General features: G+C 37.0%; 6 protein-coding genes and 3 pseudogenes across 9 annotated transcripts in view; 4 read left to right on the top strand and 5 right to left on the bottom strand.

Moving 5' to 3' along the window:
- The window catches only part of LOC147478296 (aquaporin NIP1-1-like), a 3,018-nt gene extending 104 nt beyond the window's left edge, over positions 1 to 2,914 (bottom strand). Inside the window, exons 1-6 of one of the 3 annotated variants that reach the window (XM_086584205.1) lie at positions 2,768 to 2,914; positions 2,309 to 2,433; positions 1,943 to 2,167; positions 773 to 964; positions 375 to 436; positions 1 to 260 (exon numbers count right to left, since the gene is read on the bottom strand). The exon at positions 1 to 260 is cut by the window's left edge and continues 104 nt beyond it. In XM_086584205.1, coding sequence (XP_086440331.1) covers positions 41 to 260; positions 375 to 436; positions 773 to 964; positions 1,943 to 2,167; positions 2,309 to 2,433; positions 2,768 to 2,894 — 951 coding nt within the window. In that variant the 5' untranslated portion in view covers positions 2,895 to 2,914 and the 3' untranslated portion in view covers positions 1 to 40. The other 2 variants (XM_086584204.1, XM_086584206.1) reach the window with 2 other exon arrangements.
- A 2,524-nt stretch (positions 2,915 to 5,438) lies between these two features.
- LOC147478295 (uncharacterized) lies at positions 5,439 to 6,539 on the top strand (annotated as a pseudogene).
- Positions 6,540 to 6,798: 259 nt separating this feature from the next.
- LOC147478294 (uncharacterized) lies at positions 6,799 to 9,703 on the bottom strand. Of its 2 annotated transcripts, none has more exons than XM_086584544.1 (6): positions 9,459 to 9,703; positions 9,100 to 9,213; positions 8,754 to 9,012; positions 8,393 to 8,507; positions 8,068 to 8,233; positions 6,799 to 7,174 (listed from the first exon to the last, which is right to left on the bottom strand). In XM_086584544.1, the coding sequence occupies exons 1-5, from the start codon at positions 9,549 to 9,551 to the stop codon at positions 8,101 to 8,103; spliced, it is 714 nt and encodes a 237-aa protein (XP_086440670.1). In that variant the 5' UTR covers positions 9,552 to 9,703; the 3' UTR covers positions 6,799 to 7,174; positions 8,068 to 8,100. The 2 variants fall into 2 exon arrangements, with proteins under 2 accessions (XP_086440670.1, XP_086440669.1); XM_086584543.1 differs by lacking the exon at positions 6,799 to 7,174 and adding an exon at positions 7,265 to 7,428.
- Positions 9,704 to 43,704: 34,001 nt separating this feature from the next.
- Positions 43,705 to 48,972, top strand: LOC147478291 (uncharacterized). Its single transcript, XM_086584658.1, has 8 exons — positions 43,705 to 43,847; positions 44,507 to 44,631; positions 44,963 to 45,178; positions 46,570 to 46,656; positions 46,940 to 47,689; positions 48,024 to 48,129; positions 48,300 to 48,556; positions 48,652 to 48,972. The coding sequence occupies exons 1-5, from the start codon at positions 43,814 to 43,816 to the stop codon at positions 47,381 to 47,383; spliced, it is 906 nt and encodes a 301-aa protein (XP_086440784.1). The 5' UTR covers positions 43,705 to 43,813; the 3' UTR covers positions 47,384 to 47,689; positions 48,024 to 48,129; positions 48,300 to 48,556; positions 48,652 to 48,972.
- On the bottom strand, positions 45,146 to 46,293 carry LOC147478293 (serine/threonine-protein kinase PEPKR2 pseudogene; annotated as a pseudogene).
- LOC147478292 (phosphate-repressible phosphate permease pho-4-like) lies at positions 48,275 to 48,866 on the top strand. The gene is made up of 3 exons (XM_086586205.1): positions 48,275 to 48,556; positions 48,652 to 48,765; positions 48,849 to 48,866. Exons 1-3 carry the CDS (start codon positions 48,275 to 48,277, stop codon positions 48,864 to 48,866), a joined length of 414 nt encoding a protein of 137 aa, XP_086442331.1.
- Positions 48,973 to 53,011: 4,039 nt separating the features above from the next.
- On the top strand, positions 53,012 to 54,703 carry LOC147478290 (putative alpha,alpha-trehalose-phosphate synthase [UDP-forming] 7 pseudogene; annotated as a pseudogene).
- Positions 54,704 to 56,424: 1,721 nt separating this feature from the next.
- On the bottom strand, positions 56,425 to 59,949 carry LOC147478289 (phosphoglucomutase, putative / glucose phosphomutase). Its single transcript, XM_086584398.1, is given in 8 exon segments — positions 56,425 to 56,708; positions 56,800 to 56,940; positions 57,125 to 57,237; positions 57,639 to 57,838; positions 58,063 to 58,206; positions 58,209 to 58,578; positions 58,789 to 59,049; positions 59,300 to 59,949. Coding segments are annotated over 8 exon segments (1,860 nt in total). The 5' UTR covers positions 59,849 to 59,949; the 3' UTR covers positions 56,425 to 56,626.
- A 5,697-nt stretch (positions 59,950 to 65,646) lies between these two features.
- LOC147478288 (amino acid permease 8-like) lies at positions 65,647 to 69,338 on the bottom strand. Its single transcript, XM_086582708.1, has 6 exons — positions 69,221 to 69,338; positions 67,888 to 68,121; positions 67,702 to 67,795; positions 66,637 to 66,994; positions 66,325 to 66,546; positions 65,647 to 66,220 (listed from the first exon to the last, which is right to left on the bottom strand). The coding sequence occupies exons 1-6, from the start codon at positions 69,255 to 69,257 to the stop codon at positions 65,789 to 65,791; spliced, it is 1,377 nt and encodes a 458-aa protein (XP_086438834.1). The 5' UTR covers positions 69,258 to 69,338; the 3' UTR covers positions 65,647 to 65,788.
- Between the last annotated feature and the right edge of the window lie 1,587 nt (positions 69,339 to 70,925).

Raw genomic sequence — 70,925 nt, 5'->3', positions numbered from 1 at the left:
GCGCAGAAGGTTTCAATTCTATTTAGGAACCCATTCTAAATCAAATGGACCCATTTGCAGCTGAACTTTTGAGGAAAGAGCCACTCTTGGTGATCTCTCGAACGGGCTTGTTTGTGGTCCGGATGGCACTATAAGCCCCAGCACCAGCTAGAGCCCCCAAAGTTGGACCAACCAAATACACCCATAACGAATCGTAACGACCATATATGAATGCTGGTCCCAAGCTCCTGGCTGGATTCATCGATGCCCCTGACGTTTGTCTGGGGAGGAACACAGATAAGTCATAGCTCTCGGTTAATCGAGTTAGTGAACAAGTATGATTAAATGATACATATTTGATAGTTGAATAACTTGAGTTACACCAAAAATTATACCCTGAAAAAATTATGTTAGCTACTATGACTGCTCCCACTGCAATCCCTGCAAGTTCTCCTACCTTTAACCACCAAACAAATGAATTATGAGTTTATGAGTAATTGGAAACTTTATTATTGAAAAACAAAAAAGTAACTGGGAACTTATGTCTGTGAAATGCGCTGTTTAGGAATCCCATGGCAGTTATTACTGGATCCCTAGGCCTCTGGCCCAGTCCATCATAGCTACGGCCTTTTAAGGCTTAAGTGGATATATTCGATGTTGAGGGGCATTGTGTAAAGCATTTCCAATTAAACCGCCAACTTAAAGAACTTAGCCGCATTCAGTGGTATTGTTCAGTTGTTAATACACACTTTAGTGTTCTAATTGTGGCACAATTGGGTGTAGAAGATCATACCGCGCGATCATCGGTGGAAACACCAGAGATTACAAACATGAGGAAGAATGTAATGATGAATTCTAAAACAAGAGATTGCATGTCTGATCCTGCTGGTATTGTTCCTGGGAATTGCTTTGCACCAAATAACAGTCTTACTGTACCACTGGCAAGCGTCGATCCAATAACCTGAACGAAGATATAGGCTGGCACCTAGTATACATCAGAAAACATAATTTACAACTCTTGGGATGACTAGTAAAATTTAACAAAAAGTTGCGAGCTAATATAAATTCACATTTGAAGGTCATCAATGTAGGTAATAGGTATATACCGTTTTAGAATTGTATTCAGAGTTTTGTTCAAAAACGTGTGTGTAAATCAAATGCAGGGCAGTCTAACGCCTTATTCCAACTACATTGATCCTAAATCAATTAATAGCCGTCAGCATTTGGTTTGAGACAATGTAAGGTCGAATTTGTAATATGACATTGCCATCCAAGGGACTCAAGTTGTATCTATGTGCATATCAAAATTTTGCCTGTTAAATGCATTCAGTATCCCATATCTAACAAGGAGGTGCATTGTATGCAACTATCATCACTGTATGATGATTTTTGTTTTTGAGATATTTATATTTGTCATGATTAGCTACGTTGTTCGTTGTGAATGCTTCAATTAACATGATGTTCTAGACCACACAAAGGGATCAAATTTCTATTAATAAAATCTGTCTTTTATAACTTCAAGATACATTACAATTTGGATTTATGCTAATTTTGCGTTTTGGAGTGGAGGAATGGAAGTGTGTATTGTTTGTAATGCTATAGGCAGTACGAAATAGACAACGTAGTAACGTTTAGACCAAGAGAACGTTAATGACAAAAGAAATTAAAGATCAACTGAGCTCCAATAATTAATGTTGATTGTTGACGTCCACAATGAAATAATTTTCCATTCACAATTCAAAAGAATTCTACATGACCCACAAGGATATTTATTATATTAGAATCTAAATAAACTATGTTATGGAAGCTTAGGTGTGAATTTTTTTTTTTATCGAAAAAAAAAAAAAAAAAAAAACTATGTTATGGAAGATGTTGCCTTAGTAGTGTACCCAGTTTCATATATAGTGCTTACCTTTTTTCCACCGAACCAAAGTAAAATCATTATTCAAATTTTCTAACTTACTTGTTTCAATGGAAAACGCTTGCAGGCCGTATGGGCGATGGTTACGGCAGGATTGAAATGCGCGCCAGAGATATGCCCGAGCGAGTACACCATGACCATCACAACTAGACCCCATGTAATGGACACCCCAGGATGTGTTATAACACTGTCTTTCTTTATGTTGATCACAACTGCAGTACACCCGGCAAATATCATAAAGTACGTCCCCAGTAGCTCTGCAACCAACTACAAACATTTGCAAGATTTTCACTCGTACGTCTTGTACTCATCAATTATACTATATATATATATATATATATATATTGCTTAGCTGATATTTTTTTTCTACAAAGAAAATGATGAAGAAAAAGAAAGTATAGTACTTACCTTTTGCAAGAAAAGAAGAGAAAGAAGATTTTCCGAGCTTTCATTACTTGGAAGCTTCAATGCATTTCCTTCTTCTATTGAAATTGCATGATGGGAATTGTTTGTTCCAGATACCTCAGACATGGCTGTGACTTGGAGAGAAAACAAAATTAAAGAAAATGGAGTTATGGTTGTGTAGGACTCCAAGTCTATATTTATACCAAATGGATCAAATGGATAGTATGTTAATCCACACTGATGACTGAACTCACTTTAGAGGATCCCAATTCTCTTCCTTAAATTTTATATATGTTTATCCATCTGAACTTTTATTTCGAAAAATAATTATTAAAATGCATAAATACTGAGAATTCCTTGAATAGCCTGAATAAGATGGTTGGAAAGCGTGAACTGTGAAAGGATCAAAGGATTGAAATATGGAGAAGCATTGATTAAAATTTCAAGTTTTCAACAACTCACATGAAATGCTATGAGCAGTCACAAGTCTGATATGTCGATTTTGGACTTTTGAAATGGATATCCCGTTTAAATAAAGTGTACAAAGGGTGCCTTTGTGCCCCGATATATATGGTGGAATAGGAATCATATGCTGCTTTCACTTCACGAGAACGTGGATGAACAATACTTCCATTGACCATCTAACTACAACATCTAACTACAACAATTGGACAGTCTTATCCAACGAAAACTATTAAATGTGACAAGTTTCTACGTTTAATTATATGACAATTTCAAGCTTACACTTCCACGCAAATTATATGCAAGTTCCTACTTTTATTTATGGTGCTGAAAGTAACATTTGAGTAGGACTCCAAAATACCTTGTCCAAAAAGAAACAGTGATTATGGCCCAAGGACAAAGCCCAATAATAACTTTACTATAAGTCTATTTTAATTTTTAATTTTGCCGTAAATTTAAAATTGGGTTGAAGTTATCATTTTTAACTTATAATTTCGGCTCAATAACAAATTGGGCTGACATCATCATATGTAAATTTAAATTTTCATATAATGACATCATCCCAGTTTTAGACTTATGACGAAATTAAAATTGGAATGGACTAGAGACAAAAATAATTAGAAAACTCAACCCAATTACTTGAAAAAAAAACAAAGAGATAAACCAAAATCCCCAACAACAGTGTCACTCTGGGGTGTTTTTAATGTTTTAGGGAGTTCTCATTAGGGAACTCCCTAACTAAACACCAACAATTTGTATTGAAATATATGATCCAATTTTTATTTCAATGCAAAACTACACATAATTAGCTAGAATCTTTCTTTAAGCACCTCATAAGGTGCAAAATTTTAAGAGCATATAGAAAATTGCTAAATGCTAATAAGAAACTACCTCTCCACCTCTGTGTACTATGGTAGCATCAACTATCAATTTTGTAGTAGCATCACTAGGTGGTGGTAGCATCAACTGTCAATTTTGTGAATAAGTATGTAAACAATTATCCATAAACTGCTACCAACACCACTTTAAATGGAGCTCAGTTTAGTTTTTAAATATTTTGAATTTGATTTTGCTAAAAAGTACGAGTGGCAATGGGTTGTGTTGGGTCGAAATCGGATCACGATTTGAAGGACCAAACAACCTGAACCCAACCCACCAAATTAACGGGTTACCCGACCCATGACCCCTCAAGCTAGCAAGTCAAACTTGGATCGGGTTAACAGATAACCCAGTAGTATTTTAACTTTTGCAAACATAAACTAATAAACAACGTACAATAGATTAAGTCTGAATTTATTAAAAATACATGCTTAATTGTTACACAACATAAAACTACTGAATCTTCTATTTTCTTTTAGGTAGTAGGGAAGATGATATTTAAAAAATTAGGAAACACGCATCTTAAAACATGTAATACGGGTTGATGACCCGACCTATTAGACCCGAGAATTAATCGGGTCTACTCAAGAGTTATCTGAGTTAACATATGTGACCCTAACTCAACCCATTTATTTGACGGGTTTGGAGAGTCAACCCTTCAATGACCCAAAAGTCTTTTTCCCCAACCCGAACCTCTTTATTTCTTGTCGGATTTGTGTTGGGTTTGCAGGTTGTGTACAAAACTGCTACCCCCCTATTAAAAAGGTGGGGAAAGTTTTGCCCCAAAAAAACACCCACGCAAACTCCCAACTGTCGCCCCAAGTGAAAAAAAAAACATGCGACACTCCCATTGGCGCGCGGTATTCGCAAATGAAATCACAAATTTGTAAATACAGATGCGAATTGACAAATATGGTGACCACGTTTGAGATTTTGAGTCCACCTAGAGATGGTTTTCATGAAATTTTGAAATTGGTGGTAGCATCCGACGGACGGTTGATGGTACTACTTAGAGATGTTCATATATGCTAAATGCATGCGGGAGGGGTTTTGGGACATATATTATTAGAAAAACACGTACTCATGATTTTTAAGACATTTCTAAGTTTTAGATTTGGCTAATTTTTAGTACATATGATCTTCCAACTACTTAAAACATTATCACAAAAAATTATTCAAATCCGAAACTTGTAATCCCATCCAATATTGTCAACAAATTTTTTTTTAAAAAATAGCTAATTGTGAATAGTTCATTTTGACCATTTTTGATATTATATTTGGCAAGTTTAAAACTTTTTAATTTTTTTTGATAATTTGTGACAATGTTTAGAATAGTTTGGAAATCATATCTATAAAAAAAATTAGCCTAATCTAAAATTTATAAATGTCCTAACTATTTACTTGTTTTTCTAATATATATCCCTAGTAGTCTAGAACCCCTCCCAATGCGTAATGAGACTATATGAAGTTATGAACTTCTTCCGAAGTTTTATAAATTTGAAATTTGAGGCTTTGGGTTCACATAAAAGATAAAACCGGAAAATTTCGTTTATGGTTCATAGCCGAAATTTCGATATCTGCTTAGCTAGCTTCGGTTCCGAACCAACAACTTTCATGACCGTTACACCAAACCAAATATTCAAACTTCCAAACCATCTTCAACCGTTAAAACTCCCCATTCACTCAATCTCCACCCTTCATTTCATTTCTTACAACCCTCAAAACCCTCTCTCTCTCTCTCACTGTTCACCTCCTCAAATCTCTCTTTCTCTTTCACCAAAGAAAGAAGAAAATGGTTTCCAAGCTCATAAAAAACTCCAACAAAACCAACCAAAGAAAGAAGAAACAGAAGAAAAAGAAAACACCTTTGAAAAAACTTCACAAATGCTTCTTCATTTGTTATCACATCAATCAACAACTCATTCTCATCATGTCAACGTCGACTTATCAAAATCTTTACCAAGTTCACAAACATTCGAACCCCGAATCGTCGTAAACAAGGTTTCCATCTTCTTAAAAAAATACCCAAGGAAGAAGTTCAAGTTAAAGAAGTATGTAGATCACTTGTTTTCAAAACTATCTTACCACCACCTATCTTTCCCCACAAGAAAACTATCTTTCTTGATTTAGATGAAACTTTGATTCATTCTAAAACCGACCCGCCTCCCGAAAACTTCGATTTCATTGTTCAGCCAAGAATCGAATGCGAAATATTGAACTTCTATGTTGTAAAACGACCCTTTGTGGATGAGTTATTGGAAACGGTTTCGAAGAAGTTTGAGATAGTTGTTTTTTACTGCTGGTTTGAAAGAATATGCTTCTTTGATTCTTGATAAGTTAGATACGAAAGGGTTGATTTCTTATCGCCTTTATCGAGATTCTTGTAAAGAGTTAGAAGGGAAGTTTGTGAAAGATTTGTCTGAAGTTGGAAGAGATTTGAAGAATGTGGTTTTAGTTGATGATAATCCAAATGCTTATGTCTTCCAACCTGAGAATGCACTTCCTGTGCTTCCATTTATTGATGATTTCAATGATCGTGAGCTCGAAAAGGTTATTAAGTTTTTTGAAAATGCTGAGGGGGTTGAAGATATGAGAGATGCTGTGAAGAATTATGTTTCTGTGGAAGAGAAGAAAGTTGAGAGAGATTTATTTATTTAGTTATGTTTTGTGGTGATTATTTGTGATGAGCTGTGTTTGTGTAATCAGTGAGATAGAAGAAATGAAAACATTGATTGATGTTTAATCTATTCTCCATTTCAGTGTATGTGCAATATTTTTATAGAGTTTTTAAGTTCTCCTTTGTATTTCTGTTGTGCAAATGTTTGTTCAAGTTGGGCATTGGATGTGTTTCAATGTAATTGGCTCTGAAGTTTATACATCATTTTGTGATATTAGTAGCCAATAGGTGTAAATGAATGTGGGCAGCTCAATATTCGAAGGTGTCTATTTCAGTTCAACTTAAGAGAGTGGCATCATTGCTACCACTCAGAACTGATTGCGAACAATAGATGATTGTATGGTGTGCAAGACCTAGAACACGGAAGTAGCTAGCTAGGGATGCAAAGTCGGGACAGACCAGGTCTTATTTTTTTTTTGGTATTATGTTCAGAAACTGAGTCTAGATTGTAGAAAAGTTTTTCCGAGACAACATGTGAATTGGAAATAGCCATGTAAGTGCGTCCTTCCTAAGTGTACTGTTGCCTGTTGGACTTGAAATTGTGAACTCTGACATGATACAAAGTGATAATAACCCAGAGACTCGACTCTTGAGTTAACTAATAGCTCAGATAGTCACAGATGACACCATCTCAACAGACTAGCTTTACTTCACGTAGTACTCCAAGGACGGTGTGGTATTCCTCAATTTGTTGATGAAAAGTGGCTGGTCATGTTGATGGTACATCATGTATCACTAGTACGTGTTTTTGGTGCATTTTGATGGAATCTTAAACAGCTAGAATTTCTCACATGCATTTTGATGTAGGTTCCGAAAGACTGATAGAAGTAGTTGTAACAAGACTTGGTTACCTGAGCAATCAAACAAAGACTAGATGGGAATATAGCAAAGAGCCTATGTACAAGCAATTTATACATAATAAAGTTCCATTTACTGTAAAATAAGAAGACTCAGTCCTACATCTTTTTGTATTCATATCTTTCTGTATCCTTCTTGCATATATATCAAGAACTACAAAGAAATTCATACTAGATAATATCCATGTATCCTCCACCGGTCCTTATTATTTCAGATTTTAGGCAGGGTGATTCGTAAGACTCCACTCCTGCAACAAGAGACTAAGTTCAATAAATTCATAATAGCCTGAGACTATCAGTAGCTTTGTATCGAACTTAAAAAATTTAAGAACTTACACTATAAATCAGTATTCAAGATTTTCTGCAACCAAAGCTCACTCTGCTTTTAATGTGTACACTGTAATGTTTATCAAGATCTAGTGGTGTCCAAATAGTCAAATAATGAAGTATTAACGAGTTTAGGGATTTGGAAGTATACCTGTTGGAACACTCATATCAAAGGTAACCTACATCTGATTTTTAAGTTGATAGATATCATGGTTTTGGCCAGTTAATCATATTCATACAGCGCCTTTGGTCTCTTTTAAGTCAAATTGTGGGCAAAGCAAAGGATATTATCCTCGAAAGCATTTAGTCTATAGGCGGTACTCTAGTAAGAGTTTTTGTGCTTCATTTGAATTCAAGTTCTCTTTGTTATGCGTTTGTTTTCATTTCCTCTTTTGTTGGGGCCACCTCTACAAATATGCCAGAATATAGTCGTTTCAAAATAGGACAGACTATAGGAAAGAAAGGCGCGACCAAATGGATTTTTTATGTGCTATCTCACAAATGGAAAGGAAGAAGTCATACAATGCAGATCATACTAACAGTATACAATGAGGGCTTACACGAACTCAGCTGAGACCAGATCCTTGTTCACGTTATTTTGAAGCCGCCAAACAATCTTGTATGGCCCTTTGTACAATACCACTCTTGTGATAAGTTAGGATCGAATCTTTCGAGGCATTTGGTGCTCGCCACCACTCTGTAGAGCGCTTTCCAGTTACAACCAAGCTGCCAGAAAAAGGAAATTACATAGTTAACACGTTATATGTTTGTAAAGGGTTGAATGCCCCCATCTGATACTTGAAAACATAATAACAACATTTTCTGGGGTAGTATGTCGTTAATGTTATTTGTTCAAGACCCTTAGCTCAAAAAAGAATTACTTACTTTTCTTCATCAACTTCAACTCTAATATTCTCGATACTGACACCAGGGAACTCTATACTCATGACATAACAGCGACCAGACTCTGAAACATCCCAACTGGGCGATAACTCTATGCCTGCAGTCAACTTGGTTAATAGATATTAGAACATACGTGCAAAAATATGTATATACATCATATACAAATCACACCATTTTCCTTTGAAGAATACTTATTTCAAGACTAAAAACTAGATAGACCAGTGTGACACAGTTCATCTCAAATTTCATTTATGGCAGAGGAAGAAGCATAAGAACAAGAAAACAAGAAAGAAAGGTGAAATTTCAATCAAAGGAATCGCAACTAATGAGTCTAACAACATACCATCAGGTTTTACTTTCTTGGAGATAACCTCTTTTGGTCTGTCTAACAATCTCCTATATGGCCTAGCAAACTTAGGAGGTTCTTCCATGGATAATTGACATTCTTGGTTGACAGGTCTGTATTCAACAATTCCTGGCTCAGGTTTCATGTGAGCTGGTTTAGAGAACAGGGGAGCTCCAGGAACAGATGAATCTTTATTTATATAACCAGAAGAACAGGGAGGCACACCATGCTGCACAGAGTTACATTGTCCAAAATTCTAATAACACAAAAAGCAGCAAACGATGAGTGTTTTGAACGGCCATCAACAATAGAATCCCATTGTACATATCAATATTTTTCTCACCTCTTTTATTGAAACTTGCCTCATGAAAGAAGCTTGTGAGATAGACCCTTGTCGTGCAAAAAGCGTCCTATTATCACACCTTTGGATCACAGAGTTTATACTGCTGCTGCAATTCTGAGTCCAGGAATCAAATTCATTAATGAAAGACTGGATAAGTGAATCAAAGAGAAAATTACAAATTATTGACAAAGTTTTTCCACCTATAAAGTGAGATAATGCATGATGGTGCAAAGCAGAACACGCTTTTGCTAAATTGTTAAAACACTAAACCACCGGAAAAGATGTTAAGAAAACTATACATAAGCATGAAATTTTCTCTTTTGAAAGTAACAGTCTGAGAAAGGGGAAACTTGGATTACCAAAGGGAGGAGGTGAGTGGCTGATACATCTTCATTTCCAGCAAAGTGGCCAATAATCATGTTCACTCTTCTTCTCACTAATTGGTTCTCCATGTCCAAAACTAAAAAAATCCTACTATATTTAGCAGAGTATATTATTCAGATAAAATTTGCAAGAGCTTTTAGAGTAATGAAGTGCAAGTGTGGAGCTGTGGTGACTTAGAAACATGTGGGTATGTGGATGGGCATGTTATGTAGAGAGATTTTTTTTGTGGCTTTTTATTTTGTGAGTGTGGATCTTTTGGAGACACATATTGGTGCGTGTCTGTATTCTCATAAAATCTCACGTCCTCTTCTGGTAAAAAGAAATTTATCAAAGTTGAGATTTTCCTGGTCCATGATGATTGAGTGGGAGTGTGATAAGGATGCCTTTGGCAAAGTGCTGCGTGTAATAATTAACTTCATACAGGAATGAGTCAATTTTGGATCAGGTAAATTGATACTTGTGTACGTACTCAAAGAAATGGTACACCTTCCTGGCTGTGGGTGGAACGGGGACGTTATGAGTAATGCGTCACCCCTTCAATACATATCAATGCATGCAGTCGACAAAATGCTACATTGTCTGATAAAAAAAACTGCTACATTGTTATCTGGTCTTACTTCTGTACCAAACGGGCGTAATAAGAATTTGTCCCTATAAGAAACTAGGATTTCTCGATTTCTTACCATCTTCTTACCTTTCTCTATCCTCTGGCACTTTTCCTACATTTCCGAGTTGCTCAGAGCGAGGGTGGTTAATGGTATCATGATGTTGGCAAGAAAGAAAAAAGTAAAAACAATTGCGCTAAATAGTTAAAAATGTCACGATATATCATGTATTATAGGTCTGCAGGTAAATGTTTATGTGTTAAGCCGGCTCCAGAATTGTTAGGATATGTGAAGCATTATGATGAGTTGTCAAAGGATGAAGAAGGCTCGGATACAGTTTCCGATGATGAACAAGATGAAAATGAAATGATGCAATATATCTGGTGAATTTGCGGCGAGCAATATACCTCACTACCAATTCAAGCGCAATTTGATGGACACAAAGTTGGAACCAGACAACGATATGGAACTATGTGCAATCCTGCGTGAGTCCTATGTTGGTTAACATGGTCTCAGGGAGCAGCCGCTATGCATGTTTACCAAAACTCACCAGGAAACTTTTGATAATAAATGCTTCGGCAAACAGCAGTATTAGATGATTCATTGACTTGAATATACTTAGGTCGTACCTAATCTAGTAATGGGCGGCATTGTATCACACATTTTGCTTAGCACCAAATCCTGGCTTTGGCATGTTTGTATTAGACAACAGTCCGCGTCAGTTAGTTTCTAGAAGAAAGTTTGTTAGTGTAGAAATTGTATTCTGTTAGTTAGTTAGATTTATGTTCGGGATTCAGTTAGACTAGCTATGAATGTAATCCTATATAAAGTGTAATTGTAACTCATAATCAGTTAATGAGAATACTTTCATTTAACATGGTATCAGAGTAGAGAAACACCAAATGGTGATCTCGATCCCTTTCAATAAATTTCCTCATCCTCAAAAACCAATTTCTCTAATCAAGTTTTCTGATCGAATCAAACCTTTGATTCAATCAATCTTTACTCATATCAATTGAAACAAGGAATCAAGCTTTTGATTTCCATTTCAAATTTAAGATCTATCCTCGAATCAACCACGAAATCAAGTTATTGATTTCATTTTTCAGGTTTCTTCCATATCAATCATTGATTTCAGTAAACATCATGAATACCTCAACCAATATTGCTAATTTTGTTCCAATCAAGCTAAGCAAAGACAATTATCTGATATGGAAGTCTTTATTTCTTCCAATTTTAAGAAGCAATAGTTTAACAAGCTTCATCGATGGAACAAGAGTGTGTCCATGAGAAATTTTAGTCACTGGTTCTGGAGAATCAAGAGTTGATACTGTGAATCTAGAGTTTACTGAATAGAATAAGAAGGATCAAAACTTACTTATCTGGTTAAATGCTACTATCTCCGAATCACTACTTCCTTATGTTGTTGGAGCTCCAACAACAAGAATAAATTCTATGGAGCACTCTGGAAAAACGTTTCTCTTCAATTTCTCGTTCACATAAGCTTCAACTCAAATCAAAGCTTCAAAACCTAAAGAAAGGTAACTCAACTATCTTCGAATTTTTACAGAAAGTAAAAGAAATTTCTGATAATCTTGATGCTGTTGAAAGTGTTGTTGAGGAAGAAGACTTGATAATGTATGTGTTGAATGGATTACCTTCTAATTATGATATGTTGGGCACATCTTAGAGAATGAGAACTGAACAAGTAAGTTTGGATGAATTACATGGGTTGTTGCTTACAGAAAAATTGAATATTGAATTGAGGCATATCAATTTAATGCAAAATATCTTCGTGAATCAAGCTTTTTTCTATTTGTTAATCAGAATCAATATTCAAGAGGGGGTTATAACAATAACAGAGGTGATTATAGCGGAAATACTGGTGGTTACAAAGGAGGTACCAATGGAAATTATGGAGGCAGAGGAAGAATTAATAGAGGATGACATAATAATATTGGTTATAATGGTGGAAATGGTTATACTGGTGGTCATAGTGGTGGTGGTTTTCCACATCAGTCTAACAACCAAATCAACACTGCAAACAAGTGTTTTCAACTGGACCTGTTGGTACAAGACCAGTATGCCAAATTTGTGGAAAGCTAGGTCATTATGCTATTGATTGTTATGACCGTATGAATTTTGCCTTCCAAGGTAAGATTCCACCAAAGACTTTAAAGGCTATGGTAGCCCACAGGAGCAATGAAAAATCAACATTAGGTTATGGAAATACTCAATACGGTTCTCAACATATGATCCTACTGCAAGTTCAAGCTGGTATATGGATAGTGGTGCAACCAACCACATGACTTCTGATGTTAGAAATCTGAATTATCATCAATCTTATCATGGAGGAGATCAAGTTCAGGTTGGAGATGGTCTCAATCTTAACATTGCAAACACTGGTAAAGCACTTCTAAAAACTCCTACTCAATCTACTTTCCAGTTAAACAATATCTTACATATTCCTAAGATTTCACAAAACCTTGTCTCTGTACACAAATTTACTAGTGACAATGATTGCACTATTATATTTACATCATCTCATTTCTTTGTCAAGGACAACAAAACACAGAAGATCCATTTTCAGGGACAAACTAAGCATGGTCTCTATCCCATTTCATTATCGTCCATTGGTCAAGACTCACATTTGCATACAACATTCATTGGTGAAAGATCAAGTTCCAGTACTTAGCACCAAAGATTAGGACATCCAGCTAGTTCAATTATGCATAGAGTTCTTCATCATTATGACTTGCCCTTGAACACAGCTAGCAAGCATACTTTCTGCACTTCATGTCAATTTGCAAAAGTTCTCAGCTTCTTTTTTTTTTGTCTACTTCCAAGTGTAATAAACTTTTACAGCTTTTACATGTAGACCTATGTGGTCTTTCACCTGTAATCTCTGTAAAAGGATTCAAGTACTATGCATCAATAATAGATGATTTCTCAAATTACTGTTGGATTTTTCCACTATGTGCCAAATCTGATTTCTGTAAAGTATTTCAAATTTTCAAACTTCAAGTTGAAAATCTCTTAAACACCAAAATCAAAAAATTTAGATCAGACAATGGTGGTGAGTTTACAAGCAATGTCTTTGAAGATTTTCTATCAAATTTAGGAATCAAACATCAATTCAGCTGTCCTCACACTCCACAACAAAATGGTGTTGTGGAGAGGAAACATAGGCACATCTCTAAGTTAGGAAGAACCTTATTTGCTCAAAGTATTGTTCCTTTTCATTACTGGATAGAAGTATTTGAAACATCCATTTTTCTTATAAACAGACTTCCAGTAAAGAGGTTTAACTTCATCTCACCTTATGAAAAACTTTTTCATAAAACACCAAAATATCTTTTCTTCAAAAGTTATGGGTGTGCATGTTATCCTTGGCTATGCCCATATACATCAAATAAGTTTCAAGAAAGAAGTAAAGAGTGTGTTTTTCTTGGTTATAGTTTAAATCATCAAGGTTACAAGTGTCTTGACATTTCAACTGGAAAAGTTTTTACTTCAAGAAATGTAGTCTTCAATGAAAATCATTTTCCATTCAAAAGTCTTCATTCCAACCAAAATGCATCTGAAACTTTCACAATACCTTTGATCATTCCCTTTTCTCAATTTTTACCTTCTTCCAACAATATACTTCTTTCATCTTCAAGCTACTCAGTCACACCTCAAACACCAAATTTCACTTACAGTCCTCCAGTTTCATATTTTCCTACAAATTCAACTTCAACACCTATCATATCTCAACCTTCTACCTCTGTTCAACCTCAATCATCTCAACCTTCTACCTCACAACCTACACAACCAGTAAAATAAAAAACAATTCAAAGAAGACCAGTCCCCTCTGTTGTGAATACTCATACAATGAACAACAGGTTAAAGGATGGTATTGTAAGGAAAAAGGCACTTCACTCTACTAAGCATCCTTTACCACGCTGTTATAGTGCTACAACTATTTTACCTTCACTTCCAACATGCTTTAGCCAAGCTTTCAAGCAAAAAGAGTGGAGAGAAGCCATGGTTGAAGAATACAATGCATTACTCAAGACAAATACTTGGACCTTGGTTCCTTATAGGAATCAAAATGTAGTGCAGAACAAGTGGGTTTTTCGAATCAAGCAAACTGCTGAAGGTAAACTAGACAAGTTGAAAGCTAGATTGGTGGCTAAAGGGTTTCAACAAAAGGCTGGTGTTGATTTCAGTGAAATATACAGTCCTGTAGCAAAACCTGTGATAAGAACCCAAAACTGTAGTTTTAACCCCTTAATAATCATACTTTTAGACCAATTATGTGAGTAATAATTAAGAGTTAATACCGACACGTGTTTTATCGTTTCAGGGCTTCAAAGTCAATTATGTGCAGAAATGTGCCACTTTGATGATATAAAGGAGCAATGGTTGGTTGTTAAGGAGTTCTGTGATTAAAGGCCAAGATTCAAGAAGACAAAGCTGTTTCGGCAGTAAACTGCTTCAACACAACGAGAGCAATGGTAAAGAACACACTAAGAAACAGAGGAATGTGATGTTGGGGGAGATGAAACTGAACCAAATAATGGCTGCCTACGTACCCAAGATCTATTATCTAGGGATCAAGTTTTCACGTCGTTCCTTATGAAAAATAGTTTGGTATTTATAGAGGTAGAGTAGAGAGTCATTGTAGCTCAAGTAATCTTGTAGCTTGAGTAATTATGATAGACGATAACTCTCATCTGATAATTATCTCTTTGATAAGAAATGAATCTGGACATAAATCAATGTACATTAGTGGCAAGCCATGTGGCTAAGGTTCAGCCTTAGACACATGAGTTAATAGGGCCTGTACATTGATCAATGATATTGCAAATTGGGCTTTAGCCCTGTTGATTAAATGAATAAAATAGAGACCCCTACTAATGGACGTTTGCCACGTAGGTGGGGGTCGAAACACTGCCCCCTCTTTGTCATGCGAACAAAGTTCACATGGCAAAGAAGAGAAGAAAAATCAAGGAAAACTTGAAATAATAAAATAGTAAGCGGAATGTATAACAAAGTGTCGTGTGAATGTAAACGATAAGAAAATGGACAATCGGAAAAAAATTCGTGAATTAGCGGAAATGAAAAAATGTCAAATTAACGTGATAATGGACAATAATGGCGTAGTTAAATAAAAATGGCGAAAATGCAAATGGATAAAATAAAAGATGCACATAAATAAAATTTCAAAAGAAATTGAGTGTCGAACATCGCATCAACCCATTACGTAACAATGCGAAAGTGATGTCGACGATCGATGCGTGCTACCGAATAGCGATACGAGGATTAGACCGTTGAAAACTGTTGAAAAAATCCCAAATTATTGTGAACGAAATAATTGGAATTCAAAAATGTTCAAGAGTCAAAAATTTGTTCGAAATAACTAGAAGATGTGCGCGTGAATATACCACGTAAAAACTAGGACTCCAAAATTAAATCGATTGGAGAATGCTTATCATCAAGTCTCTCACCTTAAGTCGGTTTGGCTAATAGAATTATACATGGACTGAAATACTAGACCAGCGCAAGATCAGGAAAAGAGAAATAATATAAACAGAAGGAACGCGTGAGAAAAACCTTAACCAAAACCAGTAACACCACCGTTCTACTACTACACCATTGCGGACAGGGGATCCTCGAAGTTTCCGTGACGGTGTCGCCATTTGGTTTCAAGACGAAAAAAGGTTAGTCTTCGCGGTTTGCTTATTTATACGGTCCTCTGGTTTCAGGCAAACCTTCTTCTCATCTTCTACATCCCATCTTAACTATCGCACCAGTAAAACTGATCGGAAAGATCACGAAATAAACGGCTTATTCACAAAGCGCACCCTGTTACTGGCGCCTTCAAAATATTTTGTTGCATCTTGCCTGATACAGCAAGATTTGAGAGCTGCTATATAAACTGGCGTGTATACACAAGTCCCTCAAGGGAACCGCAGCGAGCAGGCGAAAAAACCCCAACATGTCGTCTTTGCCCATAGCTAAAACGATGTATCCTGGGCTTGTAAGGCGCCAGCAGGATGCCAATACCGATGAGATTTAAACCCAGTCCATCAACTCGAGATTTAAACAGCTTTCTTGGGCTTGAGTTGAACTCATCAAGAAGGGACATGGCTACGAAATACTCACCTTTCAGCGCATCTTGGAGGCCGATGATATCGTGGTAAGTAACCTTTGCGCGTTATGCTATTTTTTTTTTGTGCATGGCCGTTGAACTGTTGAACTCTTTCTTAGGAATTCCTCTACACGTTCATGTGGAGATGACATAAAAGTGTTGGTGTATGGAACGAATTCTTACATGAGCTGATGAGAAGAAAAGTGGTGAAGGCGATACTGATGGTGCCTCTATTTAAAAAACTGACATAACCAACATGATATGGTGCAGCGCCAATAAAGGAGGGGCACCATACCTGCACTTCTTTAACATGGCCCAGTGAACCCGATTTTTGAGCTAGTTGACCCGGTTTTTGACCTATCTGACCCGTTTTTCTTTTCTTTTTTGCAGGTAGAAACTACCGTACTATACGGGCAAAAAACACTCGAGAAGAAAACTCGATGACGATCACAGACTTGGTGAGGTGGAAAAAAGGTGACGAGATACAAATGATTAATTCGAACCGGCCGATGGTCGCTTTTAAGGAAATACAGAAAATACTAGGACTCGAGAAATTTGAGATGGATGAAGTATACAAATTTGAAACGAAAGTCGAAGAAGATGAAGTAGTAATGGCTTACACACAATTAAATTGCAGGAGTGCAATTCCGTTGAAGCAAAAGAAATAGCTTAAATTATTGGAGTGGTGGCAAATTGCATCGGGACAACCGGCCAATATCGCTTACGGTTAATCTTTACGAGCGACCGCTTACAAAATGAATTTAACGAAGGTTTGGGGCTCAAGAAATCTTCGCGATTGATAACGACCGAAAGCCATAATCGACGACAAAAGGGTACATAAAATTTGAAATTGAATTCAAGGATTCAAACGAAGTTTTAAAGGGTTCCCAAAAGTATATTAATCGGATGGGATAGATTGCGTACCGCTTGCAAGGGAAGTGGAATCTGGACAGAGTTTAAAGTGCCGAACAAATTTCGAGGTAAGCCAAAACATAAGTATTGAAAATTGTACTCACGAAAGTAAACCGTTGACTAACACGAAGTTATTTTGTGTCTAACGTAAAATGCGAAAGTACACTACCGTGATATTGAATTGACAAGGAAGTGGAGAACAACCTTCGTTTCTTCTTTCATGAATATTCGGACGAAAAGATTGGTAGATTTGAGCTACTTTGATGATATTGTTGATTTCCGACACTATGGGGTATCGAACAATCGAACAACGACCGATAGGTCCAGGGAGACACATAGTGAAATGACGAAGAAGAGTAAGAGTCTCAGAAATGCAATATTTGGCAGCGATAGTGATAGTGAAAAAGAAGATGGAACGGAATTAATAGAGCGAGAATTAGTGCTGAGCTTGCCAACCACAAAAAGCGAATTGTACAAAAGAAGATGTTCCACAAGAAAACGGGCGAGCGCAGACCAAGAGAGACAACCAATGTTACAATGTATGATGCCTCGAGGGACGAAACTACAATGCACAAAACACCCCAGACGAAATATAATACATTCTCAACATAAAGAGGAAAAGGTATGTACCGTAGAAAACATAGATATGTAAAAGTGTGGTGAGATGTAATATCTCACTCTGGTTTGGTATATACAGGAAAAGAATGGCTGGGAAAAGAACGAAACAGTGATACATACAAAAGATAGTGTAAAATAAGAACACAAAAGTCGTGAAAGAAAACAAACGGCAAAGCAAAATGCAGGAGCAAAGAACCCAACAACCACCGGCAAGTAATCGCCGTGGGTAATACCGCTTCATGGAGGAAAACCACGTAATCATGTAAAAGTAAGTTGGCCGTTGAATTTTACTATTGCGTTAGGACAGTAAAGAAATTTGTGTCCAACACTAAACTGATGAAAATGGTAGATGAAGCAGAGATGTTCAAGTTTGGAAGACGAAGTGAAGGGATTACCCGGGACCACGCCAATGGAAGGGCTCAAAAAATATCAAAAATGTGACCAGAATACGGAGAACATCGGAGAATATGACAGAGCAGTGTCAATGATTTTCGATAGTATGAACCAGGTATGATAGTATTTTTTTATCAGTTATTGCAAAATTGTGTTTAAGTCTGAAAGATTGATGAAATCATATATTTTTCGTCGCAGGTTAAAACGGCGGTAGTACGGGACAAAGAAATTCATGAAAAAGTCGCGAAGAAAAATATCGTTCCGAATGAATTCAATGCCTTAGAAGAAATAGAGAAAGTGAAGATACTCAACCAAAATTGGAAGAGACAAACAAAGCGTTAAAGCGGAACCATCGAGAGAGTTAAAAGACGAAAACAAAACTTAACCGAAAGCCGGACGGAAGAAGCAGAGGAGAGATCGCATGAAGAATTTGGGAAAGTCCTGTGGAGATAATGGAGGAACACAAACACTTAAAAGCAGATGTGATAGAATTGAAGTCACCGTGGCGACCAAAGATCGAACTTAAACATGCAAAAAAGAGGTAAAGAAAAATAACAAGTGAATGATGATTTAAACGAAAGCTGCTCGGCCAAGATCACGCGGTAAATGGCATTAATCGTGAATCGTCCGTAAGACAATTGACGAGACTTTAATAGAAACGGAGATGAACTAGAACGCGGAGAAGATGAATTACAAAGATTTGTAACGAAGTTGTATATGCACGAAAAGTGGGAAGGAACCATTGGATTTTCCCAAACCAATGATCATGTGATTGAAGTATGTAATACCATAGAGCTAAAAATTCTTTTTATGAAAATAAAAATAAAGTATGTGTTGGCTATTGAATATCATTGTGATGTCAGATAACATACATGCATAAAACTTAGTGTTGTTGATTTATGAATGTAAAAGAACGAGACGCCCCATGTAGAGAGAAAAAATCTTCCAATATAGAACCATTGGAGAAAGTTATTGAAAGGCAAATGGGACATGATCGCCCCTCAATGAACCTAGCTATTCAGGTGTTAAAATATTTGTACCGAACGTGGAAGCAAGGCCCGATTAACCGTTGGAGTTGTCACAGTTCAAAGTCGCCACCCGCGTAATCGACCAAACTAAAACACAACGCCATTGCCTTAGTATTGGAATTAGCACGGATATTTTCTGTGTGGGAGTATTGCAATAATTGTTCCGAAAGCAAGAATAACCATCTTATTGACTCGGATTTCGGCCAAGTAGGCATGAATGCGACTTACTTGGACCTGAAAAAAAGGCATAATATGAATGACCTCCCTAGAATGAACGTTAATGAATGACATAGTTGAAAGTAAATTTACAGAAGAATAGAGTAATGTAAAATGACAACCAAACTAAGAGAATGGAAGTTGAATGCCTTTATTGATGGATAAAATAGAACGAACTACATAGATGGATAGATTCGTTATTGATGGAGTAATGTAAAAATGCAAAAAATTTCCTAACGGTAAAACTTGGCGAAGGTGGTAAGCATTCCATGGCTTCTCTATCATTCTTCCGAAATAGTAACGGAGGAAATATGACCCCTTAGATCTTTGAACGATCTATGATGTAGGGTCCTTGCCAATTTTCTCCAAACTTTCCCCGATTCTATAAGCTTTGGATTTCTACAGAGAACCAGTCTTGAGAACAAAAGACTTAGGACGGATCTTCTTGTCGAAGTTCCGTTTCATGTCACTTTGATACTTAATAAGCCGTTGTAGTCCCTCGTGAGCTTAACCTCATCAATAAGAGTTTTGATTGAGCCAAAGTAGTGTCATTGGAACTCGCTTCAACAAAGAATCGACCGAGATGTACTGGAAATCAGTTCTGTAGGTAAGACTGCTTCAACACCATATGCAAGGTTAAAAGGTGATAATGCAGTTGAATATTTTGGCGTTGTCCTATAAGCCCACAAGACAGCTGGTAACTCCTTGACCCAATTTCCTTTGACGCCAGTCAAACACCTCTTTAGGTTAGCCAAAATCACCTTATTGGTGGCTTCGGCTTGCCCATTGGCTTGCAGATGATAAGGTGCGGAGAAGTTATGTCGTATTTTCAAATTAGCAATTTAATCGATTTAATTTCTTCAAAGATCAAATTGTTTACCATTATCTGATACAACTGCCACAGGGATGCCAAAACGACAAACAATATTTCTCCATAAAAATATTTTGACGTTGGAAGCATGGATTTGGACCAAAGGCTTTGCTTCTACCCATTTGGTAAAGTAATCGGTTGCCACAAGAAGGAATCGTATACTACCTGGAGCTTTAGGTAAACGGCCAATAATGTCTAAGCCCCATTTGGCAAATGGCCATGGGCTAAGCATGGGATGCAACTCAGTAACAAGTAGTTTACTCATATTATCGTGCTTTTGACATGGCTCACACCTCTCAGATAGGTGTTTTGCATCCTTTTGCATCTCTGGCCACCAATAGCCCTGTGTCATAGCCTTATGAGCTAAATTTCGCCCCTTAGAGTAGCTTCCACATAAGACGGAGTGAATCTCTTCCAAAACTTGAAGTCCTTCCTGTTTTGAGAGGCATCGCAACATAGGGTTTAAGTCCGAGCCTTTGCGATATAAGTGCAAACTTCCGTCAGTAACTGATATCACCAAAAACTTTCATGCATCGCGTTTGATTCTTTCAGCGAGTTTTGGTTCTGGCGGAAGTGAAGAAACTTGCAAGTAGTGGATATAAGGAAGACGCCAATCTTGCGCATCGGAGATCATCACTGGCTCTAATAGTATCATATCGGGAACTTCATGACTATCATCTGCTTCATGTACCAACTCACTATCTGTTTCGGGAGGGAATTCAGGAGGAACAAATGGATCTATAGATTATAATGGAAGATCCAAAGTATGGTCATGTTGTGAATTTTCCATCTCCCTTTTTCGCTTTCGAGTCATGATTGGTGCGATTATACGTGGGTCGTATTTCGCTGTTGCGTACAAGCAAAACAAGTAATTGCTTTCATGTACATACAAGTCATGCAATTCTTTTTCGGTAAAGTCAATGCTTGGCTCTTTCTGGAACTCCACAGTAATGTGTCTTGACTCTTCGCTTCTAACGGCGGTGGAGAGATAAGCCAATGAATCAGCATGACGTATGTCATTTCGGGGTCTTTGAGTGATAGAGATGTTATCAAATTGTCGAGCAAGGCTATGTATCAAACCAAGATAAGCCGCCATACGGTCATCATCTTGCTTTAAAAGACCCGCCAAACCGATTGGCCACAAGGCGAACTGCGGTATAACCGAGCTTTTCAGTTTCAAAGATTTCGCGTTCTCAAGGCACAAACGACAGCCTCATACTTGGCCGTTATTTTGAAGCGGCCAAGTCAAGTCGCACAGATTTCTCAATCTTTCTCCGCCCGGGTTTAATGAAAACGATCCAATTCCGGACCCGATTTATTATGGGAGCCATCCGAAAGTAAACAATCCATAGGTCAATGGGATTAGGAAGTGCGTTTGCAAGTTGTCTTCGCCGCCCCGGTTATTGGGTGGCGAATCGTCTTCCATAGATTCTTCTTGGCACAAGAAATCGCCAATAGGAGAATCATCAATCGGAAAATCAGCTATCAAAGAAGCTAGAGCATGTCCTTTTTCAGCCAGAAGACGACTTTCAAAAATAATGCTATATGCACTAAGATAACTTTCCCATTCGCTAATCGCTTTGATTCTTGTGCATTATGAAAAACCTTGGCGTAAAGGGATACTCGAGATAAACTCGACCAACCTCCCCTGGAAGTATTATTTTAACCGACGAGCGGCATGAACCAATGCAAGTGCAATTTTTTCCATCTTTGAATAACGAGACTCAACTCCGGTTAACATCTTACTGATAAAAAAGACGGGTCTACCATCATTGACGAAAAGAACAGCACTAACAGCTTGAGTTGTAGCTGCTAGGTATATGCCAATAGGTTGACCCGTTGAAGGACTTGTCAATATAGGAGGACTGACCAAGTATTTCTTCAGTTGTTGCAATGCCATCTCACAATCAACGTTCCAAGTTGCCACCCCCTTTAAAGTCTGGAAGAAGGGATGACAACGATCGGAATATTTAGAAATAAACCTATGAAGAGCGGCAAGACGACCAGTAAGCCGTTGAATTTTCTTCTTATTTTTTGGTGATGGCATATCAATAACGGCACGTATCTGATCAAGATTAGCCTCAATACCTCTACGAGTCATGAGGTATCCCAGAAATTTTCCATAAGAGAGGCCAAAAGAACATTTGGCGGGATTGAGTCTCATGTTATACTTGTTAAGCCTATCAAAAACACGTTGAAGATCGGAAAGATGATCACCAGTAAGCTTCGATTTAACGACTATATCATCGATATAAGCCTCCATTATTATCCCCAGCAGATCGGAAAAAATTGCATTGACAAGCTTTTGGTAGGTCAGACCGCATTTTTCAGACCAAAAGGCATAACAAAGTAGCAAAAATGCCTTGGTCGGTAATGAAGGCAGTAAACTCTTGGTTATCCACATTCAAAGAGATCTGGTAGTACCCTGAAGAAGCATCCATGAAAGATAGGTGTTGGAATCCCGAAGTGGCATCCACTAGTTCGGAAATTCGTGGCAATGGATACGGATGAATCGGACAAGCTTCGTTAAGGTTTGTAAAGTCAATACAAATTCTGATTTGTCCGTTCTTTTTTGGCACTGCGACGACATTAGCAAGCCATTTTGGGTAAGTAACTCATCGGATAAAGTTAACCGCAAGTAGCTTATCAATCTCCTCTTTAACTTTGAGCTTCCGATCAGGTGCCATTCTTCTTGGTTTTTGGCGAACTAGCCTGAAAATTGGATCAATGTCAAGTTTATGACAGCAAATGTAGGGTCTATTCCCCGCATTTCTCAATTTGCTGCTTAAGATACACTTATTTCATTGTGAAAAGGAAACCAACTCTTTTTTTTCTACGCTCGAAAGTTCAGTGGAAATAAAAGTGGTTTCTTCTACTGAATCTCCTACTTGCACTTCCAAAAGTCGATCCACTATAGGCGGCCCTTGCACATGAGCCTCAATATTATAGATGGAGGGCACGCCGCAAGTAATGAATCTTGGCAGTGGCACTTGCAAAGATCGTATTACCTCGAACTTCAGATTTTTTATAGTCATCCATTGCTTTGTCATGACAGGCATGGGCAGATACCTGGTCACTATGAACCTTGCAAATATGCCCAGAGAATGGGAACTTGACACACTGATGAAATGTGGAAACTACAGCCCCCATGGAATGTATCCAATCTCTGCCCAAAATTGCGTTATAGTGGGATCGATAGTCCATTAATAAGAAATCAAGCTCAACTTCTTTGTTCATTAATTTGATTGGTAAGGTAATTCTTCCAACCACGCTGAAGATGTTGTCCCATCAAAACCGATGATATGATTGTCTTCTGCGATGATCATACCCTCACAAAGTTGCATCTGAGAATAACATCCATTGAAAATGACGCTGGAGGTGGCCCCTGTGTCGATCATTACCCGTTGAACACGAGAAGCACCTATAGACACAGAAATTATAATTGCGTCATAGTGAGGGTGATATACACCAAGGAGATCATCATCAGTGAATCGGAGGGGCTCTTCTTCAGAAGTCTCAGTCTGGATTCCTTTGACAAAATCGACTTTGTTGATACGGTTAAACTCACCAACATAACTAACTTTCAAACGCTTTTGATTCTTACTCTGACTTTTGGAAAGAGACTCAACATGAGAATGAGAAACATTAATGACATGCTCATAAGTTGCAGCAACTGCCTGTTGAGAGTCTTTAGTAAGATATTCGTTTAAAAGTCCTTTCTCCACTAATTTCTGAATCCGACCAGGAGAGAGAGCGACAAAGTTCGTCATTCTCATGGCCATAGTCATTATGGAATTTACACCGCAAGGCTTTGTCCCTTGTCCCTTTGGTATCTTCTGAAAGTGGATAAGGCGGGGAAAGAAGATTCCCACTTTTCAACTTCTCATATATAACAGAGTACTTGGCATTGAGCGGGGTCAGTTTTAGCTCAGGTAGAGTCTTTCCATCACGATTGAAACTAACTTGCTTCTGATTGTCATTCTTTCCATCGTTATGCTGTTGATCTGATTGTCCTTGCTTCGGCTTAGAATTTTTGTCATCGAGGAAAAATCTTTATCTCAGAATATCTTTGTCTCTTTGTCTTTTCGCCGATAGGTTCTCCTCGATACAGATGTGTTGTTCAGCCCTAACATACAGATCGTACCGAGTTTTAGGGACATCTTTAATTAGAGAGTGGTAAAAATCTCTTACAATGAAGTTCGAACTTCTGCCTCTTTCATAATATAATGCTTCTTTAAAGGTGAAAAGAAGCATCCCATCAGAAACTTCTGGAACATCTACTGCTGCCTTTCGGAACCTAGTAACAAAAGTACGTAACTTTTCGTCACATTGTTGCTTGATGTTCAAAAGTGAGTCGACATCCTTTGGCGTCTTGCAATTGTGGCGGAAACGATTAACAAACTAATTTTCTAGTTCATTGAATTGGTGAATTGATCTTGAAGGCAAGTCACTAAGCCAGCGTAATGCTTCTCCCTTTAGAGTTGATGGAAAGAGCTTACATATGAGCGGGTCATCTCCACCCCATAACACCAACTTATTTTTGAACGATAGAACATGCAAGCCAGGATCTCCTTCCGACTCATCATAAAGTTCAAAATCGGGTTGTTTGAAGTCGGGATGGTGGTAAGCTTCTTGAATGTCGAGCTTAAAACTTAGCAAGCACTTTATCATCATTGGATCGCCAAGTTTTTCATTCTTACATCCCTTGACTCTCTATCGTTAAGTTCTTTTGCAATAAACTCTTTCACCGTTGTTCGTTAGAGTTAAAGTATTGGCTCGAATAACTGGACGCCGGTCGTGCCCATGTGGAGAAGGATACCTTCCATTATCTCTTATTGGAGTTAGAGATCTTTGGCGGACGCGACGATCAACTCCGACCGGTGATTGTCTTTGTCTATCCCTATAACCCGTACCGTCTAGGCGGGTAGTCACTCTTGGCCGGGGGTGGTCGGAATAATTATACCACTTCTCCATGTTTTGTTGCTTTTGTGCGGGATGCCCACCTTCCCGTCATGTCGGACATATCTCGGATGGCGGTCTTCCCCGAAATTGCTTCTCGTGAGCTAAATCTTCCCTTTGAGATCGGACATGTCTAGGGTAGTAGTTATCCCCGCCAATCCGATTCTCCCCATAAGTACGGGTAATAGGGTCATTACTCTTGAGCGCGTAATTGGTTGATTGTGTTTGAGAAATAACACGTTCTTCGAGGACGATGAAGTGGTTCTTCAAGACGGTCCCATACACCTGGAATGGCCTCAAGGCCCCTTCAGAGTCGCCCTTTGATGTTGTTTAATTTGCAAAGCATCATCCACCGCCTTTGCCTCTTTGCCGCCTTCCTTCTCAAGTTCTTATTTAAATTTTTGACTCGTCGTGAACTCATGCTCAACCGTATTAGGGGTGGATTGGCCGTTACTATCACCTTTTCCGTTAGTTGTGTGAGAGTAATGTCCACGCCCATATCCATGTCAATGAAGGATCGACATAGACAGACAGCGGACCGCATGGAGGATTACTAACTTGTCGGTTTTCTTGTTGCAAGACTGTTAGGGTTGGTGCCGTGGTTGTATCGCCTTTTCGCGATGGGGTGGCGGTGGCGGTTCCGCATACGCATTGGATGTTGAATTGATCCTACCACTAGGAGCAACTTGATTGTTCAACGGTTCTTGCATTGGCCGATTTGAATTTCGAGGGTTATGATTATTATTAGCAGGAGGAATATGTTGACTATTTGGTCTGCTTCTTGTGCTTACCATCTTGATTGTTTCACGTGATAATGAATTCTAAGTTCCTCAGACAGACGGCAATTAATTATGTTTCTCGCAAGAACCGCTTCAACACAACGAGAGCAATGGTAAAAAAACACACTAAGAAACAGAGGAATTTGATGTTGGGGAAGATGAAACTGAACCAAATAATGGCTGCCTACGTACCCAAGATCTATTCTCTAGGGATTAAGTTTCCACGTAGTTCCTTATGAAAAATAGTTTGGTATTTATAGAGGTAGAGTAGAGAGTCCTTGTAGCTCAAGTAATCTTGTAGCTTGAGTAATTATGATAGACTATAACTCTCATCTGATAATTATCTCTTTGATAAGAAATGAATATGGACATAAATCAATGTACATTAGTGGCAAGCCATGTGGTTAAGGTTCAACCTTAGACACATGAGTTAATGGGCCTGTACATTAATCCATGATATTGCGAATTGGGCTTTAGCCCTGTTGATTAAATGAATAAAATAGAGACCCCTACTGATGAACGTTTGCCACGTAGGTGGGGGTCGAAACAAAAGCCTTTGTAAAGCCCGGTCAAAAGATGAAAAGTCAAAGTCCACGCGGGCAGAAATAGTGCACAAAGTCAGCAGAACTTCAGAAGACCATATCTTTGGACTCAGACCTCGGAATTGGGCCTACCTTACGTCAAAACGACCGCCTCGGAAAGAGCTTTCCAATGGTCTAAGCCTTAACCCAATCAGAGGAGTAAAATGGACGAAAAGTTTGTCAAAGCCAACTCTAGCTGAGGAGGCCTTTTTGGACTGAAAGAATTTGGTTTTGGGCCTGATTCTCTGGCCCAAAACATGGCTCCAAGCCCATGCACGATTTTGGATATGAAACATATAAAAACAAAGAAAAGTTTAGTTCTTAAATTATCTAGTTATATTTAGAAAACTAGTTCCTTGTAATGGTAGCTAGGGTAGCCATTAGAATAACTCCTAGATCTAGTTTTAATGGTTTTTAATTAAGTTTAGTTTCATTTCATTCCTTGTTTTAGATTAAACCTTTAAAATATTGTTATTCATTTGATTAGATTAATAAAATAGTTTATTATTATTCAATTCGTTTTTGTTTTGTCATTTCATTTATAGATCTAGTTTAAATTCTTGTTGATATCACTTCTTAATTATTAATTAGATTTCAATTATTGTTTGTTAAATTAGTAAAGTTGGAATCTTGATATTATGTTTAGTTTAGATTCATATGGAAATGATTGTGGAATGATTCTCGGCTAAACCTCCATTAGAGGGGGTTGAGAAGCCTTGATGAAAGCTTGATTCCGATTATCGTAGAGTCGTCGTAATTCCTATTCCACTCTAGAAACGATTAATTCACCATGAGAATGGGTTTAATCGTTCACATGCTAGTTATGAATTGGTAGAAGTGCCATGTGTAATTAGGGATTAGGAAAAACCAATTGTTCTGCGTAGCAGTTCAATTCGGATTACGACGATTCGTCGTTAGTAAGTTAAGTTGAGTTAAGGTGGAATCAACCCCCCCTAATTCATTATCATAGAATCAACGCAGCATTCCATAGTTAATTAGTCGTATCTTGTGGGTAGTTGCATCGTAGTTTATAATTCGTAAATCTCTCATTAGACTTTAGTTAAGATTATTTATACTTAGAGAACATTACATGTGAAAGAACTAGGAGTGGAACGAACTTCCTACTCCACTATATTTGTTCAATAGATAGAGAGTAGAACAATCTTTGATAAACTAGGCACATAATCTCGTTTAGTTTTACTTACATTTTGAGTTTTATCGTTCATTTCGTAGGTAAACTATTATTTTTACGTTTATCAAATGGCGCCGCTTCCGTCTTAGTTTCACTTTCACATTGTTTTCGTAGTATAAGTACTCTTCTTAAAGTCTCATTCCACCCACCCACCCTTGTTCGATTCTAACCGCGGTTTTGTCTTTTTTCAAGATTAAACTTCCTCATAAAAATTGCAGCGGAGGTGCGCACCGCGCAATTCAAAGGAGCGCGACTGCGCTAAAGTTATCGAAGTTGAGCGACCACGCGCTTCAAACAGAGCACCACCCTCAAAACACTATAACTCGAAGTTTACTGGCGAAGCACTGGCCCAAAGTGGCGCACTCGCTTCAACCGATTTTTGCCGGATTTCCACGGGTTTGTTTGAACTTCGATTTTTCAAGTTTTTCAGTGTTCTAACTTGTTATATACATCGAAACACGCCAGAAACAAGACGCTATTCATAAGCGAAGCAAGGGACTAATCAGGTATTCCTTTCTTCCATACCTCACATCTTCTCGTTTTAGAGGTTTAATTATACTAGAATATCGATTGTTTGGAGGTTGTCTTGTTTAGTTAAGTTTGGTCTTAACCTTGTATGAGATTAAGGTCCGGTCGAACAAAAACACCTAACGTAATTACACGGCAACGTCAACAAGCACGCCTATCTAGTATACCACTCATTGCACCTCTAGCTACTATTCCACATACTCTACCTGACACAATGCCCGACGAAGGAGAGACTCCTCTCTCGGACTTTTATAAAGCCTCGGCGATAGCCCCAAATCTTGCATCGTTCTTGTAGGACCGATTGGGGATTTCGAATCCCCCCAAATAATTTTAATTTGTTACCCGTTTTTCATGTTACGGGGAGTCCCAATATATTGGGGTAGGAGGCTTTGATGCACACGAATCATTACGGGCGGAACTACAATGTGAGCTTCGATTGTGTTCGCGTGCATCCCTCGAAACCAACCACCGGCCGCAGCTCGATGGATTGGTAGGAATGTCATAGGAAGGAGAAGGTTAGTGACATCGGTTTGAACCGCCTTCACATTCTATGGATACTCCGGGAGCGAAGTATGAGTTCTCAGATCTTGGAGTTTTTGCTTAACATGATTAGGGGAGTGGGGAAGTCTATTGCACCTCTCCCTATTTTGATAACCAAGATCATCTTTGAAGTTGAGAGCGACTCCGACGCCTCGAGGATTTGCCTCACCCTACGAAATCCTTGGATTTATAAGGAGTGTATCTAACAAGTTTGGAGGTTGCCCGAGGATAGGGTAGTCGTAACGAGGAGGACGCCGGAAATTAGAATGATTTCTCGGAGGATGAGGAGGACTTGACATGTTTTGATGTTGATACCTTGGAGAGGTGTTGGTCGATGCGTAACGCATGGTCGCGGATTCATCGCGTGGCATGCATTCACTCAATACTATCTGCGAAGACCTACGGACTCGACAGGCTACTATGCACCATAACCGAGATTGATTACCCGGTAAAATGGAGAGGATGGCGGTGGGAACGGATGAGGGCTAAGGCTGGAATCGAATAGCGAGTTCGAGCCCGATATGCTTGCATGCTTTCCACCTCACGGGGATTCTCCTTCCGAGGATACATCATCGAGGCACACGACGCGTCGTCGTAAAGAGGCGAATGGTGCTGGCCCATGGGAGCTCGGGGAGCCATCTCTTGGCGTGTGCCCTCCGCTACCCGAGACCGGCGTGTTTAGGGATAGTATAGCTTGATGATTTTTATTTGTAGTTTTATTATTGTTAGTTATTTTAATGTAAGTTTTAATTCGGTAATTTGAATTTTGTAGTGAAATGTACTTTGAATGAAAAATTTAATATAATGCGGTTATTTTCATTGTGCGTGGTTATTTAATATTGATCCCACCTTCCCAAATTATTTGGGGGTAGTATTATCTATTCCAGCATGATTTTTATATGACCCTCATTTTTAGAAGTTATTTCGGAGTTAGGGTGAGAATATTACTGATCTGGGCATATCTATGAATAAATATTGGTTAGGAAGAAATCTCGATAAGTTAGGTAGTTTTATCCTAAATTCAACCTAAAAGATACTAGGGTTGTTTTAGAATCAAGAATATGAGTTGTTTCCATTTCGGGTTTGAAAATTTTAGTATTTCCGGAAATTGCCGTAAAAGCTTTTTGGCAACTTCCCGATTCGTTTTAGCAACTTAAAACCTATAAAAACTTCATTCATTCTACACTCACAACCCACACTACACCTAACTTCCATCTCTCACCTTTCACTCCCATGTTTCCCGTTGTTCTTCACCATTTTCACAAATCAGCACCTCGGCTGCTTGATGGAAGCCTTACCAAATGAAAACTCTTACCAAAAACAACATCAAAAAAAAAGCACCCGAGCGACTCCGCTACGACCTACATAGACCATAAATTTCCGGTTTTCTGCGGGTTGTTCTGGATCGATTCGCGGTTGTTCCAGAGGGTCGTTTTTGAGATGACATCTCCTACAATAATACCGAACGATCTTTCGAAGATTTGTTCCAAAGCACTACTTATGGTGCTTGGTTTGTGAGGTGATCACATCATAAGGTCGAGAACCGCTTATGGTAAGACCTGATGAACTTTATTCTCTAGCACTTGCATCTTATTTTTATGATAATTGCATTTTCTTTGAGAGACCGGATGGAGAACAAGTCCCATGGAAATTACCAGGTTCTTGCTAGCATTTGTTCTAGGACTTGCTATTCCCGCTGAAATACAAGACCCATGGTGCTATTGGGTAGATAATATGCATGTTTACACTTATGAGTTTTTGCATGAGTCGTATAGGGCAGGCATTTTCTGTATCGAGGACCAAGGGGAATATAACGTCGCCTTTGGTAGCCTGTCCATGAACATAGGAACTGTTATGTTTTAGATCATGCTAAACATTTTAGGGGAATGGCATTTTTCTTCTGTGAATGATGCCACTTGCAGCGTCTTCCTTGCTTTAGCCACGGGACGTATGTGCCATAACCTTCCCAGAACCTTGATGTCTAGTTTAGCTCGAGCCCATAGCATGAGACATAAGTACCTTCTTATGCCTGTTCTAATTTCCCGTATTATGCTATGTTTCTTTCCCCGCTTTTTGTTTCACGGATTGGATTACGATTCGATTAATATGCGACCCACCAATAGTATTATTCGATCTTTACGTGCAATGACTTGGCAAGGGTGAAGGATACAACCTCATCCGGGTTGCACCCTACACCCGTCATACCAAGTGGCGTTTAATAGGTTAGCAATAATAGATGATAAATGGCGGGAAGCCTGGCAAATTATCATGGCATGGCAGGACGCGAAGGAACCTTACTTCTTTATAGAAGAAAAGGATGAGGAGGATGAAGAATAAAAGTGGGAGATAAGGTGAGTTTTTAATTCCAGTTAGTGTCTGCTTATGTCCCAAGCAATTTTATTCTATTAACCCCATAATGGGTGGAACTCTTATAGAGTTGCGTCAGTTTATTTTATTTCCTATATTAGTATGTTCTAACCTTGTTTTGCAGATGTTCCAGAATTTCACGCGTTTCCATGGTATTTTTCCTACCCTATTTATTTAAATGTTTTGAAGACAAAGCATATTTCTTATTTGGGGGTGGGCATAGAAACACGTGTAATTAAGGCATCTGTTAGGATATAGATATGTATAATATGCACTTGTTTTCTAGTAAAATTTCAAAAAAAAAATCAAAAATATAAATAAAAAAAGTTTATGCTATACACTTAGGAATATCGATATTGTTCTTTCTCTATGCTCTTAATAATCTAGAAGTCTCATGTAGTGTTGCATTAGAATAATTGTTAGAAACTTAGGTTAATATGTAGGTAATAATCTTTGCATCTATCTATAAATATATTACATGAGTATCTATGATTGTTAGCGATAAGTTTTCAAATCTAGGCTAGAGTACTTATTCTACAAATCCTGTGAGAATATAGCCTAAAAGCCTTATATGAGCTAAAACATTTGAGAAATGACACAAGGGAGAAGTAAAATCCGGATAGAGAAATCACACGCCCACTTGCTTGATCACTATGTCATATCCTAAGCGAGAATTTAGGCCCTCTTTGGATCGATATAGCCAGAAATTCAAACCTATGAATTATTTTCCGCTAGTAAGCCCCGAGCCTTTCTTTAGCCTTCCATAAACCACAATTCCTTTACCCTGTTACAAAAACAAAACAAAATAAAAAATTCAACTTACCCAATCTAGAATAAGTCTGAGAATAGAATGAGTGAAGAAAGAAGAAGAGAAAAACCTGTGTAAACAAAAATTAGTTAGTTGCTTCAAATAAAGAAAAGAAGTTTCATCCAAAGAAAAGAAAAATAAAAATAGAAATAAAAGAAAAACTCAAAAAAAAAATAGAATAAAAGGAGGCAAAAGCCAAAGAAAAGAAAAAGAAAAATATGGCTAAGGATGGAAACAAAGTGTAGAAGCAAAAGTAAATAACAAGGTTTTCTCTAGTTACATAATATGAAGACTCTATTATCTCAGACTTGTCCTTTTTGAATATCCATTCCCTTCCTCCTTAAACCATCTCCTAATCCCCACAACACATAATAAAGACCTCTAGCTCAATTGGGAATATGTTAGTGTGATAGTAAGTGGCAGATGTGTTGATCGACTCCGGCTTCCTTGTGTGTCATTGAGATTATAAGGTAAAGTGTGTGCGACAACCGGAGTAAATGTAAACTTGGCCGGGAAAATCAGAGTGTTTGTATCTTGACTTATATGTGAGAACCTACTTAAGGTCGATATTCCGAGTTTTCATAAACGAACCTGTTACTGCATTTCATAGTATTACTCATTGTATATATGTTTATTGTAGATGATTGATTATTATGCATATAGTAGCTTAGGTTTCGACTTGATTATTCTATATGCATTGCTAGTGAGATGTATAGTTAATTTAAAGCATGAATAAGGAAACAATAGTTTTATTTCTTAGTCGTTCTAAATTATAGATGAAGTTTGTGAGTACCTTTTGGAAAACTCCCACGAGGCTATAACTCGTCCACTAGGGAATTCTTAGTGGTTTAAGGCCTTGTCAGATATGGTCAATCAATCGCGACTCAGTAAACGAGTAGTTAGAACTCCATTTTGGTCACTTATTCTAATTTCTCATATTTGTTTGAGGACAAGCAAAATGCTGTTTGGGGGGGTGGTTTGATAAGAGCCCAAAACTGTAGTTTTAACCCCTTAATAATCATACTTTTAGACTAATTATGTGAGTAATAATTAAGAGTTAATATCGATTCGTGTTTTATCGTTAGGGCTTCAAAGTCAATTATGTGCAGAAATGTGCCACTTTGATGATATAAAGGAGCAATGGTTGGTTTCTAAGGAGTTCTATGATTAAAGGTCAAGATTCAAGAAGACAAAGCCTTTGTAAAGCCCGGTCAAAAGATGAAAAGTCAAAGTCCACGCGGGCGTTGATCACAAAGTCAGTGAGAACTTCAAGACCATATCTTTTGACTCAGACCTCGGAATTGGGCCTACCTTACTTCAAAACGACCGGCTCAGAAAGAGCTTTCCAATGGTCTAAGCCTTGACCCAATCAGAGGAGTAGAAGTTGACGAAAAGTTTGTCAAAGCCAACTCCAGCTGAAGAGGCCTTTTTGGACTGAAAGAATTTGGTTTTGGGCCTAATTCTCTGGCCCAAAACATGGCTCTAAGCCCATGCACGATTTTGGATCTGAAACATATAAAAGCAAAGAAAAGCTTAGTTCTTAAATTATCTAGTTATATTTAGAAAACTAGTTCCTTGTAATGGTAGCTAGGGTAGCCATTAGAATAGCTTCTAGATCTAGTTTTAATGGTTTTTAATTAAGTTTAGTTTCATTTCATTCCTTGTTTTAGATTAAACCTTTAAAATATTGTTATTCATTTGATTAGATTAATAAAATAGTTTATTATTATTCAATTCGTTTTTATTTTGTCATTTCATTTATAGATCTAGTTTAAATTCTTGTTGATATCACTTCTTAATTATTAATTAGATTTCAATTATTGTTTGTTAAATTAGTAAAGTTGGAATCTTGATATTATGTTTAGTTTAGATTCATATGGAAATGATTGCGGAATGATTCTCGGCTAAACCTCCATTAGAGGGGGTTGAGAAGCCTTGATGAAAGCTTGATTCCGATTATCGTAGAGTCGTCGTAATTCCTATTCCACTCTAGAAACGATTAATTCACCATGAGAATGGGTTTAATCGTTCACATGCTAGTTATGAATTGGTAGAAGTGCCATGTGTAATTAGGGATTAGAAAAAACCAATTGTTCTGCGTAGCAGTTCAATTCGGATTACGACGATTCGTCGTTAGTAAGTTAAGTTGAGTTAAGGTGGAATCAACCCCCCCTAATTCCTTATCATAGAATCAACGCAGCATTCCGTAGTTAATTAGTCGTATCTTGTGGGTAGTTGCATCGTAGTTTATAATTCGTAAATCTCTCATTAGACTTTAGTTAAGATTATTTATACTTAGAGAACATTACATGTGAAAGAACTAGGAGTGGAACGAACTTCCTACTCCACTATATCTGTTCAATAGATAGAGAGTAGAACAATCTTTGATAAACTAGGCACGTAATCTCGTTTAGTTTTACTTACGTTTTGAGTTTTATCGTTCATTTCGTAGGTAAACTATTATTTTTACAGTTATCAACCTGCTACAATAAGATTGATTCTTACCATTGTGGTTCAAAATGACTGGGTCATCAAACGATTGGATGTTAGCAATGCCTTCCTTCATGGTCACTTAAGAGAAAAGGTTTACATGGCACAGCTTGCTGGTTTAATCAACAAGGATAAGCCATCATTTGTTTGTAAGTTAAACAAATCTTTATATGGCCTAAAACAGGCTCCTCGTGCCTGGTACTCTGAACTTATGGGAGCTTTACTTGCATTGGGTTTTCAGACTTCTGAAGCAGATCACTCACTCTTTGTACAAATTCATCAAGGCCTAGTTACTTGCATTTTGGTGTATGTTGATAAGAGCCCAAAACTGTAGTTTTAACCCCTTAACAATAATACTTTTAGACCAATTATGCGAGTAATAAATAAGAGTTAATGCTGATTATGTGCTTTTATGTATTTCAGGTATTGAAGTCTATTTTGTGCAGAAATGTGCTACTTTGGCGATATAAAGGAGCAAGGGTTGATTGCTAAGAATTTTTGTGAAAAAGGCCAAGATTCAAGGAGAAAAATCCTTTGTAAAGCCCGGTTAGAAGCTGAGAAGTTAGAGTCAATGCGGGCAAAAACAGCACATAAAAGTCAGCAGAATTCCGAAGACTGTATCTTTGGACTCAAGCCTTGGAATTGGGCCTACCTTATGTCAAAACGACCGGCTCGGAAAGAGCTTTCCAATGGTCCAAGTCTTGACCTAATCAAAAGAGCAAAAGTGGACGAAAAGCCTGATGAATTCAGATCTAGCTGAAAAGGGCCCTGTGGACTGAAGAGATTGGGTTTTGGGCTCGATTTTCCGGCCCAAAACATGGTTCCTCAGCCCATGCATGAAAAAGTGGATCTGGTCTCCTCCATTTGTATGAAGAAGACTTAGCTCTTAAGAAAACTTAGATCTAGATTAGAAAATTAGGTTAGACTCCATTAATTAGTTCAAATAACTTAGTTTAGATCTAGTTTTTACATTCAATTAATTAGTTTATTTTAATTTGATAAGTAGTTATTCATAATCTTAGTTCTAAATTAGTTTTAAATTTTAGTTTTATTTCATTTTGAATCATTATTGTTATTGTTCAAATAGATTAATAGAGTTTAAATTAGTTATTAAATTATGACTTGTTATTATTGTTCTTGTGTTGGGAATGATAGTATAGAAATTTCACATCACACATTACTCTCACCATTGTTCTTTGTGTTTGTTCAATTGAATTTGTTTAAGTCTTGAGAGTTAGTCTTGAGAGTTAAGAGTGGAACGAATCCATACTCTATATATATTGCATGAATCTATATGTGAGAGTAGGAAATAAATAATTGATACCGTAAGAATAAGGTTAGAGTAAATCTAGTCGAGTTTTTATGGGTTATTAAATGGCTTCGCTGCCATCTTAATCTCGTTCAAGACAAGAATTCAATTGCTTGAATTCAAAGGGCAATCCCCCATTCTCTACCCACCCACCCTTTTAATTTTTAATTTTTATTTCTTGAATTTTCGAACTGTTCACTGTTTTAGGCATAGGGGCTGCAGAAAACACTGCAGTAAAGGTATTTGTAAATTTCGAAAAATTCTAAAAATTTACAGGAATAATCCTTAAGGTGTTATTGATTTACTGTAATTTTGTCAGATTTTTCCTAGTTGTTTTACCTAGTGAACTAATACGATCTTTACAGTGTTGCATTTCAGTTTTCAAATCGTAAGTTTTTAAAAAACAGACAAGTAAGGTTACTTAGGCAGTTTAAAAAATTCTAAACTTTTTACAGGAGTATCTATCCTAAGTCAGGAGTTTTCAGTAAAAATTTGACGAGTTTTTGATTTGTTTTGACCTCCTAACTAGTGGAGTGTTTCCAGTGTGTTTCTACAGTTTTGTAAACACTTAATTTCTGGAACAACAGGTGATAAGGAGGGTTTTTAGAACTTCAATTACTCTAAAAAGTTTACAAGAATACCCATGATCTGTCAGGAGTCTCCAATAAAATTTTGGCAATTTTTGTCTCTGTTTTGATTGGTTAACCATTCGCTTGTTTGTATTGTGTCCGAAAACTGTTTCACAAACTTTGAAGGGCAATAGAAGGACTTTCATAGCTTCGATTGATCTGAAATTTTACAAGCTACTTGATAGATGTCTTAGAAATCTACTGTAAAAATTTCAAATTTTTTGGAGAGCGCGACCCGCGCCCATACAAGGCCAAACCTGAGCAATCGATCCCCAAAAAACTTGGAATTCCAAATTCCACCGAACGACGCGCCCTAGATAGCTTTGTTTCCAAGCTACCGCGCACTCAACCGCCTAGACATTGTGTCAAGCACGAGCACGACCCGTGCCCTAGGTAGCCTATTTCCAAGGGCACCCCGCGCTCAACCACCTGGAACTTGAGTTAGACAGGAGCGCAACCCGCGCCCTACCAAGGCCATTTCCGAGCGCCACCCGTGCCCTCTTCTGGAGCAGCCCGATTTTCACAGGTCAATCCAAATTTTTATTTCTTCAAGTTATTCAGTGTTTCTAACATCATACAAACACTGAGATCGCATATACAAGACGCTATTCAAACACGTAGCAAGGAGGCATTCAGGTACTCCTTCTTCCACTCCTCGCCTCTTCTGTCAGAGGAGTTTTAATTCTAGTATAATTAGGCTTGTTTTTCATAGACATAAATACCACACGCTTATCTAGAATTTCACACACTACACCTGCATCAATGGCTAAAGAATAAGAGACTCCTCTCTCTGATTTTTATAAAGCCTTAAACGATGGCCTTAAGTAGTGCATCGTTCTTGCAGACCTAGTGGGGGATTTTTGAATTCCCCCTAATATATTTAACTTGTTACCAGTTTTTCATGGTTTAGACCATGAGAAGCCTTACTAGCATATGCGTAGGATAGACCAAGTTCTCACTACATTCCATCATCCTAGCGTAAGTCCGGATCAAATTAAACTTAGGGTGTTTTCCATTCACCCTAGCCGACAAGGCGGCGTCTTAACTGAACAATATCCCTCTTTATCTGAACAATATACCAAGAAGAGGAAAACCAACATACCCCACGAAGCATTCTTAACTGAACAATATCCCTCTTTATCTGAACATAACGGAATTGTTAAGTACAAGGACCCCGGTCGCCCCATCAGATAATGCACCTTAGGTGATACCTTCATAACAACTGCTTTATTATACCTCGGGGCGAGTATTAACTTACTCCATTTTTATTTATATAAACAACTAGGTCTAACAAAACTTTAACCAACAAAAATGACTTTGCAGTTAGCCGATCGTTCTATTAAGTATCCCAAGGGTGTAGTTGAAAACATTCTCGTTAAAGTGCAGGATTTTTACTATCCAGCCAACTTTGTTATTCTTGACACAGAAGTTGCTCATGATTCTATTCCCATCATCTTAGGGCGTCTTTTCTTGGCAACTACCAATGCCCAAATCAATTACCGGGATGGCTCAATGACTCTTTCTTTTGGAAATCTTTCTGTGGAAGTTAACATGTTTAGATAAAAACAGAGACAACTAGGTTTTCCTGTAGAAGGTGAGGTTAAGTCTATTGAGAGTTTGGTATATCACATTGGTGCTTCCGACGAACTCGTCCCTACACTAGTAGATACCCCTCTTATGGAAGAAGACAAAATATCACAATTTTGACTCCTTGAACATAACTGAACTAGAGAAAGAATTTTCCACCCCGCTTCCGACACTACAAGAGATGGAGTAAACCTCACAATAGACGAGATAGATGAATTCCTCAAAGATGCAGATGAATACCATAATTATATGGATGCGAACAACCTAGATGAGGAATTTGATGAGTTTCTAAGAGCCTGTGATGATCCACCCTCTCAACCACTGCCTAGAGCACCACCCTACCACCAACTACCTAAGCTAATCCCTCACATAATCCAATCATTCTTCCCACCCTTTTCTTCTAACACTTATCCACATTCCAAGTATCTTCCACAACCATCCATTTTTTTACACTCATTCACTTGGCCACCTCTTCGTTGGAGGAAAAAAGAATGTGTTGCTCGGTTACGTTCTAGATCTATCAAACTTCGCTTTCTTTTCACTAAGTTATGTCGTCGAAAATCTTGGTGCTTGTTTTCTGTTTGGGGGTGCATTCCACGGTAATTATTTATGGAACGATCCACAACTATTTCGGTTATTGATATATGGTAAACTACATGTTCATTATATACATATGTGTTAGATAAAGTCTTAAGTATATGACTATAAAAGACTCATTTTATTCTTCAGTGTACTTCCTTTCACTTCCATATATTGATAAGTGCACCATTCAGGTAATCGGGCCCTCCCTAGGGAGTGTGTGGCTGTAATTACTGGATCCTAAGTCCACGGTTAACATAATTCACGTCTTCCACTCTTGCATATTTTCTCAGTTTTTAGTAATGTTTCTCTATGGTGTGAATTATGCATGTATTGCATTATTGTTTTTATTAGTTCGGATGTTAATTTTGAATTCCGTAGTTAAATTTGAATTTGGTTGTTAAATGTTGTTTGAATTTCAATTTTAATATAATATGGTTCTTTTTAAATTGTGCATTGTTTTTATTATTAATCCCACCTTCCCGAATTGTTTGGGGATGGTATTATTTACTCTAGCATGATTTGTTATATGATCCTCCATTTTAGAAGTTGTTTTGGAGTGATGGTTGAAAATATTGCCGATATGGGCATGCCTAGGATTAGATGTGGTGGTAGGATGAAATCTATAAGAGTTTAGAAGTTATTATTCTAAATTCAGTCTAAGAGATATTAGGTTTGTATTAGAATCAATAATATTGGTAGTTTCCGTTTCCGATTTTGAAAATTTCTGTTTTCGGCAATTGCCTTAAAACGTTTTGGAAACTTCCCAATTCGTTTTGGAAACTCAAACTTATATAAACTTCATTCATTCTCCACACAAAACTCACATCTCTCACATTCATCTCTCACCTTTCACTCCCAAATTTTCTTTCTTTTTCCTTCTCACTTCCGCAGATTTCAAGCACTTCTCGAGGCACTTTTGTCCCTGGCCACACCACCTCTAGGCAATCCTTGTCTATCAAAATTTAACCCGGCGACCAATTCGCCATTCCAAAAAAAGTGAGCGACCGCGCTAAAGCGTCTGGAACTCAAAAAATTTCCTGAGTGCGACCCGCGCCCTTCCAAGACAAAAAGTGAGCACGCCCTGCGCCCAAGTGCCTTGAACTAGAAATTCACCCAGGATCACCCCGCGCCCTACTCAGGCATAGGTTGAGCGCACCCCGCGCCTTGACCCCCGTGGGCACAAAAAATTCCAAATTTTTGTGGGTTGTTCCAGGATCGTTGCAGCTGTTCTAGAGAGTAGTTTTGTGATGACTTCTCCTATAGTGATACCGGAGCAGTCTTCCGAACACTTGTTAGGAAGCGAGACTTATGGACATTGGTTCCGCGAAAGGATCTTGCAGTTAGGATGTGAAGGAACCTCATCTCTTTGGAGAGGCAAGATACGAAGGAACCTCGATCATTTCTTTATAAAAGAGGTTGACAAAGCTTAAACGCTGGAGTTAAGGTTAGTTTTTATTTTAGTTAGTGTTTGCTTATATCCCAAGCAATTTGATTCTTGTTAACCCCATAACGGGTGGAACTCATATCGAATTGCGTCAGTTTTATTTGCTATATTAGTATGTTATAACCTTGTTTTGCAGATATTCCAGAATTTCACGCGTTTCAATGGTATTTCTCTACCCTATTTATTTAAATACTTTGAAGACAAAACATGCTTCTTGTTTGGGGGGTGGGTGTCGGGGCAAAACGTTAACCCGACACTCCCGATGTGATGGTGCTTCCGAAGGCTCGAAAGAGATGGGGGATTGGGATTTTTGAAGAAGAGAGATCGCACGTTAACGCTTGCCCTACGTACCCAGTGAGGAATCCGGGATCAAGTCTCTTAAAAACGTAGTTCTGGAGGATGCAGAAGCCTCCGTATATATAGCAATCTTCTGCCTTGGCGGCCAAGAAAGTGATTATCGAAGATTGCATTCTTTCATGAATCCTATCATGACTCTATCTAAAATAGGATCATTCTCTAAGATTCCATTCTATCCTTGTGCAAGATCTTATCGGGTGACTGGATCAGAATGATCCGGACGGATTGGGTCCACGAACTTGGGCCACCCGGATGGGCCCTAAACCCGTTGTGAACTCTAACGGATTAGAGGACCGGATTATCCAAAGTGTTTGCCCCCAAACTGGTCCACCGCTGGTATTACACCCGGTTCATAGTCCGAGTATACTTTGGACCGGAAATATAACGTAGGGTACACACAGGGGGCATATAAACACGTGTAATTAAGACATCTGTTAGGATATAGATATGTATAATATGCACTTGTTGTCTAGTTAAAAATTCAAAAAATTTCAAAAAAATAAATAAATAAAAGTTATGTTATACACTTAGGAATATTGGTATTGTTTTCTTTCTCTATGCTCCGAATAATCTAGAAGTCTCACGTAGCTTTTGCATTAGAATAATTTGTAGAAACTTAGGTTAATACGTAGGTAATAATCTTTGCATCTATCTATAAATATATTATATGAGTATCTTTGATTGTTTGGCAGTAAGTTTCTGAAACCTAGGCTAGAGTACTTATTCTACAAATTAAATCCTATGAGAATATAGCCTAAAGCCTTATATGAGTGAAACATTTGAGAAATGACATAAGGGAGAAGTAAAATCCGGATAGAGAAATCACATGTCCACTTGCTTGATCACTATACCATATCCTAAGCGAGAATTTAGGCCCTCTTTGGATCGATATAGTCATAATTCAAACCTATAAATTATTTTCCACTAGTCACCCCTCTGAGCCTTTCTTTAGCCTTTCATAAACCGCAAATCCTTTATCCTGTTACAAAACAAAAAAAAAAAAAAAAAATCAACCTACCCATTCTTTGAATGAGTCTGAGAATAGAGATGAAGAATAGAAAAGAGAAAGCCCTTTGAAATCAGGAATTTGTTAGTCGCTTCAAATAAGAAAAGAAAGTTTTCATCCAAATAAAAAAAATAAAAGAAAATAAAGAGTTAGAACTCCAAAAATAGAATCAAAGGAGTCAAAAGCCAAAGAAAAAGGAAAATATGGCTAAGGATAGAAACAAAGTGTAGAAGCAAAAGTAATTAACAAGTTTTCTCTAGTTACATAATATGAAGACTCTATTATCTCAGGCTTGTCCTTTTAGAATATTCATTTCCTTCCTTCTTAAACCATCTCCTAATCTCCGCAACACCTAATAAAGACCTCTAGCTCAATTAGAAATAGGTTAGTGTGATAGTAAGTGGCAGATGTGTTTGATCGACTCCGGCTTTCTTGTGTGTCATTGAGATTGTAAGGTAAAGTGTGCCCACGCATTAATCGGAGTAATAAACTTGAGTGGAAAAATCGAGTGGTTTTTGTCTTGACATTTATGTGAGGACCTACTTAAGGACGTTATTCCGAAGTTTTCGAAATGGACCGCTAGTGCTTTTTTTCATAGTATTACTCATTGTATATATGTTTATTAAGTAGATGATTGATTATTATGCATATATTAGCTTAGGTTTCAATTTGATTATTCTGTATCCATTGCTAGTGAGATATATAGATAATTGGGAGTATAAATAAGGAAACAATAGTTTTATTTCTTAGTCGTTGTAGTATAGATGAAATTTGTAAGTAATTTCACTGGAAAACTCTCACGAGGCTATAACTCGTCCACTAGGAAATTCCTAGTGGTTTAAGGCCTTGTTGCATATGGTCAATGCAATCGCACTCGGCGAAACGAGATTAGTTATAACTCTATTTTTGGTCACTTATGCTAATTTATCATATTTGCTTGAGGACAAGCAAACTTCTGTTTGGAGGTGGTTTGATAAGAGCCCAAAACTGTAGTTTTAACCCCTTAACAATAATACTTTTAGACCAATTATGTGAGTAATAAATAAGAGTTAATGTTGATTACTTGTTTTTATGTATTTCAGGCATTGAAGTCTATTTTGTGTAGAAATGTGCCACTTTGGCGATATAAAGGAGCAATGGTTGGTTGCTAAGAAGTTTTGTGAATAAAGGTCAAGATTCAAGGGGAAAAAGCCTTGTAAAGCCTGGTTAGAAGCTGAGAAGTCGGAGTCAATGCGGACAGAAACAGCACACCAAAGTCAGCAGAACTTCAGAAGATTGTATCTTTGGACTCAAGTCTCGGAATCGGGCCTATCTTATGTCAAAACGACCGGCTCGGAAAGAGCTTTCCAATGGTCCAAGTCTTGACCCAATCAGAAGAGCAAAAGTGGACGAAAAGTCTGCTGAAGTCAGATCGTAAAAGGATCATTTGGAGATTGGGTTTTGGGCTCGATTTTCGGCCCAAAACATGGCTCCTCAGCCCATGCACGAAAATTGATCTCTGGTCTCCTCCATTTTGTATGAAGAAGACTTAGGGTCGCTTTGTTTTTCTCGAGCCTATGAATCTTTGAACGAATCTTTGAATGGCTCATTCCGAATGCTAAATGCTAAAGAATTCTAAAAACATGTTTGTTTTTCCAATGGTAGAATAGTCCCGCTCTGAAATTTGAATATAAATCAGGACAATTTTACTCATGCTATCTATTTTAAACATTAACTTGATTTCTTGTTAAACAAAAATATATATTATATTTGAGGAGAAGAGATGAATTATCGAAAAAAAATAAATGATAAATAAATTTATTTAAAATATGTTTTCACAAATATATTTTAACGGTTTATCTTTATATTTTGTTTATTTTCAAAATATATATATGTAATTCTATTTTTAACAAAGTGGATATCATTCACCCAAAAAATGACGCCAACATCAAATTTTGAAGAACTTATTTTGAAGCCATAAAAGTCAAGGTAGGAAAGTAGATGGGTTCTTAAGATTGGGTTCTTAAGAAAGGGCAAGAAGGGACTTTCTTGTTTCAAGTATTAGAATTCAAAGAAAAGAAATTTTGGTCTTTGAATCTTTGAATCAAAAAGTACCAATGAATGCTTACGAAAAAAAAACAAACAAGTTTTGAGCCTCTGAATGCTTAAAACTTAAGTTTAAGAGGCTCTGAATGCTGAATTCAAAAAAAACAAACAACCCCTTAGCTCTTAAGAATACTTAGATCTAGATTAGAAAATTAGGTTAGACTCCATTAATTAGTTCAAATAACTTAGTTTAGATCTAGTTTTTACATTCAATTAATTAGTTCAAATAACTTAGTTTATAACTTAGGTTATACCTTCATGTTGTCTTGCAGTTTCTTAAAGAAAAACAGCCTAATGAGGGATTCTTAATGTGGAGTTTGGTAGCTGTCCTCATCACAGCAAGTACTCCATCATTTAATCAAGTTTTAACTTTATATTTTGTTTTTATCTCAATTATATTTGAAAAATGTGATTAAACCTGATTAAGCTGAGGCCACCAGCTTGCTACTTCGTCTGGATCCTACTGTCTAGTCAGAACACCAAATCCATTCGCTAGACCAGGTGGTTGGTTTATATTCCTTTGACATCCAAACTAGGTGTTTGATCGGTTCTCATGATATGTGCGAGTACACAACACAGTTAGGCCTGCCAATATACAAACAGATAAAGGGCTGTGTCGCTTTGCCCAAAACATCGTTGGGCATTGGCATGAATTGTGGTGCCTCACAAGGCTTCACCCCTTAACTTGTACTAGATTCCAGAAACTGTGTCGAAGATTGCTGCAAGCCTGCAACGCAATAACTATTTAGAATGATTCAGTATTCTAAATTTTATTTTGGAAATGCAGTTGAAGGGTGTCGACACTGCCGTTATGCCGTTTTTAATTTGAAATGGCATATACAAGCTCCATTATCTAGATTTGGCTTAGGGTGCCCGTTTGTTTGACATACATGCTAATGAGTAGTGACACCATGCTTATTACCTAAAGGCTAGTGTTAAATAATCTACTTCATTCTTCTCCCATTTTTTATTTTAGTGACTCTTTTGTTTGTTCGTATCAGCAATTTGGCTTGCAATTGCAACATACTTGGAATTACCAGTATCAGCTCAACAATCAACCCAGGGTGCATTGTTAGGAACCATGCTTGTTACTGAAGGCATTAGATACTTACCTACATGGAACAAGGTAATAATTATTTACACATTTCTCAAGTTTCTAAGTTGTAATTAAGCATCAATTGTGCAAGGAATTAATAACACTGTAATTAGTTGGTTAGGTTCTAGCTCAACACTTTGACAATGTTTCTTAAAGCAGAGTTGCCTTGCTTCATAATTATTAATATTCAAAATAAATAGAATATTTGATTGGTAATCAGTATGATATGGTGAAAAGCTAGGTGTAGTTTTAATCAATGTTTATGAACACTTTTTTAACATTATACAACGAATTCATGTGTTACATTAAGCTCACTAGAGAATGAAATGCACAGTTACAGTGAAAAACTGGTCTTATGCAGAATGCAAATCACAATTACAATGGTGGAGGTCTCCTTTGGATTTTCCTCGAATGGACGATGGCTCCATTGATTGCTTGTGTAGGGGCATTCTGTTTCTTTAAGCTGTTAAATCTCATTGTGCTTCGCCATGAAAATGCTGAGAAACGAGCCCTCCTTTTTCTTCCTATTTGCTATGGAGCAACAACAGGACTCATATGTCTCTTTGTCATGTACCAGGTTCTTGTTGGTGATCATCTTATCATCACTTGGAATTTCGGCGATGCAAGTTGGTTGGAGAGATCTTCCAAAACTTTTCTCTTTTTAGTCATGTTCCATGTTGGCTTCAACGATTGCTCTTTATGAAACATAAACCATGGATGACTTAGTACTTCATCCGCAGTTAGCCTTGATGAGACATCCCAAGTGAGCATTCTCCTAACGAGATCCCGAGCAGGTCGCGATATGGTGACCCACATACCAGAGTTTAAGTTCAATTTCTTTTTCTTATGTGCCTCACGAAGTTCTTCCATTGAACTCGCCTCAAACGGTAAGGCCCCAACTAGGAGATAATGCAGGAGGACACCAGCACTCCAGATATCCACCTTCTCAGAATAATCTCCCAAAAGAACTTCTGGGGCAACATAAGATCGACTACCAACAAGACCAGACAAGTGATTACCAGTTGGAATCCACCACGTCGCTAGTCCAAAATCTGCAAGCTTCAACTTTCCTGATGCAGTGAGCAGGATGTTCTCCGGCTTAATGTCTCGGTGAACCACGCCATTTTCGTGGCAATGCTTAATTACTGATATCAACTCTTTTAATATAAGAGCTGATTTGCTTTCTGAACACCACCCCTTCTTGACAACCTTCTCAAACAAATCTCCACCAGAGCATAACTCCATCACAAGATGAAGACAGTCGGCGTCCTCATAAACTGCGTTGAGAGTGACTATACCAGGATGGCCAGACAGGTACTGCATTATTTCTATCTCCCTACGAACTCTCTTATCCACATTACGTAGGGTTTTGCAGGCAAACTCTACTCCGTTTACCTTACTTGTGCACAACCTCACTGAACCATACCCTCCCCTCCCGATTTCACGTCCCAAAACAAAATCTTCTTCAATCTTCTTCTGTACTCCTATCTTAGGGCCATCATCAACGCACTCTATCTTTCTCTTGAGACCACCCCCAGGACTTCCACGAGATGCATCAACAAAGCCGGCAAATAGATGAGAAAAATGGTCGGCACACCCAGCTTCAACTACCGTCATCTTCCTAATGCAAACAAATGATCTTTCTCCTCTACCTTGAAATATTTTTTCTATACCTTAAAGTTTTCTGAGATGAGTTTATGATGTTTCAAACAAAAAAACGAGGATGTCACTTGTTAATTTATAGGCACACTCAGCTTGATTCATACGCAAGTAACACGCGTTTACGAGTTCGACTTCTAATAGGAGAAGAAACGGTCTTTATTTGAGCCCATCAAGATAATAGCCAAAAAGCCCACTGACATACAAACTCTCTCGAAAATTGGCTTCAAACACGGCAGATCGTTCCACTTGTTGTAACATTACCTCTGCCACACAACCATGGTTTTAACATACTGCCTGGAACTGCAGGTCATTCCACTTGTTGTAACTACTGAGAGGTGGAAAACAGGACTTGCTGTGGCATTAGCTACCTTGAGCGGAGTTCTACTCTCTTTGGTAATCCCTCCAATAATTACTAAATCTTTTGCAGTCGATCATTACTGGTCGATTAGTTTAGGTGTTCTGTTCGTAAATTACTTGAAATACATTTTTTCTTAAGTTCACAACGACCCTTCACTTGTTATACAAATGAAGGCTGAATTGCTCGTTAAGAGTGTTAAAAGATTTCATGAGGGAAGACGTAGTTACTAATAATTAAAGTAGACATTCAATACTCATGTTGATTATTTTTTTCATCCAAATAAATTTATAACTTTTGTTGATTTTTTTTTTGTTATAGTTGGTGATGCTTCTCTTGGCTAGAAGAAGAATTAAAAGTCATGGAAATTCCAATGCAAGTGGAGAAAACAGTTCTTCTTCCAAGCTAGGTTTGATAGAGAGTATTGATGAAGAGAATAATGTGAAATCCAACAGCGATGGGGAGAAGTTCGAAGCTGCTTTGAAAAACTTCATGGAGATGAGAGTACTTGAGACTGTTTATGAAGAAGATGAGAGAAGCTGGGCATCTCCTCCAATCACAAACGAAGTTCCTGATCCCATTTTATCAGCTTCTCCAGTTGGTTCAGGGAAAGCTACTCCATTCAAACATCTTCTTGAATCTACACCAAATAGGCTTGTTCGTAAAAGGACTTTCAAGAAGATGCAGAAAACAACCTCAAGGGAGAAACTCTCTCACTTCTTCAATGAGCTTAAAAAGTCTGCTTTCTATCCTATAAGTTCTTAATTTGCACTATTTAGATACTCCACATATATGGTTGCCTGAACGTAGCATTATGATCTCCATGGTTTAACAAGATATTCTTGCCAAGGTTATTTTGACATACAATACATTGATTTTACGAGTAATTGCATTTCTTTCATTTTGAGATTAATCAACGGAGCTCATGACATTCTGTTATTCATTTTGTATATTTAAACAGGTAATTGAGTACGACAGACATACACTAGTTCGACATGCTCTAGCTGAGAAATTTGACGAGATAGAAAACTTCTTTGGTTTTCCACAACTCCTAGCGTCATGCCTTCTTGCGTAGGTTTTACCTATATAGATAAATTGGTTATTGTTAGAATAGTTGTATGAACACATCAACTAAAAGTAAGGAAGGAACAAGAGCAATGAAGAAACAAAGCTTTTTAACCAAAGCGCGGATTTTCCTTAAGGAAAGATTTCGCCCCTTCCAATGGTGCAGAAAGGCAACAGTGGCGTCTTCCTCACAGGATTCAATGGTTAACACCATTTGTTCATCTCCTCCACTTTGCACACACACACTAGTATTTAGAAATACACAAGAGATTCCAACAGTTATTACTTCTTTATTATCCTTTTTGTTTTTCCTGAAACCTTCATTTAAATCGAGTTACAGGTTTATTCAATCCTCTATTGAGATTGCAGCTATTGCGAGCCCCTATGGAGCCATTTTCGAAATATTTTATCGTAGGGCTAAATTTTCAGGAGACGGACAAGATGCGGTGAGTCTGATTTATTCTTTCAGGGCTCATGATCACATAGATATACAACATTTCAGCTTCCATTATAATGCTGCCAGAGAAATAGCAAAAACTCTGATCCAAATTCACTGTACTTGCATGTAATTGGGTATTGCATTCACTAACTATGCCAACGTTTAAGATATTCTTAGGGTCCCCTATCAAAGTCACTTGGTTGATTAGAGGCATTGGCGGATTTGCAGCTTCGATAGGATTTTATGTATGGGAATGGAAACTGACTCAGTGCCTAGGCGGGAAGCTTACTTATATGAGCAATTCTAGAGGATTGGCCTCACAATTGTGTACTGTGGCAACTATGATCATGATGACTAGGTTGAAACTTCCAGTGCCAAGTTGCCATGTTTTCGTTGGGTCCTTGATAGGCATAGGCATTGCGGACGATCCTTGGGTGAGTTTTACAAATATAATTACAAGGAACAGGACTGCTCTTAAAGACCTCTCCTACATTATTTTCTTAAGCATTCTCTGGTTTTATTTTGGCAGAACGTGAACTGGAAGCTCTTCATCAAATTCTTATTTGGATGGGTGTTCACCATAGTATTTTGCAGTGTGGTTGCTTGTGGAATCTACTCCTTCACAATATTCTCCCCTGCCTACGTAGTCCCCTGATTTTTCCTTTGCCACATCGATGTGGATATAACATTCAATTTACTTTACATTAATTTGTTTTTGTTTCTCAGAATGCAGCTTATACTTAGGACGTTATACTACTTTGGTTGTTGAATTGGTCTTAGAATCAAACTGTTGTGAGAAGCTCATTGATTGATTGGTTAGCTTTAATAGAAATGCCAGATTAGTAGATTACTGATGCAATGTACTTGCAGATCTTAATTACATACCAGGCTCACATATTATCCAATGCCTCAAATCACTTCTCTATCTTAAGACACTTTTTTCTTTCAATACATCTATCATAAGACACTTGCGTCTATTTTCTCTTGTGTTTGTTGGCTACTTATCTCAAGTACTACACTATTTCCCTAATGTTATTTACACTACTAAAATTTTGGAGACTCAAACTTTGTATCTAAGAAAATGTTTACTTTTGTCAGCAACTTGCCTAAACCCATAGCATACGGAGTTTGGTGGGCGCTTATGCGGAATGATACCGAAAGTATACAGCAACTTCCTTATGATTCATTACATTGTTAACTCTTCAGTCTTCAATCCATAGTATATATCACAGACCCTTATTTGCAGCATTCCTAAATCCCCACCATATATATATGTATCACAGACCGGCTACTAATTATACATGCATGCGCCACAACGTGTTTATAGTTTCACTCCATTCCTCACTTTGTCAAGATTTACACAAAAAAGGCCATATTAAGATCTGGACTCATTGTATTTTTGTAAAATTCAGTCATTATCAAGTGGGTCATGCTAATAACTATATAAGCATTTGTTTGAGAAAAGTTAAGATTTAAGAATAAGAACTATATCTGCATATGAGGTTTTCATGAATAACTTAATAATAATGTCAAGATCAACACCAACTAGCTAGCTTTGGCTACTCTAAATGGTATATATTAAACTTGGTAAAATAAGAAGGGTTTATAACTGATAATTGGTGAACTAAGAATAACAGCTGAAGCTAAATTTATAAAATTGACTACAGATTCGGATAATAAGTTTATATTAAACTTGAACAAATCAAATTGAAACAAGATTAAAACATGCTGAAGATCGAAGATGTAGTGCGTGGTACTTAACAATTGGTTTAATGTACTAGTTGGATCGAGAATATTGCCTTTTCAATTCTAGATACTATGGAACTGGATCAGTGGCGGAGCTAGGAAAGTAAGTGAGGGTGAGCCAGCCAGACAAAAACTAAGCATACAAAAAAAAAAAAAAAAAAAAAAAACATATATTATATATATTAATGTATTAGAAAAAAAAAATCAAATCCAAACAAGTACTTGTTCATAGTTGTCCTCGGCGGCCTTCTTTTTCGTCATCCTTCTTCATCTTCTGGAAGCGTTGTAAGATCAATTCGGTATCAATGCTATCAAAAACTTCTTTTTCAATGTATGTTATTAAACAATCATTCAACCACTCATCCGCCATCCGATTGCGCAAACGATTCTTTATGATATTCATAGCAGAAAATGCCCTCTCCATTGGCGGTAGAGCAACAGGTAAAATCAGCGGCAACTTAATCAACAAGTAAACAAGTGGGTACACAATGTCTTTCTTCGTCTCAACCATTTTTTTGGCTAGGCCGCTAATTCCATTTACTTCACCAAACTTAGTATCGGAACGCACATCAATGATATAATTCTCAAGTTGATCCGCTAATTCCATCTGATCTATCTCTAAAAAATCATCAGGATAAAGTCGAGCAAAACGGATCAACTTTTGCTTATCGAAAGCAACAAACGATTCACTAGGGTCAAGACATGCCATACAAAGAAGTAATTCTGTGTTTGCTTCATTAAACCGGTCGTTTAACTCTTGAATTTGCAAATCAATACAGTGATAGAATAATCCAACACGATAATAATGTAAATTGGTGTTTCATTTTCTTGGCCGAGACCTCCCTCGAGCCATATACCTTTCTTCCATATTTGGAACAACCACATCATGTTTGACACATAGTGAAGAAACTTCAAGTCGAGAAGACTATCCCACCCATCATCTCTCATTGCACCGTAAGCATACCTTTGTTATTTTAACAAGAGTCATGGCATTGACAATGTCTTGGTCTTCACGTTTGCAATGCCTTTGACAAATCATTGCTAATTCCTAGTATCGCTTTCATCAAATGCAAATTGAAGATAAATTCAAAAGATGCTGATCGAATCTAATAATCCGTAAGCCTCACCTCTTTGTTAGAGCTTGAACCATTTTCCGCTACATTATCAAGCACATCAACTCTTGAACCATAAGTGGTTATCATGCCAAGAAGTGTATAATAGTGTGAGCCCCATCGAAAGTGTCACCGGATCGTTTAAGACTAGTCTCTTGATTCAACCCTTTGCCACTTGAAATTTCTCCACTTTGTAATTTTGCAACAACTTTAGCCTTCATTGCATAAGAACATATCCCGTCGCTTACATGATGCTCCAACAAGATTTACCACATTAGAGAGAATACTAAAAAGGTTAGCGATTGATTCATGGTTCTTTTGCAACTGCTACAAGGGCTAAAGCGAAGCCGATGGGCAAAACAATAAACATAAAATGCGGACTCATTCTCCTTCATTACAAGTGTTTTTAGGCCATTCAAATCACCTTGCATATTCTTTGGCCCCATCATACCCTTGTCCACGCTAGCCTAAATATGCTCAACCCATGCTTGAGAATAACTCATCGATTGCCTTTTTAAGTGTTAATGCACTAGTTTCCTTAACATGCACAACTCCAAAAAATCTCTCAATCACGCTAACCTTTCTTATCGACATAACGCATAAAACAACCGCCATTTGCTCCTTAATTGATATATCACGTGCTTCATCAACTAAAATAGCAAACAATGAATTTCCATAATCTTTTAGAATAGCATTTGTAGTTTCCACGCTGCCGGAATTCACAATATCTTTTTGGATATCGGGCAATGTCAATTTCCGATTTTTAGAAGCATTATTAAGAACTTTCTTAATGACTTCGTTATGATCTTTTCGTAAAACCGTATAAGTTCAAAAAATTACCTTTATTGATCGACTCATCGATTCATCATGACCACGGAAAGCTAAACCTTGTCTCAAAAGAAACCTAATGCAATCGGTTATTGCAGGTTAGGTGTATTCGATAATCCCTTCGAACTTGGTCAAATTATGCGTGAAGAAATGTCACCGATATCTTTGCTCTTGATTTAATAAAGCCTGTGCTGCCCTATAAGCAATATTATGAGCACTATTTGGTCCTCCAACGTGCTCCTTTAATTTGGTTTTTCTTTCCCAATTAGTAAACCCCCTGTGAGAAAAAACATCCCCACCTCCTTGTGCCCCCTTATTAGGTTTAAAGAGATAACAATATAGACAAAATGCGGCATCCTCGTGAATACTATATTCCAACCAACTAAACTCCTCATACCACTCAATCTGAAAGCGTCGGATTCTCTTGCCTCTTGTTCTTGGAGGAAAAGCATGATTAGGCTGGCAAGGACCCCTAAGCAAATATGCTCTTCTCACCGAGTCTTGATCATTAGGATGATAATCTGAAATCTTTTTCCTCAGTGCAGGGTCTCCCTGAAGACTAGACAAGTCAAGTTCTTCACGATTTTCACGTTGAACCCACTTTGACGTGGGTTGCTCAACACCACCATCCTCAATTTCTTGGTGACTTCGCTTTGAAGAGGATCCTACTTCAACATTGGCAACATTATTTGTTTTATTAGGTGATTGAGTAGGTTGAGTGGATAACGACTTTCCTTTGATCAAATACTTTAACATATCTGTTTAAACAATTAAAATAAACTATTAATCAACTGAATTGAAATTGCACTAATTAAAATAAACTACCAATGTTATTATGATATTCACAAAATAAAATTAAATAAAAATATGTGGTTTAATGAATTCACAAAAAGAATACAAAAAAATTAAAAAAACATAGTTTAGGAATCAACTTAATATGAAAAGATAAAAAAAAATAAGACAAGAAATTTAATAATATTAGACTTACCTATAAAATTTTAGAAATTATAGATAACTAATTAAAATAATAGAGAAAAAGATAAAACTGTGAAAAAAGAGGTACTGCGTGTAGTGTGAGTTTTGCTTAAATTTTTGATAAAAATCAAATTGAGCTGAGTAAGATATTTTTGTTTTAGTTGTTTGTTTCAATTGTTTGGTTTTCGATTTGTGTGCCTGCTTTTTATTTTGTCTTTTTGGTCGGTTATGGGGTCGTGGGTTTTAGTTAGACACTTAGAATTGAAGCCAACACTGTTAAGTAGTATTAACCCAAGTACTTTAGTACTTTACACGACACACAACACACACACACAACACACAGTTAGCTTTAGTACTTTTACAACCCGGTGACAACACACCACGACAACAGTTAGCTTTTTACACAATGATAATTCCACACACACACACAGTTTAGCTTTTTGGTCAGTTTTTTGGATCTAGCTAGCTTTTCAGTTTTTTTGGGATCTAGCTAGCTTTTTGGTTTATGTGAATAGTAGAAAAAAAATTGTTTGCGAAAGTTGAGGGTGAGCCAGGACGTACCCTGGGCCCCCCCTGGCTCCGCCACTGAACGGATTCGAACGCCGTCGCCTATATATATATAGACAAAACTAAATAAATTTGAAATATATGTGAAGTGTGTTCTTCAAAAATATTTATTACGACAAGTAATTAAAATTAGGGTTATTTAGGAATTGGTCCTACTTATTTAGGAGTATTTAGGGATAGGTCCTAAAATTATCGATTATTAGGCTTTAGTTCTACTTCTATCGATTGATTTTGAGTCGTCTCAGTTGACCGTGGTCAACCCATTTTATAATAATATATTTTTCATTTTTTATCAAAATGGCCAAACTACCCTTCATCATCCTATAATACTGCCCACATTCTTGAGGAGGCGGTTTCTTCGATTGAGAATGGGGTTCTTCTAAACCTCGCTTCCTTCGCCGTCGAGATATATCGGACTCTTTCTGTCCGAGAGAGATTCTCAAGGCACTTTTGAATTTAGATTTGATTGGTTTCCACACTTTTGATTACGCATACGACATTTCCTTTCTTGTTTCGGTCGAATGTTGGGTTTGGAGTATCGATCAAAGAGAGGTTATATCGGATTAGAGTAATAGAAGAATGGTTGGGATCAAGATCATGCGGTTAAGGGTTCACATGGGTCGATTGAATCAGATTGAGTCTCGCAGATAAGGAGTGGAACGTAGAAGAGTTTAAACAAAGAATTTGAAGGGATATAGTGTTGCTTGGTGTGGATGACATGGATATCTTCAAAGGAATTAATTTGAAGTTATTGGCAATGGAGCATATGCTTAGCAAGCACTAAACCGCGGGGAGGGTATTGTATTGGTTCAGATTGCAAACTCGCTAGAGGAAGAGGACGAGACCTTCATGCAATCTGGTGAGATACAAGCCCAATGTTTTGCGAGAGGATCAACAAACAATTTGGACAACCCGGTTATGAACCGATAGTCTTTCCGATAGGCTGTCTCGATAAGTGAAAGAATGGCTTTCACGCCATTCCGAATGTGTTGTTGTTACGGTTGAGAGGGAAGGGATGAATCTTACTCCTTATGAATACATTGTGTGTCGACGGGGTGTATCTAGTTTGAATCTAGTTTAGATTCAAATCTTCCCAAAAAGAGTATGTTAGTAGTATCTGAGTTCATTGGTTGTTCTCCTTCACTTAGTGGCTTATTCGGATTAATCCTTGGAATGTTGAAGCCGGAGGCATTGAATGATGCAATCTCAATGGTCAAGCAGAGAAAAGCGCGACATGAGAAGCATTATAGGTATGTTAGTACCCATGATGTGGCTTACTGGTCTCGGAGCTTCATGTAGGACATGGAGAGAACGTGTAGAGATCATTTCAGGAGAAGGTGTTGGGAAGGGTAGTTTGGTCATTTTGATAAAAAAAATGAAAAATATATTATTAAAAAATGGGTTGACCACGGTCAACTGAGACGACTCAAAGTCAATCGATAGAAGTAGAACTAAAGCCTCATAATCGATAATTTTAGGACCTATCCCTAAATACCCCTAAATAAGTAGGACCAATCTCTAAATAATCCTAGTTTGTTTTAATTTAATAAGTAGTTATTCATAATCTTAGTTTTAAATTAGTTTTAAATTTTAGTTTTAATTCATTTTGAATCATTATTGTTATTGTTCAAATAGATTAATAGAGTTTAAATTAGTTATTAAATTATGACTTGTTATTATTGTTCTTGTGTTGGGAATGATAGTATAGAAATTTCACATCACACATTACTCTTACCATTGTTCTTTGTATTTGTTCAATTGAATTTGTTTAAATCTTGAGAGTTAAGAGTGGAACGAATCCGTACTCTATATATATTGCATGAATCTATATGTGAGAGTAGAAAATAAATAATTGATACCGTAAGAATAAGATTAGAGTAAATCTAGTCGAGTTTTTATGGGTTATCATATGTTGATGACATCTTACTGACAGGAAATTCATTGTCTCATTGTGAATCAATAGTTCAAAGGTTGAGCATACAGTTTGCAATGAAATGAAAGACTTGGGGAATATAAGTCACTTTCTAGGTTTGCAAATTACAAGGACTAAAAACTATATATTTTTATGTCAGACTAAATATATTTTGGATATTCTTCAAAAGCATGATATGTCATAAGCAAAGCATGTCTCCACCCCAGCTGCTACTAATTCAAGACTTGATAATATCATTGGAGATTTATTAGAAGACTACAAAATACAGACAAATAGTTGGAGCTTTGCAATATCTTACATGGAGCAGATCGACCAGATATTTCTTTCTCAATAAATCAGGTTTGTCAGTACCTGCAATTTCCAAGAACTACTCATTTAGCTGCAGCGAAAAGGATTTTAAGATATCTCAAAGGTACTTTAGATTATGGCTGGATCAATATTAGACAGAAGATCTACAAGTGGTTACCTAGTATTCTATGGAAATACTCCAATTTCTTGGTCAACAAAGAAGCAACCTACTGTCTCAAGATCAAGTATAGAGTCTGAGCACCGGTCATAAGCTCACACTGCAGCAGAACTTTCGTGGCTTAAAAACTTATTCAGAGATCTACACATTCCTATTTACACTCAACCACTCTTGTGGTGTGATAACATCAGTGCCATCTCATTAGCCTCAAATCCAGTTTTTCATGCACGAACCAAACATATTGAAGTGGATTACCATTTTAATTTGTCAGAGAATTTGCCACAAGCAAAGCAATTCAAATAAAGTATGTCTGCAACCAAGATCAACTAGTAGACATTCTGACAAAAGGCTTATCAAAGCAACGTCATCTCTATCTCCAATCCAAGCTATTAGTAGTTTCTAAACCTACTTCTGCTTGAGGGGGTATATTAGACAACAGTCCACGTCAGTTAGTTTCTAGAAGAAAGTTTGTTAGTGCAGAAATTGTATTCTGTTAGTTAGTTAGATTTCTGTTCTGGATTGAGTTAGACTGTGAATGTAATCCTATATAAAGTGTAATTGTAATTCATAATCAGTTAATGAGAATACTTTCATTTAACAGTTTCACAAAGCAGTTTCATTTAACAGTTTCTGTCAGTTATACTTTCATATACGCGTTATAGAGGTGGATACTAGTGCATACAATATCTTCTTACTATTCACAAAGCATGACACTTCAATCTTTCTATGTCACAATGTAACATTATTCACAAGACATGACACTTCAATCGTTCAATTTTTTTCTAAACCCCTCTCCTGGGCACTAATAATTATATTCTTCAATTGGGGCTCTACTTCGTACTCTGAAAGATGTATAAATTCCCATCAAATGAAGGATTCAAGCTAAATATCCAGTTTTTGCATATTTATCTACTTGTGTGAAATCAAGGAACTGATCCATTTTGCCTTTCACAAGGAATCTGCGAAAAGAAAAACAAGAAGTTTCGTGTGAAAAATATTGTAAATGTTGGAATTGAAACTTTTCTTTTAAGAGGGAGAGGTATGGCTTACTTTTCTAGTAAAACTCTTGCCATAGACTGACAGGCTCCTGGAACAGATGATTGCATATTTATAGCAATATTTGGATTGTGAATACTTTGACGGATGTGTATCCAACCATGTTGTCCATGCTCTTCATCTGAAACTTTAGCCCTACGTACATTGTGCACCATCAGTCCATCATAAACTTCTCAGTGAGAATAGTTGTAGCATCCATGATCAGAATATATCCTCGGAGTGTTAAGTTTAAACAAATGTCGGTTTCAAAGTGGGTAAAATCCCAGCCTTAAGTTTCTTGAAAATAGTGGTTAAAGTATGATGTTTGATTTTTCAGTACCTGTACATGCGTGCGTCGATAGCAGTCGGAGAGTCATTAGAGTCCACGAGGCATCCCTCACTCACCCAACAGTCCCCACATGAATCCAACTCCCAACCTTCAAGCCGTCCTTCCTGGGAAAGGGGATGGATTAGTATCCAACACGGTTTACAGTTGTTAATGTGAACAAAGTTCAAATTCACAGACCCTGTTTTGATTGGATTAAATTAGATCAAAGAAAGTTCTGAGCTATAAATGTTGAGAATAATGTTGTCAAAGGGGTCTGGTTATGTTTTGATAGAAGACTAGGCCTAATATTGGTATGACGATGGAGGCAAAACTTCATTCAATTCTCATTGCTTTGCAAAGTGTCTAATTGTATTTCGCACTTATGGCACGATTAGTTGTGGAGTTTTTTCTACCAGCAAACAGAGCAAAAATACACACCATCTCAGAACATTGCACTGATTAGCAATGCTATTACACCGAAATCTTTGCCATTAACCAAGAAGTTGTATGTAAGTTATAAATTTACCTCTATGTAGTTTCTAAATGTTTCAATTGTTTCGACACCTCTCTCCTTTGCATATCTTGGTTCAGAGCAGATGTTCATCCTTAGCTCTACGGACTCTGCTGGATCTTCGAGCTCTTTAATTAGACTACCTATTCCTTCTTTGGATCCAGCAAGCTTCATGCACACCATCTTGATTATAATCTTCACTACCATGTAAGCACCTAAAACAGGCAAATGAGCCCAAGGATGCCGAAAAATAAAAGGTGTAAAACTAAATTAAGCAGTGTGGAATAATCCAACTAGTCTTTCATGATTTCTTAATCTATCTGTTAATAACTTAAAAATGCAGAGAATGATAACATGTTGTTCATATTGATTATGTACGACGACATTTAAGGTATACTATGAGAACAGAAGGAAAGAAATAGGTGCATTGTTAGTTTACCATCATCAAGGAAATGATTCTCTTTCAAGGCACCATGACCAGAAGTTTCCATCATAAGATGTGTTTCAATACCCTCCTGGTTGAGTTGAACACCCTTGCCAATGACATTTCGATACCCAACACGGTAAAGACAATGCTGACCCCTCGTTCAGTTATGAACCGTGTGAGTGCCATACTAGTACGTGCATCAGTGACAATGGTAGTGCCAGGATGCTCACCCAAAACAATGGATGACATGAGTGCAATGAGCCTATCCCCATTGATTGCATTTCCTGCATTATCGACCACACCACTCCGATCAACATCAGTGTCAAAAACAATTCCAAGGTCAGCTGATTGTTCCAATACTGCAGCTCCGGTAAGGGACATTGCAATCTTGTCCTCGGGATTAGGAATGTGGTTAGGGAACATTCCATCTGGTTGGAGGTTAAGAGAGCCAAATGTGTCAGCTCCAAGCTTGTCCAATACATCCCATGTAAAAAACCCTCCTGAACCATTTCCTGCATTTACAATAATCTGCAATCCAAATAAAAATTTGAGACATTTAGGATCTTTCTAGTTTTCAAAAATATTTTCATTGTATGACAAGTTCCTAAGAAGATTTCTGACATGCATTATGAAGTAAAACATATAAAAAATATTCTTGAATAAAGGAAATTTGCATGGATAGACTTCAGTTATACATAAAATGAGAGAAACAGAGAAGTGTGGAGTATCATCATGAACCTTAAATCCCTCAAGTGGAGTATCAAAATGCAATGGATGATTTACTCTTTCCTTGATAATATCCCGAAGGTGCTTTGCATAGGTGCTCATGAAATCAACTTTAAGCGCGGTGCCCATAGCAACCGAAATCTTTGCTAGCCTGTTTGCATACTTATTAGCAGCTCGGTTGCATATTACTTCAACATCGGTTGAGCACAATCCACCTTTTGGAGTAAAAAATTTGAGCCCGTTACGGGAATATGGTAGATGAGAAGCTGTCATCTGCATCACAAAAATGGTCACACCATGTTAATAAATGCTAGTAAATTCGTTAGATAGAATAAAATTGATGACTTGCTAGTCAAGTTGGATTATGTAAAAGCTCAGTTTTTGGGTAGCATCTGTAATTAAGAGTGGATTTTACTGTGTGTACCCAAAATCTTACTGAGTGGATGCAGGATCTATCAATAACACAGTCGGGTTTCAGTGAAGTTTTAGGTATTAAAAATGAGTTTAATTACAACTACAGTACCATGAGTGAAGCATCATAGGAAAATGGAGGTAGCAAAGTACTCATAAAACAGGCAGGAGTAGTAGCAAGACCCATATCAAATGGTACACAACCAGCACGTTTCAACCCTGTGAATATGGCTACACTCAACGTCGGACCACTAATTCTAGGATCCCTTCCAAGTGATACTCTAACAGCATCTGGGACTAGTCCTCCATGTTCCCTTTTCAAACCATCAGTTACCCATTCACCAAAACTCTCAGCAATTGCTTCTACTGCTGATGGAGTAAGATCCACTGTTCGACCTTTCTCGCCTTCAACAGCAACACCACGAACATCTGATCCGTTTTGAAGTCGCCTAATCTTTTCAACGTCTTCGTCCACCACAACTTCATTGAGTTTTGTTACATTACATGACTGTTTACACAGAATGTGGCTTGACCGAAACCGAAACGAATATTGGACATTTGTATTACTGTAATTAAATTGAAGAGTCACTGGAGATGACTTCATATTTGTTCTATGAGCATTACATCGTAGAGTGATTGAGGAGGTTGAAGTGGTAGCCATGAGTCCTTGTCAAGTTAACACATTATTTTGTATATCAAATGGTTTTGAGTTCAGAGAAATATCAGAAGCAAGTATGTTCTATAAGAGAAGATAAGATTTTTCAGTCATATAACAAATAACAACCCCATGATTCAAATTTTTCCCAGCCAAATATTTGAGGAAAGCTCCAAATACTTGGACACTATGTACTTCAATATACAGAGATCTTTTGTCAGCTATAGGTGAACTCAAACGTTTTTTAGTGGCTGAAATTTGAGAAAAAGCTACAATCTGTTTTATGCAATATGAAAGGTTTTCAGCAATCAGGAACTCGAGCATATTCTTAATATTATATTATCCTCAAGAGGCAAAACACCCAGTTATAGACTGACCGGTTTGTGTGTACCCTTCTTGCTTTTGTCGGGAACTGTAATCGGAGTAGCAAGCACAGTCGTATACGAAAAAGGGCCAAGAATAAACTAATATTAACAATTGCTACAAAGGAACTCTCCTGGACTACGCCCATTGCTCACCATTGTAGATTGCCAAAAAATCGATTTCAATAGCACAAAAATAGATAAAAAGTCGATTAGCATTAGAATAAATAGAAAAAATATTAAGAACTGTGTCAATTTCCAACAATTGCCGGTGATTAACACAATTAGGGGATGATAGTAGTATGAAATTAAAACGTGTGTGAGTGTTAACTTTTTTTCACAATTAGGGGATGATAGTAGTATGAAATAAAAACGTGTGTGAGTGTTAACTTTTTTTCAATGTGGGACTTTAACAAATTTATTGAACAGTAATTAACCTGGCCATCCTGTTCAACAAATTTTGCACCAATGTTGGATCAATGAAAAAGCGATTAACATATTATGTCGCTAAACCAGATTCAATTGGTGTCATGACTCATGAGTCATGAGAAACATTTGCCCATTAATATAAAATTTTAAAACAAGGATAATAATTTGATAGATATATTGTTAGCAGAGGTAGATAGATTAGGATAATGACACATATATCCTGCAAACAAGTGATAATATGACGTCTGTGCAAATGGGCCTAAGCTCACTGCGATCCTTGTGTGACTACCAGTATGTCTAAACTAGTGAACGCCATTTTTTGTGATTTTGAGTTGGTTTGCCGATATGAAGTTCGTCAAAATTTAATTAAGTTAATTAGCATGAGATATTTTGTGATGTGGCCCGTAAGGTAATTGTTACATAGATAAGAAGCTTCGGTTAGTTATCGGAAAAAAGATTAAAAAAACATGTAATTTTTGCTTAATCATATTTCGTCCCACATCAGCAAATAGTTATTTTTACTAAACTTAGTCGGGTTAAATATACTTAGAGCATTTTTAGAGAGAAACCAAGAAAACACCAAATTTTTAAACCAAACCAAACACCAAACTAAAAAACACCAAACAAAAAAAAAGAAACATCAAATATTCGACATTAAAGAAACATCAAATAAACCGACATATAAATGATCGCGGCTTTTCAAAACCAGCTTGAATCCCATCTTAAAAGCCCAAGTCCACACAGTTTTTCAAAAACCGCGTGATTGAAGCCCACACTCACACTCTACCCAAGCCCATGTGGTGTTCAAAAATTTTGATACCACACCAAAACTGGAACCAAATTTTAGCCGATTTGGTGTTTGGTTTGGTGGTTTTTAGTGTTTTCATCAATATGTATATCTCCTTAAAATGAAAAAACGCGTAGAAATTTGGTGTTTGATACTAAAATAATATCTCACCTAAAGATGCTCTTAGTCTGGCTAGAACATGGAGACGTTTGGTGCAAGACAACCTCGACGTATACACCTTATTAAAAGAACCCTTTGTTTTGGCCAGCCTAAACTCGATTTCATTGTTGTCATGAGATTATGAGAACCATTTTTATTTATTTATGGCATGAACTCTAATCAGTTCAAAGTTCTAAAAATGTCAAAAACAGAACTGCCAATGACATATCAAAACAAGGTTAATAGTTTGACTGCAATATTGTTAGTAGAGGCGGATAGCATACTAAATGCATGTCCCCTGCCCATAGGTTGCTCACCCATTCTATTTGCATAAAACTAGGTTAAAAACCCTAATTCCAGTCTTTATTAGCATAAAACCCATTGACTTTATAAATTACGTCTAAAGCCCACCCGGTTTTTAAAAGTGCGAAATAAAAGTTTCATTTTTAGTAAGTCACAAGAAAAAACCAACCGTATCTTATTTGTTTTTTCAAAATACCGTATATACCTTTTTATAGTATTTCTTATTCATTTCTTCAAAATCCCAAAATTGAACACATTAAACTTCAATTCCAATGATAGAAACGAAAGAAGAAAAAGAAAATAATGTCATCCAATTAGACAAAGAAGTAAAAGAAGGAGACTTCAAAGAATTAGAATACTTGTTTTTCAAAAAAAAAATGGTCATTCCAATCCTTTAAAACCTCAACCTTTCACTTTCAATCTTCAAAACCCACCAACACATCCATTAGCAGTATTAGAAAACCCTCCAGCTCTATTTATCGCTCATTCTCAAGGTAAAACTTTTTATTTATTGTGAATTAGGGTTTTATCTGATTAATTGAATTGCAATTTTCTAGGGTTTTATGTGGCGAGAACTAAGGATATTATCGAAAGAGGCGAAAGAGAAAAAAGGTTGTTGTATTAAGGAGATGAGTGTTGTTGATGTACAATTTGGTAGAGTTCATATTATAGCTGTGTCCAAAGATTGTTCGACATTGGCGGCTTGTGTTGGTGCAAAGATTTACTTTTTTGAGATTGAGTCGCTTTTGAATAAGGTATAATGTTGTTGAAATTTTGAATTTGTTGTTGTTGTTTTGGATTTTGTGGTATTATTTTTCTGTATTTGTCACAGATATTAGATTGGAAAATTGGGCAAATGTAGACTTCCGCGGTGCTAGAGACAGTAAGATGTGCTCAACACTAGCTGAATGTTTCAATGCATGGATCACTAAGGAGCATTTCTTGCCTATTACTCCTATGCTTTTTGGAATCATAAAAAAGATGATGGAAATGAGTTGGAATAGATTGGAGGAGTCTATGAAATATAATTCCATTTTATGTCCAAAAATGGAGATGGTATTAGCTAGCAAAGTTGAAGCTGCAAGGACTTTGAGGGTGGTTAGATCCAATGAAAATCAATTTCTAGTTCTTAGCGACGTTATTCATTCAAACTTGGGATATTTTTTTCGGCAATGACTTACATGGTAGTGGAGCTTTTCAAAGTTCAGGGGGTGCGATAGCCCCCACATGCACCCCCTAGTTCCATCTATGCATTCAGTTGATTTGATGAATAGAACATGTACTTATAACTATTGGCATATCGATAATTTCCTTTGCATACATGTTATCGCCTATATTGGTAGTTAGGGTGATGAAGGATATACGATGATCGCATTTAAGCAATGTTATGGCTACATTGATGAAGGATATACGGTGATCACGTTTAGGCAATGTTACTCACATTTTATCAAGCCAGTTCCGAATGATTATATGCCAAGAAGTATGCTTGATTCTCCTGCGATTTATCCGTGTAGTCCAAAGATTGATCCTAGTAGACCCAAGAAGAAAATAATTGAAAGCACCGGTGTGATTCGTTAGTCGGTGATCAGTTTTGATGTTCTTGGCAAATGATATTTTTTTTGTTATCTTAATTGAGATTTTTAAGTTTGGTCTTCTGACATTTGTTAATGAGAAATTAATACTCATTGTATACTTTTATTAAATGTTGATACTCATTTGAGATTATTCGCTAGTCGGTTTGTTTTATTTTTCATTTGTTATAATGGAATTTCATAATATGTGAAATGATTCATGTTGTAGTTGTCATTGACAGTGCAACATTCATGTTGCAGTCGTAATTGAGAGTACAACATCCATGTTGCATGCAGTCGTAATTGACAATACAACATTCATGTTGCAGTCGTAATTGACAGTGCAATATTCATATTGCAGAGTGCAACATACATGTTGCAGTCGTAATTGACAAACAACATGCATTCATGTTGCCGTAGGAGTTGAGAGTGCAACATCCATGTTGCAGTCGTCATTGATAATGCAACATTATTCATGTTGCAGTCGTAATTGACAGTGTAACATTCACGTTGTTATAGGAGTTGAGAGTGCATCATCCATATTGCAGTCGTCATTGACAGTGCAACATTCATGTTGCAGTTGTAATTGACAGTGCAACATTCATGTTGCTGTAGGAGTTGAGAGTGCAACATCTATCCATGTTGCAGTGGGATATTGCACAAGAACCATGCGTGAGACTTACTTTTTTTGAACCCATCTCTTTTAGAGGAGACTTCTCCTTTTAAACGGAGTGCTTTTGTCTTTGGAATCATGTACTCATAATATAGACAAAGTTAAACCCATTTGTAGGAAATTTGGAATTTAGGAAGCAACTGGCTGAGGTATTCAACATGAACAAACATAGGATACTAGCATTTAAGAACAAGCCACCACCAGCTGCTTGTGACTGTCGATAATTGTAAACGTCGACAATTGGAAGATTCTTTTAAAAACATGGATGTTACACAATTGTAAACACACAGTACACCTGATAAACGATATTACAAAAATAATGCTATGTACATATATAAAAGAATCTTGGCTTTTAGGATTCTTATCCCACGTGCTCTACCTTTTTTAACTAAAGATCCATTCTTTTTAAGTTAACTTCATCACGACAATACTTAGAGTACATTTGAATCAAAAGTAATAAGTGCACTTTATATTGTGTATAGCCATTAAGTTTTTAACATTCGTATATGAGTGTATGTAATCTCAATTATTTGATATCAATGTAACAGTGCAACATCCATCTTGCAATAGAGGTGACAGTGTAACATCTATATTGTGATAATTGACAGTGCAACATTCATGTTACAATAAGAGTTGACAATGGTTGTTGCAGTAGCAATTGACCGTGCAACATTCATGTCGCAGTAGTAATTAACAGTGCAAACATCCATATTACAGTATGAGTTGACAATGGTTGTTGGAATTAATGGTAATTGATTGTGCTACATCCATGTTGCAGTGATAATTGACATTGCAACACTCATGTTGTAGTGGGAGTTAACAGTTGAAAACAACATGTAAAATCAAACAATAAGCATCAACAGTTAAGTTTCATATTCATCTAAGCAAGAAACAAATTCATTCAACCAAAGCACAAAATAAAACTAAAATTAAAGAGAGAGAGAGAGAGAGAGAGAGAGAGTTTAAATTTAGTTTCTCACCTTTATAATAGTTGGTTGTCTTTTATTTCGAATAGATTTCGATTTTTATTGCACAAAATCGGTGGAATCATCATTAATTTCTTCATTTTGAATTTCTATGTTACACATTTCAAACTTTCAATTCAATTTGGGGAAGGGTTTGTTTTTTTTGTTTTCAAACTATTTAGATTTATGTTTGAAAAAGATGGGGTGAGAGACAATTTTATAATATTACCAATAAATTGACCGGTTGGGATTTTGATATAATTAGAAAAGGCTGTGTATTTTATCCAAAATTAAATTGGAATATTGGGCTTCAAGCCCAAGTTACCAATAAATTAACCGGTTGGGCTTTTGATATAACCTCTGGTATTTTATCAAAATCACCCAAAATGTTTTACCAACTTTATCATAGTTTTACCAAGCACATGCAGCTATGAGCGCATTGACTACCAATTTAATAGGTTTTATAGTTTCTGATTGAAAATAATGCCAAAGGCCATAGCGAACCTAATTATCATATGAATGAAACTTATCTTGCAAGATTTCCCCAGCTGAAAGTCACTAGAAAAGTACACAATTCTTTGTATTGTTACTTTCTTCTACTGAAAAAATCATGTAGCTAAGAAGTAACTATAAAGTACAAAAGTAGATTTGATTTTAGACTTACAAGAACAAACTCCTGTTCAAAGCTTCATGCAATCTAGAGCTCAATTTTGAAAAGACCTGCATGCTTCAGATGATTGACAATATCTGCAATTGAACCAACACCGGAAATCAGGGTCACAACCAAACACACCATACTCAAGCTCTGCATTGCCTTCCACTTGAAACTTCCTCTTTTGATCTTTGCTTGCACAATATACATGGTTAGTGGAAAGTACACTGTCAATGGAAAGAAGGACATCGCACCAAGCAATCCAACGATTGCATTGAAGAACGGGAACATCATTGCAACGAATGTCGTAAAGATAACAAAAGCAGGACGCAGAAAAAGCTTAGCAAGTGTAAACTGGAACTTGGGACCTTTGGTGCACGGCAGTCTCCATGTATAGACATTGTTAAAGAACCCTTTGTTTGGCCATTTTAAAGCTAGCCATTTCTCTTGTATAGAATAGATTGGTTGGGCAAACACCTGAAATATTATTCAAAACAAAAAAGAACGCCATTAGCTTCAACTCATACTTGACAAATGACAAGAACAAACACAAGAACCACTACAATAACAATGTACAATACCTGATAAGCAGCAATTAAATGTATTATGACAGAAAGATTGGCCGTGTCAACAAGCCAAAAGGGTTCATAGAATCCGGTGAGTATGTTCCCTGGAGCGTCATTTCCGAAGGCTAAGTATCCCATGCAACCCAACGTTACATAAAATATTGTTGTTATGCTCACAGAAAACATTGTTGCTCTCTTCATTGTTTTATTTTCTGGTGGGAGTGATTTTAAAGTATCCTACATTCAAGTAAAACACAGAGACTAAGAAAAGAGGGTAAAAACAAAACAGAACAACATTAAACACCAAAGAACTGTGTCCTCAATCACCTGGATTTCTAAAAGCAGCATGCAGTAGGTGTAGGCAAAAGCAATATTTCCAAGAGCTTGAAAATAATGGAAAGCCTTGGTGGAAGCAGTTACACCCTTACTCATCTCAAGATTAAACAAACCACCTCTTAGTTTGGGGTGAGATACAAATTTCTCTATGCATAGATATGATGAGATGAATGAATAAACAAATGACATTGCCGCGGCAATAACCGAAAGCAGTGTAACTTTTTCCATGTTTGGAAACTGGGAAAGTATAATTTCAATCACTCCAAAAATTACTAGAAATAAGATTCCTGATGCATCGCACTTTGCATCATGTCCTTTATCATGGAAACAATGGGACCTCTTCACTGTCCTGCTTCAAAGAAAAAAAAAATGTAAAATCCTTTCCCTTGTAGATAAGATGCATATTTATCAAGCCAATCAGTCGCCCGATACCGTTGTATGACAAACATATGTGCACTAATCACTTAAGGCATGGTACAGGTTAAAATTTCTGATCAACTATTGGGAAAAGGGCAATATTATAGAACCATTGCATATTACTAATCTCATCATCATGCGTAGGCCATGGTATATTTTTATCAATCCTTTTCCCTAAATTACATGGTTAAATCTTTTGGTGCAAGATACCATCATGATGAAGAGATTATTATTCTTAAGAATCAAAATTTAACTGAATGTCATGTGTCAATCTTATCGTCTTACAAACTATGCTCTAACAATAAACTTGATAGCGACCTCATAATTAAAGCAAAACTTTATCAATCTATTGCAATTTGCATCCTTATTATTATACCAAAACTTATTAGTTTTCTCTAGCTCTATCATTTTATTCTCCCAATTTGCTGTCTCCGTTGTTTTTCAACGAATAGTTCATGCACACTTTGTACCTACGACTTATTTATTTGAACCATATATAAACTAATATAGGCCAAGAACCTTTAAAAAAAAGGCAGTGCAAGAACCATATAAAGTGGTAAAGAAATGTCAGGTTGCAAATTCCATGTTAAGCGGCTTATGAAGTAGTTCGGGAAGAAATCGAAGAGTTAAGTGACTCACGCCATGCTTGTCGCTGCGGTAATTGTATAGCCAACCATTGTTCCCCAAAGTATAGCGCATTGTAGAGTACTACATACCACAACTTCTCTTGCACCTGCATTATGAATTGCATAAAGAATGTCACCATGAATATTTAATAGGAACTCAAACCAATACATTTATTAATTGTATTTTTTTTATTATTACCTAGACATGCTCTCACAGCACCAATATATGTGTAGTTTCTTCGTCCATTGACAGGATCTGGAGATCGATAGCAGTCACAGAGGAGAGTAGCAGTGTAATAGGTTACAAATGAGAAAAAAATGAGGACGAATGGTCCAATAATCCAGCCGAGTTGTGCTACACTCCACGGCAAAGCAAGAACACCTGATCCTATAGTTGCTGTAATAGCATGAGCAGTTGCAGTCCAAACAGTACCTAGAATCCACCATGAATGATGTTAGCAACTTTATTTAGAAACAGCTAATGATGTTCCGAACAAGATGACTTGGCACACTTCACCTTAAAAAGTTAAAATGGCTCAAGGAAAATTTTGAGGCACAAAAGTAAAATTACTTGGGGTGTTGGTGTAGCCATGTAGGTTGAAATTCAGGAATCACATTAATACCATGATCTTATATATTCCCATCGAGAAGTAGAATGAAGGTACAATATACTGTTCAATTATTCTTCTTGGCATATTTCCTCTAATGGTGTGGAACCTATACCATGCATCTAAAGCTGACTTTTTAAAAAGGAGACAATTATCTTCCAGTGGAAAATATCCTCCCAAAACAAAACAAAAAATGATCAATTTTGGCATGACAGACTAAATTAAAAATTAAATTATGAAAGCCTTCTATTTTAACAGCCAAATTGAATAACAAGACGATTTATATCTTTTAGAGTACAATCTCCTCTTGTGATCCAATAATTATTTATGTAATTTCTCTTTTTGGTAATCAATAAGTTAATTAAATAGTTACAAAAAAAAAAACGTGTTTAGGAAAATAGTCAACTTCACATTCACTTTTCCTTATGGGTCCACATTAATGCCATCAGTCTGATTTACATCAAAAAAATTCTGAGACCATGCCACATTGCCAACAAATGAATGAGGGCCAGCCTGCAACTCAAATCAAACAAACTCTCCACCACCACCCCGCCGGTCCAACACCCCCACACACTAAAAGAAATTATTTAGTTAATTTGGGGACGATGAATAAGGAAACATGCATCTAAAACCAGCTTAGTAACTACTGAATAAGTCATGGGGATCATTTTCTCCATAAAGCATTGAAATCAAATAACCACACAAAAAATCAATAAATTAAACCAACATGCAGAGAGGATTTGAAAGAGTATCCTATTTAATGGAGTCATGTGAAAACTTTTATCATAACTTCATAATAAGGCACTAGCATGCAGTACACCATGCATGCATGCGCAATGAGAAATGTGTTATTCATGTAATGTTTATATTACTATATTCAATAAACTAAACGAAGAAAGAAAGAAAGAAAGAGGAGATTATTACCAGTTCTGATGCGGCCGTCATCTCCTTGTAATTCCATGCTCTAGCTGTCTGTGTGTGAGTGTGTGTGTGTGACAGTGTGAGAGAGAGAAATAAATAAAGAGCTGACTGAAATATATTGTGGAAAGAGTGGAATATTAAGCAGTTTGTATTTGGTCTAAAATTCGGTCTAAAACAACTATTAACTTTGTGGGTATATTCTGCTGCTAATGGGAGCAACTGTTGGACCATTTGATCCGATCCTAGCACAAATAATGCAGCATAGCATGCGCGTTGAACCAGCTATTGGGATATGAATTTTGTTCATTGGAAATTGATTCGTTCGACCAAATATGAGGTCTAAAATGTAGTGGGATTGTTGCTTACTGTGCACAAATTAATTACATATTTACATTTGAAAATGGATTAAAAGAGCAATAATACTATTGAGATTTGAGAATTTAGTTAAGTAACGGACCAAAAATTCTACTTAATGAGCGGGGCCTTCTTTAGAATAGACTCTCTTCAAAGTTTCAACGAAAGGAATGAATTTTTTTGGAGCTGATGCAAATATGGAAAAGGTCTCTGAGTTTAGAGAATTAGAGTTCTCTTACAGACTTACTAGTTACTACTAAAATTCCAAGCTTAAAATCTTGGTTGCTCTTATTTTTGTGGTATTCTCCCATTCTGGTAGGGACATGTTACTTCACTGGTATACTTTTTTGTTTCAGCAACCACATAGATCAAGGAGTTCGGTCGCAACCTTTCACCTAAGCTCACTTAAATTGGTGAGTGCCCAAGTGGAACGGGTTCTTTGTGTTTTCTATGTTAAAATGAAATTGTACTTTTAATTGTATTGTATCATATTTGGAATGTTTCCACTCTATAGACAAAATTCCTGAACCAAACCTGAGTACCTGACCTCACAAATAATGTACTAGCTACGCGTTTCTTAGTTTATTTAGAAGAATATTCATTGAAAAGAGGTTTGACTTAGTTGTGTTAACTATAAAAACCATAAATCTAGCTATGGGACCTAACGTAAGGGCTGCTAGTAGCCTAGGCGACATTTAGAAAACACATTGACTGGGATGTCATCTTATAGTATAATTTTGAATTTTTGATCGTATGTTAAACAATTAAAAGCTCTATCCTTAAAACGTTGGTTGCCATAAGAACAAACTCAAAACCTTTCTTTTATGGGGGGTTTTGATCGGAAACAGCAAGGGATGTGAGATTTCTCATCTGAGAACATGGATACTTCGGAGTTAGACTGATCTATCGATGGATAGTAGTATATCTTCTTTTCCTCTTCTTCCTTCCCATCCAACTCCACTTCATCAGCCTCCTTGTGCTGGTCCTATCCCATCAGCTGATGCTACACCGTCTGAGCCACTTATCTCCTCCGTGGCAGCACCTTCCTCAGCTGGATTTCCACCAGTTGCTTCAGTGCCTACTGCATCATCATGGAGTAGCTTGTTCCTTCAAAATAAAGCGTCTGCTCTTAAAAAAACACTAAAGCACTTCACTTTACAAGAAGTGAATGGTGTTACTCAGGTACCGATGGATTTGATTATGCAAGGATGTAATGAATGGAGTGACTATGTGGTGGGATTCTTTATAGAACAGCGCCTCTTATTCCCATATGTGAAAAACGTCCTTCAACAGCAATGGAAAGATAAAGGGTCATTTGAGATTATTACGGATAAAGATCTGTTCTACTTCAAAT

Source organism: Coptis chinensis, chromosome 9, assembly GCF_015680905.1.
Source record: "Coptis chinensis isolate HL-2020 chromosome 9, ASM1568090v1, whole genome shotgun sequence".
In the NCBI taxonomy this organism is placed as follows: Eukaryota; Viridiplantae; Streptophyta; class Magnoliopsida; order Ranunculales; family Ranunculaceae; genus Coptis; species Coptis chinensis.
Note: the sequence above shows the minus strand (reverse complement) of the source record. Positions and strands in the feature narration are given on the sequence as shown.

What these genes read in the sequence shown, in the direction of transcription:
- LOC147478291 (XM_086584658.1), top strand. Translation starts at nt 43,814, where the DNA reads ATGTGGAGTTTGGTAGCTGTCCTCATCACAGCAA. An exon ending in ACTTACCTACATGGAACAAG is followed by an intron (nt 44,632 to 44,962) that starts GTAATAATTATT and finishes GGTCTTATGCAG; the next exon opens with AATGCAAATCACAATTACAA. An exon ending in GTCTCTTTGTCATGTACCAG is followed by an intron (nt 45,179 to 46,569) that starts GTTCTTGTTGGT and finishes CTGGAACTGCAG; the next exon opens with GTCATTCCACTTGTTGTAAC.
- LOC147478292 (XM_086586205.1), top strand. Translation starts at nt 48,275, where the DNA reads ATGCCAACGTTTAAGATATTCTTAGGGTCCCCTATCAAAGTCACTTGG. An exon ending in GCATTGCGGACGATCCTTGG is followed by an intron (nt 48,557 to 48,651) that starts GTGAGTTTTACA and finishes TTATTTTGGCAG; the next exon opens with AACGTGAACTGGAAGCTCTT.
- LOC147478294 (XM_086584544.1), bottom strand. Translation starts at nt 9,551, where the DNA reads ATGGAGAACCAATTAGTGAGAAGAAGAGTGAACATGATTATTGGCCAC. An exon ending in GGCAAGTTTCAATAAAAGAG is followed by an intron (nt 9,013 to 9,099) that starts GTGAGAAAAATA and finishes TTGTGTTATTAG; the next exon opens with AATTTTGGACAATGTAACTC. An exon ending in CAAGAAAGTAAAACCTGATG is followed by an intron (nt 8,508 to 8,753) that starts GTATGTTGTTAG and finishes AGTTGACTGCAG; the next exon opens with GCATAGAGTTATCGCCCAGT.
- LOC147478288 (XM_086582708.1), bottom strand. Translation starts at nt 69,257, where the DNA reads ATGGAATTACAAGGAGATGACGGCCGCATCAGAACTG. An exon ending in TGACGGCCGCATCAGAACTG is followed by an intron (nt 68,122 to 69,220) that starts GTAATAATCTCC and finishes GGTGGATTCTAG; the next exon opens with GTACTGTTTGGACTGCAACT. An exon ending in TGCTGTGAGAGCATGTCTAG is followed by an intron (nt 67,796 to 67,887) that starts GTAATAATAAAA and finishes TTCATAATGCAG; the next exon opens with GTGCAAGAGAAGTTGTGGTA.